The sequence below is a fragment of the Silene latifolia genome, chromosome 11 (genome assembly GCF_048544455.1).
Source record: "Silene latifolia isolate original U9 population chromosome 11, ASM4854445v1, whole genome shotgun sequence".
NCBI classification, from domain to species: domain Eukaryota; kingdom Viridiplantae; phylum Streptophyta; class Magnoliopsida; order Caryophyllales; family Caryophyllaceae; genus Silene; species Silene latifolia.
Window position 1 is genome coordinate 144,873,702 of NC_133536.1, and position 72,089 is coordinate 144,945,790.

Consider the following 72,089-nt stretch of genomic DNA (forward strand, 5'->3'; position numbering starts at 1 on the left):
AATTACTTGGATGTTGCATTGCATGCAGATAACCGACAATATATCGAGTATGAATAACTTCCCTAATCATTAGTAGAGGCCGCTATCGAGGCGGGGGGGGGGATTAGGTATTCGATCAAAAGAGCTTCCTAATACGTACCCTCACCCCTTACTCCAGATCACTGTGAACATCCGTGTTCATTAGCATCCACGCGAGTTATTCTAGACATAGAATGCTAAGGGTAACGAGTTCTTGGTGTTCATGTCACTATTTTGTGTCTTGACATGGCATGAGGTATTCGAACGGTTTCCAATTTTCCACAATAAATTGCTGGCGACTCCACAAATGCAAAGCTTGCTCGTTTTCCCGAGCGACCCCCGTGGGCCCGCGTCCACAGTTTGGCGACTTCGCTGGGGATAATACACTTACGTGTTGCCAAGGGTGAAACTTGAACAAGGTTAGGGAATAGTTTGTACGAGACAGTTATCGGTTTTCATAACTCGGTCTTCCTAGATCGTTTATTCGGCCTTCCTAGGCCCAACCCAACCCATTCGACCAATCGTCCCATCTAGACGGTCCAAATTCTTATTTGGGCCTAAGGATGAATAACGATTGACGTCAACCATACCATGATTCTTACTCATGTTTGTATCAAGGACTTTCACTACTTGAGGAAATGGACTAGGAATCGGCCTTACTCCTGTTTGGTACGAGCCTCTCCACAGACCCCGGGTTTGATTGTTCGGTATGGCAACCCACCCTTTAAACCAAAACCCTCTTAAATGTACTCAGCATCCCGTTATAATGCCTGTATAAATGCTTATATTATATGTGATCACCATTTTCTAAACAAAACCATGACGAATTTTTTTTCAAAATCAAAACCTCTTATAAAAATGTAAAATTTTCGAAAATGGCCAAATTTAGCGCAAAACCAGTCGAAACTCTGTCCGATTGTCGAGTTAAAATTCGGGCCTCAAAGCCCATTTCAAAACCTCACTTCGAGTCCACTCCAATAACTACACTATAGTTGACTAGGACCAACATTTCTAAACTTTGTCGTTTCTTCAAACCTCACTTGACACAAGTGGCACACTTCCACTTCACGAGTCAAACCTTTTCTTTAAGTAAGTGTGCTAGAATGGTCGATCGTGTTTTGATTCGTCGTCGATCTCTTATCCAGTTTCCAAGATGCCTGGAACTAGTCATGCAAGTGTCAATGGACAACCACCGAATGGTAATGATCTAATCCTAGCCGCGCTAACTCGTCTCCAAGCTAGCCAAGACCAAGTGTATGATCGCCTCAACACAATCGAAGGCCGAATCGTTGCTGTAGAAACTAGGTTGCCTCCTGTAGAAAATGAAGTGCCTCATGAATTTGTGAATGATTTCGTGAATGACAACCCTCCACCTTATGTGGGAGCACAAGAAGTCAACCCTCCCGTATGTCTGACCGAAGCTGAAAAACGACTCCAATACTTGGAGGAACAATTGATGTACCTCAAAGGGGATGATATCTATAGGGAAAACAATCACAAGTATGAGGCCGTGAGTTCCAAATTGCTAACCAACTTCAACATGACGGATATCCCGAAATTCAAGGGGAATGAAAACCCTTTGATCCATATCCGTGATTTCAAGGATTACATGTCTATCAAAGGCATCAAACCCGAGATGTTCCTAAGGATCTTTCCTTCATCTCTTAATACCATTCCTAAAAAATGGTTCTATTCCCTAGAACACAAGAAGATTGCTTCATGGGATGACACCGCAATTGAGTTCGCTAAACAATATGCGGATAATGAGAAAGAAGGTTTCACCGACTTCCTAAGTAGGTGGAGGAAAACTAGTACCCAACTTGTCGAGCGTCCAGATGAAGCTACCCTCGTGGAAAAATTCGTGGACAATTTGAAGCCCATTTATGCAAATCATTTGAAGTACCGAAAAATCAAATCCTTCAAGGACTTAACTGTACTAGGAACAAGGATCGAAGATGACATCCGTAAAGGGCTCTTATCCAAAATGGTACGTCGTGGATTTCAAGGCTCAACAAGTCGTTCTTACGGCTCTACTAGCAAGACTGATGAGGTTAACCTTCTCGAACCATCAAAAAAGAATAACCCACAAAGAAAATTCACAAACATTGGGGATACATACGCCAACGCTCTGAAGAGATTGATGAAACAAAGAAAGTTCCAAACCATAGGGCCTACACCTGAACCAGAAAATAAATCCAAGTCCTGGGACGAGAATTCGTACTGCGAATATCATAGAGGTAAGGGACACGATACAGAAAAATGTTACAAGTTAAAGCATGTCCTTCAGGACATGATCGAAGACGGTCGCCTACCAATACCGCCTGGAGGCAAGCCTAACAATACTCAGAACCCTCTTGGAATTCTGATGATTACAAGTGAAGAATCTACCCTAGATTGTTCACACCTCATTTCTTCAGTCGAAGAAGGGATCCATGCAATAGAAGATGAAGGGAACTACTCCACCATTTCCCCTACAATCACCGACTTTATCGCATGGACAAAGAGCGTGAATAGACAAGTCTCAGAACTAGAAAGTGTAGTGGCCACCCTACGTAACCCAAGTACAACCCCTGAAGAACGTGCACCACTAAATCTCTCTCAAAGTGATACAATGCAAGAAGTAGTAGCCGTGGTTGATGAGCTAATCGAACAAATCATCCATTTAGAAGCCGAAAACATAAGGTTGAGAGAACTCGCTACTATCAATGGAGTGTGGGCCGATGATGACGAAGATGAATACCTCACCAAACACTACCTAGTCAAAATAAGTGAGGAAATAGTTCAAAACAGTGAGGACCAAGATATAGACCACCTTACTCGTTCGGGGCATCCATATCAAAATGTTTCTCAAAATGGTCCCATAGCAAATGGTCCAATAACCAATACCAACGTTGTCACACCAAATGATAGCAAGGATACCTCCACTGACCACTTACTAAAGCAACTACAGAAAACAAAGGCTGATCTTTCAGTCTGGCAACTAGTTGCAAGCTCATTCCCACATCGCCAAGCTTTACTACAGGCCTTGGCCAAATTAAATGTGGCATATAACTCCACACCTGATGACGTAGTCAACTTGGTCTTCCAAGATTCAACTAAGCTAAGTAACCCAGTTACTTTCTCGGATGAAGATTTACCACCTTTCGGCGCTAGTCACAACTTGGCTCTATACATTATTGTAATTTGCTTAAAGAAGAATGTGCCAATGACTTTGGTGGATGATGGTTCGGCAGTCAACGCCATACCATTGAAAACAGCATACAAATTAGGCATGAAAGAGTCGGATTGGACCCCTACCAATCAAGGTGTTCGCGCATATGATGGTACACGACGAAAAGTGGTAGGACTAGTTAATCTTACCATAGCCACAGGGCCGATCAGTGAAAGGTTAACTTCCAAATAGTGGACATCGAAGCATCCTTCAACATACTTCTGGGAAGACCTTGGATTCACGCTTCCAAAGCAGTAACATCCACCCTCCACCAGAAAATCAAGATCCCACTAGATGGAAAAGTGGTGACGATCACTTCGTCACCCATCAAAGCGGTAATAGAAAAGAGGTCAAGCAACCAACTAATTGCAGATCCAGTATATGAACTTGGGGGCTTCCATAACATAAACCTTGTAGAGAGTGAGTTTGCACCTTTGTACTTCGATCCCTACTCTAACTTAGTGGTCAACCACATGCTTAAATCTCAGGGATACTTCCCGGAAATGCCATTGAATCCTGTCCAAATAAATACCTTTGCACCTTACAAAGAAGGCAACTCACAAAGGATACCACTAGGATTAGGATACAAACCCACCAAGGAAGAAGCTCTAAAGATGCTCACTCAATTCGAAAACCGCAGGCACGTGGGGATCCAAATGCGACCCTATCTCCCTACCCTATATGGATACTTCGTTACAGAAGGGAGACAAGAACGCTTTCACGGGTTTCCCGAGCCTTGGCATTACATAGGAAAGCAACTAGCTGGAATCGAGATCTTTCACGATTGCTACTTTATTCCTACGGAAACGGTTCCTACCGTCAAGACTCGTCAAGCACTTTGCTTAGACGAACAAGCTGTTAGCTTACTGTTTGGAGAAGATCGATTTGTTAGAGCCTCGCAGGATGAGATCATTACCATGATACTTCAAGACGATCACTTCAACCCTACCGCATTGATCACAGAAACCAGTTTGAATCAGCAAAAATGATGGAGAAAGTCAATCAAGTGGACGAACAACCAAAAAGACCCTTCAAGCTCACCACTAGAGAAGGAGAGATGTTCAAAGGAGAACCAGAAGACGACGAATCCGAGTCAGAGTCAGAGTCGGAATCAGAATCGCAGTCTAGAGAAGTCCCTAAAGAGTCTCCTCATGTCGTCACTCCCACTCCCCTTATTTCTCCTAGCTTAAAATCAAGTAGTAACAGTAGTTCGGGAAATGTCCCAATAGATGTCCCTTTACTCCCACTGACTACCAAACAGATGGCTTCTTTGTTTCAACTCTTTTCAAATTTTAATATAAATAAATCAGGTTCTACTTACTCTTTGTGTTATTCTGAATGCAATTCTGTTTACGATGATAATGAGGATGACCCAGACCCAGACTCAATCGAAATACCTCCCTACATAGCTAAAGAAATACTACAAGAGGGAGAAGGGGGACCAGTCATAGAAAACACCGAACCCATCAATGTGGGAACCGAACTAGAACCCCAAGAACTTAGGATAGGGACGACCTTGAGCCGCGCCGAAAGGGCCAGTTTTATAGACCTCCTACACGAGTTCAAGGACGTTTTTGCTTGGTCCTACAAAGATATGCCAGGGATCGACAGGGATATCGCAGAGCACAGAATCCCAATCAAACCTGGTTTCAAACCCGTAAAACAGAAGCTTCGTCGAATGAGGACAAAATGGGCTCTTAAGATCAAAGAAGAAGTCGATAAACAATTCAAAGCCGTGTTCATCAAAGTTTCCGAGTATTCAGACTGGGTAGCCAACATAGTACCCGTACCTAAAAAGGATGGGAGAATCCGTGTTTGTGTTAATTTCAGAGACTTAAACAAAGCGAGTCCCAAGGACGACTTTCCTCTACCACATATCGACATATTGGTGGATAATACAACAGATCACGCATTGTTGTCCTTCATGGATGGATATGCAGGATATAATCAGATTAAGATGGCCATAGAAGACGTGCTTAAGACCGCCTTCATCACTCAATAGGGTACATGTTGCTACACAGTTATGCTATTTGGGTTAATCAATGCTGGGGCTACATATCAACGCACCGCGACTACGCTACTACATGGCATGATGCATAAAGAAGTCGAGGTGTATGTAGACGATATGATTGTCAAGTCCAAGGATAGAGAGGGGCATATTGATAACCTTTGAAAGTTCTTCTAAAGACTACGAAAATACAATATGAGGCTCAACCCTCATAAATGTGCATTTGGGGTAACATCCGGCAAACTTCTGGGGTATGTTGTCAGTCAACGAGGAATATAAATCGACCCTTCCAAGATCAAAGCTCTAATAGAAATGCCGCAACCTCAAACAGAGAAGGAAGTTAGAGGATTCTTGGGCAAGGTGCAATATATAAGTCGATTCATATCGAAACCCACCATGATCTGTGAACCTATCTTCAAAAAGCTAAAGAAAACAGATCACACCATGTGGGATGACGACTGTCAAAAGGCGTTCGACCGAATCAAGGAGATACTAACCAAACCACCAGTGCTCATGCCACCCCAACGAGATCAACCTCTTGGTTTATATCTCACAGTAACTGAAACAGCCATGGGACCTATGCTAGCACAAACTGTGGGAAAAAAAGAAAGAGCTATCTACTACCTTAGTAAGAAGTTCTTGGAGTATGAGTGCAAGTACACGCCACTCGAAAAGACATGCCTTACTCTTGTGTGGGCAACGAAGAATCTACGCCATTACATGCTTAGCTACTCCGTTAAAATATACTCCAAAATGGATCCTGTCAAATACCTCTTCGAAAAACCCGTTCTCAATGGACGCCTAGCGAGATGGACTTTGATGCTCTCAGAGTTCGATCTCAAATATGTACCTCTGAAAGTTATAAAAGGACGCGCTGTCGCCAAGTTCTTCGCAGAAAATCCCATCAATGATACACAAACAATAGACACCTGGTCGTTTCCGGATGAAGATATACTTCAAACCGATGTAGACTCCTGGGACCTTTATTTTGATGGAGCGTCGAACCTAAGAGGATTTGGAATATGAGTGTTGCTCATTTCTCCTGAAGGTGAGCATGCACCACTCTCTGTCAAACTCGACTTCGAGGCGACAAATAATGCAGCAGAATACGAGGCTTGCCTCATTGGGCTACAAGCAGCAGTAGGTTTAGGCATCAAGAATCTTCGGGTACATGGAGATTCATCATTGATCATCAACCAAATTATGGGATCTTGGAAAATTCGGAGTGAAAGCTTAGCACTCTATCAAGCCAGGATAGACCAAGTTGCCCAATTCTTCGATCAAGTAACTTACCTACACCTACCTCGAGAAGAGAATCAATTTGCAGATGCTCTTGCAAAACTCGCATCCTTGATTAATATGCCGGATAATATGGTAGAAATGCCTTTATGCATCGAACGACGGTCAGAGCCAGCTTATGTGCACCAAATTACAAATGAGGAACAAAATCCAGAGGAACCTTGGTTCCAAGCAATTCTGAACTTCAAACTCAACGGCACATATCCACCAGATATGGATAAGAGGGGACAAGGTGCTATATGCTTATTAGCCTCCCAGTACGTCCTCATGCAAGGAGAATTGTATAAAAGAACACCTCTTGGTGTAGTCTTGCGTTACCTTGATCGTTCACAGGCATAGAAAGTGAAGGAAGAAGTCCATGATGGAGAATGTGGACCTCACATGAGTGGACCAATGATGGCAAAGAAAAACACGCGTTTGGGATATTATTGGACCACAATGGAATCCGATTGCATCAAATATGTCAGACATTACCATAACTGCCAAATCTTCGGGAATGTGCAACATGTCCCTCCTTTGTTACTGTACACCATGACGTCTCCTTGGCCATTTTCTGCTTGGGGAATCGACATCATCGGGAATATCATCCCAGCCGGAACAGGAGGTCACTGTTTCATTGTGGTGGCAATCGATTATTTCATGTAACATTCCGTTTGATGTCTATGAGTGTCTTGGTATTGGATTTGATAGTTGATGATATTATGGAGCTAGCAGCATTAGAGGATGGTAGTTGGTTATGTATGGAGTTGGTGTCGTGAAAGATATATATGTGGTAGATACGATATAGTGAGTCATGTTGTGGAAGTAAACATAGCTGGTAGAATGGGGGTTAAGAGTTCATGTTCTATGTTCGGTCGAGTTCTCGAGTCCTTAGCTAAGTTGTTGTGTCTTGGTCGAGTCAGTATGGTTGTTTTTATGTATGGGTTGAACTTCGGGGACGAAGTTCCTTTTAAGGAGGGAAGACTGTAATACTCCGTATTTATAAGTCTTGGGGTACTCTATCGAGTAGCCCTTACTCTGTCGAGTAAGGGCAAGTTGCGAAATAAAATAGTTTCTGACCTGTTGGGTACTCGATCGAGTAGCTGGGGTACTCGATCGAGTAAGGGGGTACTCGATCGAGTACCTTGGGTACTCGATCGAGTGTCCGGTTTTACGGGGAGTTTTCTCGGGTTTTGTTAATTACGCGATTAAGGTATTTAAACCAATTCGTCTTTGTTCTAAATCACTTTTTACAAAACCTAAAACCTGTTTAAGAGAGAAAGCAACTTGTCTTCTTCCTAATCGCGTTCTTGACAATTTCCGGAGTTCAGACGGTCGGTTTGCATCGTAGTTTGTGTCGTTGGATTCCTTGCGTCGAGGGTAAGCTTTTAATGTAATTTATATAATGTTTTGTTAAGATTAGTGAAACCCTAATGTAGGAATTGGGGTTTTTATGAATAGTAATTGAATAGTAGTATCTATGTGTTGTATGGTAGGAGGAGAGTTCATAGAAGAGGCTTTTTGAGACAAATTTGTAGATACCGTCTGCGTGTTGTGCTATCCAGGTAGGATTTCCTACTCGGTATTAGTCCCATAATAGGATATTGGTGATGTCTTTGTAGTTAGTGATTGATATGATGATTGTAATTGTAATTGTGTTTGTGATTGTGGTTGTGTTTGTTGATGGTTCTCGAGATGCGTTCTCGGTTGAGTGGGGTCACTTGCGGGAGTGATCTCACGCCCTAGTTTCGCCCTTCGTGGAACCCGCCACGAAAGGGGATGTGCACATTAATGGGACAGGGTTATCGCTCGTACGATGAGCGGGGCTTAGGTGGGAACGGCAGCTGCGGTCCCCCACCGGGCGGTAGGGTCCAAAGGGACGATCGATTGAGACGATGGGAGTTGGTGGTGTGTGTGTGTGTGTGTGTGACGGTTATTCGTCTGTTTATCTTATTGTTGATATATGTATTGAATTGTGTGATTAGTACTGACCCCGTTTAAATGTTTTAAAAATCGTGGTGATCCATTCGGGGTGGTGAGCGATTATTGAGCGGTGTGATATGACGCGTATGGGATAGCCGGGATGAGTCATCACGTGGCGGTTAGAAGTCTTCCGCCGTGTGTCGACGAAGTCTAGTAGCTTTGATAGTTTTAGCTGTAGACCGTATGAGAACCTTGTAATTCCTTTTGTTAGCTTTGGTTTTATAATGTAATCACTTAAACTTATTTAATAAAGTATGTTTCTTCATTGTCTTATGATTATCATGCCTCGGGTAACCGAGATGGTGGCATCCTTATACCTGAGTGGTCCCGGTAAGGCACTTGGAGTATGGGGGTGTTACAAATGGTATCGAGCGACGATCTTGGAACTGTAACAAATGAACATAATGAACATAGGGAGTCTAATAAAATGAACCTGGTGTATGTGTAATGGGAGCCCCGACCGATGCTAGGTTTTGGGTGAGTAGGCGCCCTCACTTCAAAATCTTGGCCCCATGATACTTAAGCCGCACATGGTATGGGAACGTGGAGTCCGTGTGTATATGTGCGACGTGTATGTTAATTGTGCTGTATATGGTTTGTTGAAAGCATGTTGCATGATAGTTGGTTGACATGTTGGTTGGAATCGTTGGAAAAGTATATGAGAATGATGAATGATATGGTAGAAAAAGAAAGTAGTTCGTATATGATGATGTGTGATGAAGTGGATTTGTAATGTTGTTGTATTAGCAACATGGAAATAGGATTTGTAGTGTATGGGTGTGGTTTGTGTTATGAAAAGTTATGAAAATTTAAAACATGCGAGTAATACATGATTGAAAGTTGAATGTTATATGAGCATGATAGGTGGTAATGTTTGACTTTTGGTAAGTAGTAACATGAAGAATAGAGGTTCAATGATATGTGTTTTGTATAACGAATTGGATGAAAAGCATGATGGCTGTTTATAACGTGGCACTTAATAACACGAAGTAGATTATTTTGTTGATTGTATGAGGAGTCGCGCAGATTTGAATGCGTAGTTGTAATCATAATGTTGAAATAATAATGAATGCATAGTACGTTAGGGTATGTGAGATAACATGCGGGTAGTATTCACGAGTCTGCATGACTCGATCGAGTGGGTTTGATTCGATCGAGTGGGTACTTGTCGTTATTTTGACCAGAATCGTGTTTTTGGGCACTCGATCGAGTACCTCGGGCACTCGATCGAGTATGGGGTCACTCGATCGAGTAGCCGGGCTATTCGGTCGAGTAAGTCGAGATCGAAAGGTCTATTTGGGTTAAGAGTCGGGGCACTCGATCGAGCATGTTGGGCACTCGATCGAGTAGCCTCAACTCGATCGAGTAGGTTCTGGTACTCGATCGAGTGGGGTCTGTACAGGTCATATGCGTATTTCGGGTCGTATGTTTGTCTTTTGACATTCGTTGCATATTACGTTTAATTCAAAGGTGTTTTATTACTTCTTTATGCATTGTTTTACGTATGTGTTGGTCCTGAAGCGTAAGTTACCCAATCTTATGTTGTAAAGAGTGGCACTATGATGAGTATGAGTTCGGTGGGGAGGACATGAATTATGAGTGATTATGATAGATGGTGGAAAAAGAAAAGGAAGATTGGTATAGTTTATTGAGGCAAGGCGCACGTTTTGCGAGACGGGATGAGTGATATGATTGTGTGTTGAGTAATGTAGAAATAAGTGAATATAGACAAGGGATGATGTGAGTATAATGAACGTGAGAATGAAAAGATTGAAAGTAAGAATGTGGATAGTGGCAGCTTGAGATGTGTAAAGAGTTAAGGAGGGAAATGGTTAGGAGTCGTGTGGGTTATGGATTTAGGTAGTGAAAGTTCGTTTAAAGGGGTTGAGAAGAGTAATATATAGTGAACTTTGTGGAGACATGTCGCGAGGTGTATTTATAGACAAAGGAGTGAGTTTGGGAGGTTTATGAAAAGATGAAACTACTGTGTGAGTTCCTTGGGTAATTGGCGGTATGAAAGGAATTTTGATTTCTAGAGATGTAAGAAGGAGATGCAATTGTTGAACAGTAAATGTTGATTCTATGGATGTATTAGTGGCAAGGGTGATGGATGACATAATAAGAGAATATTTGTGGTAAGAAAGAGGGAGATGATATCGATATAAAATAATGGGATTTGAGTTTTGGAGCGATGAGAAGGTAATTGGTGCACAAAAGGGTTAGATAGAAGTAATAAGGAGTTGAGCTATTAAATTGGTATTATTGAGTGTAAAGAGAAAAGAAGGATAAAAGTAAGTTGAGGAAAATGTTCACCGGAGTTATGTGATGTAAAGGTAAGGAATCATCGAAATGTGTGATAGTATCACGAAGATGTTAGTCAAGGTTATATAGGAGTTTCAGGACAACATGATTGATAATGAGTTTCGAGGAATTAAGGAAAGTAAGAAGTTAGAAGAATATCTGCATGATATGAGATTTTGGTGGAGAAATGGATGATGATTCAATTAAGGAAAATATTGGGAAGAATGTTGAGATAATTTTGTTCATGGATTCGATGTTCGTTGTTTGGGATGTTAACCAAAGATAGAAAAGAAATCATGATATTTAGAGATGAGTGAAGAGGTTTGATGTCCTGGACAAAGTGGTAGTGTTATGGTCTTTGACTAGTGGTTAAGGAAAAGTGTATATTAGAAAAGTGGCAATTCTAAAGAGGCCGATTTTGTAAAGACTGAATTGATAAAAGTATGGTTGTCAGGAAGTATAAGACATAGTCTTAGGAGGTGGTTTCTCATAATGAGTGTTAGCTTGTATGGTTATGTATGGCGGAAGGCGCCGTGATGCGAATGGAAGAATGTGATGAGGGGCATGCGAGTTAAGCTCGGACAACGAGTAACCTTTGTTGAGTGGTAACTTACGTGGTCAGGATTGACTAGTTGGTTGTGATTACGGGTCTATGATATGTGTAAATGTTTGTGTGAGGTTCTGACCTCACAAGAAGTGGTACGGTGTGATAATTATAAAGCTATTTTATGAATGTTCTGTAATATATATATGTTGGACACGGTAGTTTAATTGAATGATATCCAAAAAGGTAATAATTTGATTAATTTGACATGGCTAGTTATAATTTTATGTGTATTAATAACACACGTGTATTCCGTGAAATGGTAGAGATGATGTTCATGAGATGCTTATCTGTTATTTCATATAATATGTTGCGTTGTGATAGAGTAAAGTGGATTGGAGTAAGTTTCCTTGTCCGAAAGGTTATTTCCGAGTCAGTATTTATGGAATCGTATGTAGTGTGATGTCTATCGATGTGGTTGTGGTGCCTCGGGTGGTGATCCGGGCTCGATATTTAGTGTTGTGATGCGGGTATTTTCGCACTATGGTGTGGCTGTTGGTGGCGGTGTTGTGATGCCGTCACCGGTTGTGGTGGAGTAGGCGGGGTGATTATGATTCGAGTTTCGAAAGTACATACCAGTTATACATGGATTGTTGTTTTGTTTGATGTTGCTCTCTACGAGTTTCGATTTGTCTTTGATAGACAAATTGTCTTGCTTATTTATGTTTTCGTTACTAGGTTAAGTTGGGAATGAGGTAGAGTATGATGTGAAATAGAGTTGTATATGTTTCGTTGTTGTCATGGGATAGTGATAATCTGTTGATGGGACGCGGTTGTGAGAGGTTGTTACGGTAATGTTGATCTTGTTTTCAGATGAGACATCGGTAGACATGGTAATGGGAAATGATTCGTGGAACATGTGTTGTAATGAGCTGAAAGCGGCAGGTAGTTCATAATCTTTTGTTGAGACAAAGAGTGTGGGGTGTTGGGGAAATTAGTGTCATGTTAAGTTGTGTATGAATTTTGCGGTAATGAAAGAAAGAACTTGAGGATCTAGTGTGCGTGTACGTAACGAGTGCGGATCGTGAGTTATGCTTCTGGAAGATAAGTGCTTTACATAGCGAGGTATGCTGGTTTGCAGTGATAATGGAGAGTTAGTATGGTGATTTTGCTACGAGCCTTATGGTATAGGTTAGGGGTGTGCGATTGATTTGAAGTATGAGAACTGTTGAAGTAAGAGAGCCTTGAGAAATAGGAGTGATTATGGAAATGAGGTTATAGGCGATTATCTTTGACATAGGGTGGTGATGAGGATAATGAGATAATATAGCTAAGGGTTTAGTATTAGCGAGTTACGAGGACGTAACATTTGTCTTAAGAGGAGTAGGATGCAATAAAAGAGAGTTTCATGGTGGTGCATGCGGTAATATAATTGGAAGTAGAGTGTTAGCGTAGCGTAAAGGAGGGATTTGTTTTGTGGACAATACTTATAAAAGGGCCATGGCCGTGCTCGTAGTAGTGTGATGCTTCAGAGTGGGGGAATATTTTATATAATGTTGACAGTTGGAGGATGATGTTATGAGTGTGAGTAAACTTCGAGGACGAAGTTCCTTTTAAGGGTGGTGGAATGTAACATTCCGTTTGATGTCTATGAGTGTCTTGGTATTGGATTTGATAGTTGATGATATTATGGAGCTAGCAGCATTAGAGGATGGTAGTTGGTTATGTATGGAGTTGGTGTCGTGAAAGATATATATGTGGTAGATACGATATAGTGAGTCATGTTGTGGAAGTAAACATAGCTGGTAGAATGGGGGTTAAGAGTTCATGTTCTATGTTCGGTCGAGTTCTCGAGTCCTTAGCTAAGTTGTTGTGTCTTGGTCGAGTCAGTATGGTTGTTTTTATGTATGGGTTGAACTTCGGGGACGAAGTTCCTTTTAAGGAGGGAAGACTGTAATACTCCGTATTTATAAGTCTTGGGGTACTCTATCGAGTAGCCCTTACTCTGTCGAGTAAGGGCAAGTTGCGAAATAAAATAGTTTCTGACCTGTTGGGTACTCGATCGAGTAGCTGGGGTACTCGATCGAGTAGGGGGGTACTCGATCGAGTACCTTGGGTACTCGATCGAGTGTCCGGTTTTACGGGGGAGTTTTCTCGGGTTTTGTTAATTACGCGATTAAGGTATTTAAACCAATTCGTCTTTGTTCTAAATCACTTTTTACAAAACCTAAAACCTGTTTAAGAGAGAAAGCAACTTGTCTTCTTCCTAATCGCGTTCTTGACAATTCCCGGAGTTCAGACGGTCGGTTTGCATCGTAGTTTGTGTCGTTGGATTCCTTGCGTCGAGGGTAAGCTTTTAATGTAATTTATATAATGTTTTGTTAAGATTAGTGAAACCCTAATGTAGGAATTGGGGGTTTTTATGAATAGTAATTGAATAGTAGTATCTATGTGTTGTATGGTAGGAGGAGAGTTCATAGAAGAGGCTTTTTGAGACAGCTGTAGATACCGTCTGCGTGTTGTGCTATCCAGGTAGGATTTCCTACTCAGTATTAGTCCCATAATAGGATATTGGTGATGTGCTGTAGTTAGTGATTGATATGATGATTGTAATTGTAATTGTGTTTGTGATTGTGGTTGTGTTTGTTGATGGTTCTCGAGATGCGTTCTCGGCTGAGTGGGGTCACTTGCGGGAGTGATCTCACGCCCTAGTTTCGCCCTTCGTGGAACCCGCCACGAAAGGGGATGTGCACATTAATGGGACAGGGTTATCGCTCGTACGATGAGCGGGGCTTAGGTGGGAACGGCTGCGGTCCCCCATCGCGCGGCTCGGTCCAAAGGACGGTCGGTATTGAGACGATGGGAGTTGGTGGTGTGTGTGTGTGTGTGTGTGACATTCAAAATTGTCTGTTTATCTTATTGTTGATATATGTATTGAATTGTGTGATTAGTACTGACCCCGTTTAAATGTTTTAAAAATCGTGGTGATCCATTCGGGGTGGTGAGCGATTATTGAAAGCGGTGTGATATGACGCGTATGGGATAGCCGGGATGAGTCATCACGTGGCGCTTAGAAGTCTTCCGTGTGTCGACGAAGTCTAGTAGCTTTGATAGTTTTAGCTGTAGACCGTATGAGAACCTTGTAATTCCTTTTGTTAGCTTTGGTTTTATAATGTAATCACTTAAACTTATTTAATAAAGTATGTTTCTTCATTGTCTTATGATTATCATGCCTCGGGTAACCGAGATGGTGGCATCCTTATACCTGAGTGGTCCTGGTAAGGCACTTGGAGTATGGGGGTGTTACATTTCACCAAATGGGTAGAAGCGGCTTCTTACACTAGTCTCATAGCCAGGAACGTGGCAAAGTTCATACAAACCAACATCATTTGTCGATACGGTTGCCCACACGAGATCATCAGTGACAATGGGTAACATTTCCAGGCTGAGACTGAGCAATTGCTAGCCAAGTACAAGATCCAACACCACCATTCCTCACCATATAGACCACAAACTAATGGCGCAGTAGAGGCAACAAACAAAAATGTTGTCACAATCCTCAAGAAAATGATTGACAATTATAGAGATTGGCCAAGTAAGATACCATTTGCCTTATGGGGATATCGCACATCTGTTAGTACCGCCCACTGGGGCCACTCCATTCTATTTGACTTACGGCATGGAAGCCGTGTAACCAGTTGCGCTAGAAATACCGTCCTTGCGCATTCTACTCGAAAGTCAAATTCTAGAAGCCGATTGGAAGAAGGATAGATATGAAGAACTCATCCTCCTAGATGAACGAAGGTTGCACGCCTTACACAATGTGCAAACATATCAGGTACGTATCAAACGAGCCTTCAACAAAAGGGTTAAGCCAAGAAACATCAAAGAGGGAGACTTAGTTCTCAAATCAGTTAGAGCTCTTTTACCTGTTGATCCACGAGAAAAGTTCAAACCCAACTGGCCCAGACCATTTCTAGTCAAGTCCATACTCCTGGGGGTGCGGTTAGAATCACAGACCTAGATGGGAATGAATTTGCCAACCCAACTAACCTCGACCAACTAAAGCAATATTATGCCTAGAATAGGAACAAAAACGTGCCTCGTGTAACCTCATGTGGCACGAAATAAAAACGGCCCCTGGCCAGCTGAAATAAAGCTTATGTCACTTTGCTCTTGCATTTTGACAATTCGTCATCCTTGTATCATCAAACAAACTGAATTGTGCTTTAGGAGTAAGTAAAGCTCATGCTTATTTTCTAGTTCATTACAAGCTCTTGCTCAGAACACTTATTCTTTTACATTAACTTGAACTACGCGTAAGGGTTTGATTTCATTTTAAAATGAATACGTAGGCAGTCCTTCACATGATACAACCCATTATTTTTAAATGTAAATAGAAGGACATTTGCATATGCTTTTGGAATTCGACAAGAATAATAAAAGAAAATCACAACGGTTTCATAGCCAATCAATCTTTTATTCATTTCTTTCCATAATAATAATAATATGCCATATAATAAAAAATAATGCTAAGATAAATAGGCTAGGATTCTAAAAACCCAACCATTTTATTACAAGTAATAATAATAAATAATACTAAGACTTAGGCTATTCTTCAATTTTCCTTTTGCCTTTGTCAATCTTGTCATATTTCTAATCTCGACCACGAGTCGGGCGCTCCTGTGCTATCTCAGATCTAATCACCAATGGTCTCTCTCGTGGTCTAGCCTTACCATTCTTATCAGCCACCATTTCAACGACAGAAGAGGTCTTCGATTTTTTCGACGGATGAACAACTCGGAATCCGGCTTCTTCCTCTCCCTCGGTCAAATGCTTCTCTTTCTCTTTCTCTACATCAAGAACCTTGTAATCAACAGGCTCGCGCTTCCTTAGCCTCTCGTGCTCCTCAGGAGTAGTAGCCTTCCTCCATTGCAAGTAGGAATCTGATACCCATAATGCACTAACAGAAGAGTTTAGGAACCACATATTTCTCTGAGCCTATTTGATGGCCCACTCTCTTCGACTCTCAGTAGTAAGCGCCATGGCAGTCTGCGGAACAGTATCAAGCTTCGGAATCATATGTTTCAAGCCAACCTGCCTCATCAGTCTCTCTGGGAAGATGCATATCATAAAATCCAAGCCAGGAATGCGCACTGATCGAGTAGGATCCAAAGACGATACTCTAGTAACAGACTTGAGATGCCACCATGGTACAATCCATCTAATCAAGGGACCATCCTCGTTCTTCAACTTGTTCTCCCAGTAGTTGAAAATCCGAGTAATGTCCACTATGTAAAGCCTGGTCCTCATTGCAATTGAGCGAGCATGATAAGCAGGAACATTAACTAGGAGCTCGATCAACCGCAAACGCTCCATGGGCCAAACCTACCAAAGCAGGCATTAGTATCCAAAAAAAAAACAAAAAAAGAAGAACGAAAAAAAAAAACGAAAAAACGAAAATAAAAAAAAAGTTGTATTCTTTTACCTGCAAAATGATGGGACTTCCTAAATAAGGAAGGTCACGGTTGGCTTTCTTGTTATCCAACCCCAATAGGATCTCTCCTAAACATAGGCAAGCTGGGCTCCTTCGCATCTCCATTTGCTCAACTAAGCTCAAGTAGCGAGGATCACCTCTCATATCCTCATCAACATGCCCTTGGAGGACATAACCATGCAATAGGCAAAACCCAAATGCCCTATGTCTCGCAACATGGGAGATGGAAGGGTCTGCCCTATTTATGAACCGATCGATGAAATCAAGCATTCGGACTCCCTTTGAGGTCACAAGATGGTCAACCTCAGCTCTTGTCAATCCAAGAAAATCCCTAAATTTGTTTTTATACCCTTGAGAAGTAGAGGGTATAGCAGGCATATGTTCTGGGTCCCAACCGCCAAATGCAGCAATTTCTTCGAGAAAAGGACAGATATCGCCTCCAGGGAAGGCAAACACGTGGAAATTCGGGTCCCAATAATCAAGACAAGCATCCAAGAACGGTTTGACCACCTTAACTAGTTTCATGCTCGAAATCGACCCAAAGTTGTAGGCACCCATATCGTGTTTCTCCACATTTGAGAATTCGTTTGTCCATTCTTTGAGACGGGTTTTTAAGGATTCATGTTGTATGATTAATTAGAGAGTTTTATGTAATAGACGGAAGAAAGACGGAAGAATTATGTGAATAAAACCTCCATCGACGTCTATATTTATAATAAAAGTTGTTTCCTAAAATCTGTCAGGACGGACACACTGGGGAAAGGGCGCAACACGAGCTGCGCCTCTTCCAAGGGACGCGGCTCGTGCTGCGCCTCTTCCTCATACTTTTTTTTGTGATTTTCTGCGTTGGATCTTTCCTAATTCCTTAAGCGTAATTTCCTGTTCATATGGGTTATTATTTTTGGTAATTCCGTTGAGCTACCATATTTCGAGTTTCCTAATCTTACGGGCACGCTTTTCGAGGCAAAATCGACATGTTCGTCATACAAGCACACTTACCCATTTCTGTTTATTTTTTCTTTTGGGGGAATCATTTCACTCCCGTTTCATTTTTTTTTTTGCGCTACCTGCATTTCAATAAACAAGGATTCTCAATGATTGGACAAGAATTAAACAAATGTATTCTTATACAAAAGCTAATTAAATTGGGGAACTTACCCTCCGAATCAGATGCTGCCACTCGTCTAGGCCAGCATCTGTCACCGCCTTGCCGAAGTCGCGAAGCTCGGAGACCGTCGTCATCCCCGCCGCGTCGGTGTACTCGAGGGTCTCGGGGTACGCTGGGAGCTCGACGCCCGCCGCCTCAACCTCCTATAAAAATTCAAATGGTTTCCATTAATCGATGATCATTCATCTTGTTTTCAAGCCAATCAAAAGTAAAGCACTCACCACAACCGGACAGTACGCCAACCTCCAGTAGAGGAACGCGAAGTAGTCCTCCTCAGGAAGAAGGAGAGCGTCACCGCCGACGTCTGCCAGGTCAGCCTCCCTCTCAGCATCGGAAGGCTTCCTAAACATCATCCGAGAAAGATCGATGGGGACCGTGAAGACATCTCGAGAGCACTGGCGAGTCAAACGCTCGCCAAAGTACCACACAGGACCCATCGACATCCTAAGCAGCAATCGGCTCGAGCTCCTAGGTAGAAGGACCTCAGCCACAAAAGGAGGAGCGCCAGTGTAGTCCGCCCAAGGCCTGGGCACCCACTAAGATAAGCAAGCAAGAGGTCATTCTTATGATCAGTTCTAAAAGAAAGTGATGAGAAAGCAAATAAAGGAAATTGATACTCACGCCACTCAGTTGCAGAGCGTTCACGTCCCGTTGACAGACGTCATGAGAAGAACGGTGACTCTTCTTGCGACACATCACACAATCCCTCACAACGGGATAGGCTCTCTCCCCCGGCTCCGTCCTCTTGGGTGCGAAGTTTGAAAAGTAGGAGTACACCCACGCCTGTAAAGCAAGATAATCAATGACGATCTTTCGTGATTCGATAAGGAAAGGAAATGATCTTTCATGATACGAAATGAAGGTTCATACCTCCAGATACAGTCAAGGACCAACAGTGGCAGGAGAAGTCCCCTTCTCCACCAACTGAGGGCGAACCATGGCTCTCATGTAGCGAGTGAGGACCGCAAAGCCGGGAGTGACCCAGTCCCAACGACCTAGGCCACTCAAGTCAGAAAGGAATGGAAGAAGCTTCGTCGACAGCCTCTCCCCCTTGTCTCTAAGGTTGAGTAAAGACAAGAACCACCAGAGCCACAAACGAACTCTCTGCTCCGCAGTACAAGGAGATGGAGTCGTCTCCCTCCCATCGATCGTCACCATCGTCGGGTTCTTCCCAGCAAAGTAATCCCGGACGTAGGAACTCGGCACCAACCCGGGAACCGCAACAGCTTTCGCCGCCAGGTTCCAAGCGATCAAGCTCCTAGCCTCAGCCGAGTCCACTCTCATGGCCGTCTCTGGCCACACCAACACCTTGGCCCCACACGGCAAGCCAGAAATCATGTCGTAATCCTCCAACGTGAGCCCAACCTCGCCAAAATGCATGTGAAAGGTCGAGGTCGTGTCCCAGAACCGATCAAGGAAAGCTCGAATCAGGCAAAGGTTAGCCTGGATCTTCCTTCCCTTGATGTCCCTCCACGCTCGTACCAAGGCTCCAAAAGCTCCCAACTCGATGATGGTCTGTTCCTCCGCTGACAACCTCCCGTAAGCCTCCATCATCGTAGTATAGCCCGAAAAGGACCTGATGTTCCCGGCCTCCTATTTTGATTCAAAGTAAGAGCTATCTTTAGCTCGAATGAAAGAGAAAAGGAATAGCAAAAGAAGGATAAAAGAAGGTACATGAAAGAATGGTGAATTCGATTTACCAAGCTCTTCACCGTCCTGTAGGACAGGTGACTCTCCGCCGCCCAGATGAGATGTCGGCTATCCCATCTCTCAGCCCACACCGGTGCCCCCCTCAGTTGACGACCACCTCGTATAACATTTGCCTGCCTCGGGGCCTCGTCCTCAACAGCCTCCTCCTCGACGACCTCGTCCTCAGGAGCCTCCGTCGCAGCAGCAAAAGCCTCGTCTAATGCCTCCTCGAGCGTAAGGGAAGGGTCAAAAACAGTGTCCACGTCCATGGTAGTCTTCCTGGACGTAGAAGCCTCGTCACCTGCGAAATTAAAATGAATTAGGCCGAGTCAAGTGACGACAAGCCTTAATTAGGGGATTTTCAAGCTTTCAAATCTCCGAAATCGCTCTTTTCTCGCCATCCTTGGCCATTTCTCCCGAAACCCGACCGCTCATGTGGTAGTGTGGGTCAGGTCAAGCCTAAGTTCAAGCCTAGTCATGGGTTCGAGTCGGAACTTCAACAGCATTTTGTTATTACGGCAATTATGCCCTAGAAAAGTGTCCTGAAAAAGCCGTCACAAATCAAAATTCCGAGATGGTAGGAAGTTTACCCATCACCCGTGTGAGACCGTCACACTTTCGCTCAAATTCTTAATACTCAATGAAAATTCAAAATGAACACATGGTTATGATGCTTATACAACCAAGTATCCAATTACAAAGTCAATTTTACAAGGCAAAATCATTTGGGGGAAAAGCCCCAAATTTTTCAACATTTTAGGGTTGGAAACCCTAATTTGTCGGTCCAAATTGCGTAAATACGGAAGATTAATGCAAAAATAAGACACATACCTCTATTAGTCATGGCAAATGCAAGCTTTTTTTATCAAATTTTGACGAAAAATTGTTGGAATTTGAGAGAGTTTTGACGGAATTATGTTTTGTTATTATGAAACAAAACACGATTTTTATCGAGTTTTTACTTAGACAGAGACACATCCAGAAAAGGACGCAGCAGGTGCTGCGCCTCTTCCAAGAGTCGCATCTCTTGCTGCGCCTCTTCCTGAGCTTCCCTCCAAATCAATTTTCGAAAATTCGTTATAAGTTCGTTATTTGTGGGCCCATCTTTGGTGCGCCTCTTCCTCAATACCATATATCGTATATTTGGTCCGTTTGATATTTATTCTTCGTCCGGACCCGTATTTTCGAGCCAACTGTGAACTGTCGCAGTACCTTATCAAGACCTCGCTTGCCACAACGAGCGAATATCCTCTAACTAGTGTTTTGACACGCCTCAATTATGATCCCTGTTTTGGTAAAAATTTACCGATTACGAATTTAATTATGTGAGTGATAGTGATTATTCTACGGCCGATTAATGTTTGACTGTGACAAATATAATCAACGAATGAGCAACGAAATGAGAATATGACACAAGGAACTTTTTGGTGACGCGGAAAACCCGATATGGGAACAACCGTGGGGGGAGTCGGAATCCCACCAACTTTGCACTATAATCGAGAGTAAATGCGCAAGTAAGGTAATACAAGACTTTGTTTTTGCTAGTGAATTAATACCAAGTGAGGATGGGAATTTTGATGAGTGTTATGTTTTACTTGCTGAAGTTCGGATGCCCCCTTGAATGTGAGATAATCCCCTCTTTTATAGTTGTTGGAGCTAGGTTAAATTTTGTTAACTCCTCCCCTAATCCTGCTCCTGGAATCTTGGGTTGTTGCCATGAAAATAGGTAGTAGTTGTTGAAATAGTCAAGGCCCAATCTCTCCCTTTTCGCACGTGGGCTACTAACACAATTGTGTTTTCTTCACTTGATCTTATGGCCTTCATTTTGCCACATCATCAATCCGACTTAATTGCTTTCTACCAATGAGTGATATCCACGCCGGCTTTGACAAAATGGCGATTTTTGTCCCTAACAATTGCCCCCAAATTTCTGTCTCAAAATTTTTAGGCGGGAATTTCTGTTTTGTGATGCAGAGAACTGGCGAAGTTGGACAGTTATTTCTGATGATTATAACTCCCCCACTTGAGATAACCTACTGCCACTTTTCCAGTTCCCCAAGACCTCTCTCCTTACTTCAACGCCTCATTACTCCCAACCTCCCTCTTTATTTAATCCCTCGGTAACCTCCCTCTTCTCCTATTCCTTTAATTATTACTCCTACTTCCCTTCCATTAATTAACATAATATTCCTTCCTTTCCGGCCGTCACAGGTACATCGTCTTCTTCCTTGCTTGTTTCCTTTCCTTCTGTTTTTCTTTTTCCACTTTACCATGTCACATCAAACTGCCTCCTCGACCTCTGTCATGGAGATTCCGGCGCCGGCCGATCCTTTCCCTTCTGGTGGTGTCCTTTCTTCGAAGCACTCACGTGATTCCGACTTTACCATGGAGGACCTTGCTTACATCAAGGAGACCTTCGGGTTTTCTGATCAAGTGGTATTTCACATACCCGTTCCTGGTCAGAAAGCTGATTTCGTGCGAGAGGGGTGGATATGTTTGTATGAGTATGCGTTTCGCCTGGGTCTGAGGTTCCCGTTTCCTCCTCTGGTCAAGGAGTTTCTGAATCTGAATAGCTTGGCTATTTGTCAAGTTGCTCCGTATACTTGGCGGACCCTGCTTGCAATTCATGCTATGAATAGCCATTTTGGCTATGATATTGGTCTTTCAGATCTTGCCCATCTATTCTTGGTCAGGTCTCTTAGTCGGGGCAAGGTGACCATTCGAGTGCGGGATGGGGAGAAAAATTGCATCATCTTTCCTGTAAATCCTGATGATAGCAAGTGGTTCTCTCGTTTCATCTTTGTGAAAGTCGATATGCTTCCTCCCCCTACTGATTATATCGTCAGCGCCTGGCGGTCTACTCGCGGTATTTTCATGCCCTTACTTTTTAACCTTTTTCCTTTGACACTTATATTTCCTTACTTGACTTTTTGAGATGGTCTGCGTTATCTGACTCCATCTTCCGACAAGGTTTCATCTCTTACCAAGCTTTTCGGGCCTCCAGACAAACATAAGACTTTTCTAACCTGATCCAGGATTCTGTGTCTGCCTCGAAGGTGGAAGAGGAAGAGCTCATGGAGGAAGAAGAGACACGTGAATCAATGTCGACTGGTGCGTTGTCTTATCCTCTTTGACGGTTTTCTGCTTTTGGAAACTTGATACTTTTCTGGTTCTGACTTGATTTTACTTGCTTCCAGGTTCTGCAAAATCTAAAGTTTCACTGACTGACATTCTGGCTCTGAGAGAGAAGAAGCGTGCCAAGGGTGCTCCCAACCTACTGAGGAGGAAAACCGCTCCTGCTGCTGGTTCTGGAGCTCGTGCGAAAAGAAGGTCTACTGCTGCTGGTCCAGCCAAGGTGCAGACTCCCATCGAAGCCACTGCTCTAGTTGTGAGGCCTCCGATTCCTGGGAACATCCCGCCTGCTTCTGAGGACCTTCCCGCTTCCAAATCCGCTCCTGTTTCTGGTTATACCCCTGTTACTGAGTCTATTCTTGCTTCTGGTGCTACTCCTGCCTCCGGATCCATCCCTGCTTCTGGAGCTGCTTCCGTTTCTGGAGCTGTTGCCTTAACATTTCCGGAGGATTTTAGCAAGGCCAAATCCGCGCGTAATCTGGGGCTAATGGATGAGCTGCTGTTCCCTGCACCTGAGTCCGCATTGGGGAAAAGAGCTTTGTATGATTTGGTGGACCGTGCAGCTGAGCACTCATTTGAGGTGAACACATGCTGACTTCCTCAATATATATATATATATATATATATATATATATATATATATATATTTATTTATTTATTTAATACTCTGTTCTGGGTTGGCAGTCTTTCCAGATGTCCTTATTTCTGAGGAGGAAAGTTCCTCTCTTGGAAGCTGAGAAGGCGGAGCTCCTGAAGCAGACAAAGGCAGCCGAGGAGAGCAAACTCAAAATCCAAGCTGAATTAGACAAGGCCCAGAATCTGCTGCTGGAAGAGGCTGCTCAGAAGCAGAAGTTGCAGAGCAGTCTTTCTGATGTTGAAGGGCGGATCTCTGATGCTGAAAAGAGTTCTGCTGAGGCTAAGGAATGTGCTGCCGAGGCCAAAAAATCTGCTGCTAATGCTGAGAAATGCGCTTCTGATGCTGAGGCACGTGTTTCTCAGATTCTGGAAGAGGAGGCCTCCCTGGCTACCGAGGTGCAGGTGCTGAAGGAGAAGAATGCAGAGCTTGGGGACACCTTAATGAATGCTCTTGCCTATGCTGCTTTGGAGACGAAGATCGGGTGCATAAAGGCGTTCCAGAGTGGAGAACATTTGACTTGGGACTTGGAAGCTGAAGAGGAGAAGCTTGCTGCTGATTTTCTTGAGGGTCTGATTCTAGATATATTGGCTGGCATGGTGGGAGCAGGCAATGTTTCTGCTGATGATCCAGGCGCTGAGGAAGAGGTTACTTCTCCTGCTCCTGACACTCAGGCAGCTGAGGCCGCGGATTGTATTGATCTAGATTAGCTTTTCCTGCGTTATGAAAAAAATTTCGCTTTGCTTAGTTAGTTTTTGGCCCTGCGGGCCGTATCATTTTATTTGAGTTTGAACAATTAGATGTATTTTGGTCTGGTCTAGGAGGGCCAGACATACTTTGCTTTTGAACTTAAGTATTTTCCGCTATATCTTTGTGTCGTACCGTTTCTGGTGTTCTTTGATTTGTGCATGCACGTCGGTTGTTTGGCCATCGCTGTCTGATTGCTGGCTAAGGGGTCTAGTACGCCCACTCGTTCAGAGAAGCCAGGCTTGCGTGGGTGCTAATGCATCGCGGGAGACTGATTATCCCGGTTGTACGTGCTTAGCCACGGACACATGCCTTCTGTAGTGAATACAGACCCTGCCAGATTAGTTTGCATTTTTATTCACTTGGCCATTTACTTGAAAGAAATTTACAAAAAGGAATTTCTTTACTTAAAACATTTAAAGAGGTTTTACAACTTGAAAAATTTTCAGAATTGGGAGATATTATGGTCAGAATACATGTAGGGTTATTTCAGAACCAGAAAATGTTAAAATCTAAATATGTGCGAATAATTTTAGAACCAAAAAATGTCGACCTTGGAATATGTGCAAAACATTTTTAGAATAAAAAAATGTTTAAATTCAGAACATGTGCAAAAAGTTTTCAGAACCATAAAATGTTAAATTCAGAAAAATTTTCAGAACCCCAAAAATATTCAGAGCCAGAGAAATATTTAAAGCAATATCTAAAACCTAGCTGAGCTGTATCTGGTAGGCTGAGTACCCAGTTGCTGACCATGCTGGTGACTTAGGTGAAATATTTTTTCAAGTGGGTGATATTCCAGGATTTGGGAACCATTTGTCCTTCCATAGTCATGAGTCGGTAAGCTTCATTTCCAACTATGCTTTCTACTTGGTATGGCCCCTCCCAGTTGTAGGCGAATTTTCCTGCTTGCTGGTTCTTGGTATTCTGGAAGACTTTTCTCAGGACCAGATCTCCTACCTGTAAGGTTCTTACTTTTACATTCCTGTTATAGCTTCTGGCCACCATCTGTAGGTAGAAAGCCATCCTTATCTGGGCGCTGGTTCTGAGTTCATCTATCGTGTCCAGGTTGCTTGCCATTTCCACCTGATTTCGGTCTTCTGTTATGCATCCGGACCTGTGGGTTGGGACGCTAACTTCAGATGGAATGACTACTTCTACTCCGAACACCAGGCTGAAGGGGGTTTGTCCCGTTCCAACCTTGGGTGTGGTTCTGTCAGCCCAGAGAACCAGAGGTAGCTCTTCTGCCCATTTGCCCCTTATTTCTTCCAGCTTCTTTTTCAAGTTTTCAACGATAATTTTATTGCTGGATTTGGCTTGTCCGTTGGACTAGGGGTTCCTAGGAGTAGATTTCTGCAATGAGATATTCCACCTAGCACAAACCTGCATATGATATTGCGTTTAATGAAAGATATCACCTGGGTTTCTGTAACATGGGAGAATGATTCTGCTTCTATCCATTTGGAGAAGTAATCCGTCATGGCGAGCATATAGATTTTGTTTCCTGGTGCTCTGGGTAATGGTCCCAAGATGTCCATTCCCCACTTCATGAAGGGCCACGGTGAGATAACCTGATGCAGAGGCTCTGCTGGCTGGTGGCTGACATGGGCGTGCCTCTGACAAGCGTCACATCTTTTTGCGAACTCCATGGCATCATTGCGCATTGTGGGCTAGAAGTATCCCTGCCTCAGTGCTTTATTGGACAGGCTCCTGCCCCTGCATGATTTCCACATTTTCCACTGTGGAGAGCATGCAAAACGGCCTGAGATTCTTCCCGATCCAGGCATCTGAGGTAGGGTCTAGCGAGGGATTTCCTGAACAGGACACCATCAATTAGTATGAATCTGGATGCTTTCATTCCGAAGCTCCTTACCTCCTTTTTATCTACTGGCAAGATATCATTCTGCAGCCAGTCCAGGTATGGTTTCCTCCAGTCTGTTGTATTTTCTTCACTGCTGGTGCTGCACAACACTTCTGCTTCCTTCTTAGGTTTTGGTATTGTTGGCTCCAGCACGTGGACAATTGGTACTGTGGAGATGGCTCCTACTTTGAAGGTTGCCCCCAGTGTGGCTAGTGCATCTGCTTTTGCGTTCTGGTCCCTGGGGATTTGTTTGATGTTGAACGTGGCAAATCTGAGGGTCAACTCCTTTGCTACATTTAGATAGGCCATCATCCTGGAGTCCCTGGCTTTATAGCAGTCATTTACATGGTTAACTATAAGTTTAGAATCACTGTAAACCTTGAGGTGTCTGATTTTCAGATCCAGAGCCAGCTTCAGACCCAGGATCAATGCCTCGTACTCTGCTTCGTTGTTTGTGGCTTTGAATTCACATTGTACGGCTTGGACTATGAGATCTCCCTGGGGTGACTTGAGGACCAACCCTACTCCTACACCTTTTGTGTTGGAGGCTCCGTCCACATGCAGCTCCCATACTTGATCTTTTTTATCTTCTTCTAGGTTCAGGACTTCTTGTTCCGCCTGGGTCTGAAGAGCCGGTCAGAAATCAGACACAAAATCTGCCAGAGCCTGAGACTTTATGGCTGTTCGAGGTTCAAATTTCAAATCGTAACTGCTCAGGTGCACGGACCATTTAGCCATCCTCCCTGACAATTCTGGTTTTCTCATGATAGTCTTAAGAGGATAGTTAGTTATCACGAAAATTGTATGAGACTCGAAGTAAGGACGCAATTTGTAAGATGATGTAACTAGTGCAAGGACAAGTTTTTCTAGTGACGTGTACCTGGTCTCTGCTGGAAGCAGAGAGTTACTGACGTAATATACTGGGTGTTGTGATCCTTCCTGCTCTCGCACTAGTATTGCACTAACTGCTGTTTCTGTGACTGACATGTACAAGAATAGTGGCTCTCCTGGCTCTGGTTTCGACAGGAGTGGCGGGGTGCTGAGATAATGTTTCAGCTCCTGAAATGCTTTCTCATGCTCCTTTGTCCATTCGAACCTTTGGCTCTTTCTGAGTACATCGTAAAACAGCCTGCATCTGTCCGAGGATCTGGATATAAATGTGTTTAGTGCTGCCACTCTTCCAATCAGGCGCTGGACGTCTTTTGGCTTCTGTGGTGACTCCAGCTGCAGAATTGCTTTGATTTGTTCGGTGCTGGCCTCTATCCCTCTATGGGTTACCATGTACCCCATAAATTTTCTACTGGATACTCCAAAGGTACACTTTGCCGGATTCAGCTTCATTTGATATTTTCTGAGGGTATTGAAAGTTTTTGCGAGGTGCGGGTTATGTTGCGGAGTCTTCTTCGATTTAACGACCATATCGTCTATGTATACTTCCATAGTTTGGCCTATTTGCTCTTTAAACATCATGTTTACCAGCCTCTGATAGGTAGATCCTGCATTTTTCAGTCCAAAAGGCATGACATTATAGCAGTAGATACCTCGCTCGGATCTGAATGGTGTCTTTTCCAGGTCGCTGGGGGTGCATCTTTATCTTGTTATATCCGCTCCAGGCATCTAGGAATGTCAGCATCTCGTGACCTGCAGTAGCATCCACCATGGCGTCTATGTGTGGTAGTGGAAATGGGTCTTTTGGGCAAGCTGTATTTAAATCCGTGAAATCAACGCAGACCCTCCACTTGCCATTCCTCTTCGGGACCACCACCACGTTAGATAACCATTCTGGATATTTTACATCTCGAATCTTTCCTGCAGCAAGCAGGTTATCTACTTCCTGGTTTATAACCTGGTTCCTTTCAGAAGCAAACTTGCTTGTTTTCTGCTGCACAGGTTTATAGCTTGTATCCACACTTAGCTTGTGAGTTATCACACTTGGGTCTATCCCTATCATATCATTATGTGACCAAGAAAAATAATTCATGTTAGTTCTCAACAACCGAACGAGTTCTTCACGAATGTTACCTGTACATTTTGATCCGATAAGCACAGTTCGTTCTGGATGCAGCGCGTCCAGGATGACTTCGTCTAGTTCTGCCTGTTGGGGCTCAATGTACTCGTCCTGGATGCGTTGGCTCTGTAATTGCTATGCAGGCGAGCTGGTTGTTGACTTCAGAGCTACTTTATAACAATCCTTAGCTTCTTCTTGGTCCCCACGTATCTCTTGCACCCCCCAAGGCGTTGGGAACTTTAGACACTGGTGGTACGTTGAGGGTTTATTGCCTTCATCTTGTGGATCCAGGGCCTGCCAAGGATCACAATGTAAGTAGAGGGTCCGTCAATAACCAGATATCTTACCTGCTTGTTTACACCTCCGGCATGTGTTGCTTTCTTTAATGGACCACAGATCCAATTGACCACGTCAACCACTACAAGCAGAAAATGATGGTGATAACCGCGAACGGGCCCTTAAAAGAAGCTTGTATGAGCAAAGGATTCGGATCAACCTTGTCTGGAGCAGCCCTGCAGTGGTTCGTCGGCCTACCCAATAAGAGCATAGCCAACTTCGCCGACCTGGTTAATACGTTCAACCAGCAGTTCGCCAGCAGCAGAAAGCCTGAGAAACAGACGAGCGACCTCTACCGTATAGTGCAAGGGTTTGAGGAAACTACCCGTGATTACTTGAATAGGTTTAACAAGGAAAAGGTGTCAATACCAAGGTGCGATATAGCAACCCCTATACAAGACTTCCGCCGAGGACTGCACCAGAGCTCAGAGCTATATAAGGACATGACCATTCATCTGTGCACCACCTTTGAGAAGGTACAATCGAAGGCGATTGCTGTCATGAGGCTGGAGGAAGACTCTGCACCCATAAGAGGCACTTACGATTCAGAACCAGTATCCAGAAAAGCCCCGGTAGAAAAGAAGAGCGAAAGGCCCAAACCCTACAGCAGGAACGTAAACAAAGTTTCTGGAAGTTCTGGAGGAAAGAGCGAAGCAGATCTGCCTCCGAAGGTAAGTGAGTATGGTTTTACCACTAATCTCGCAGGATTATTTAAAGCCTTGCAGGAGCTGGGTCACAGAGTCAGATGGCCAAAACCTCCAGCAGAAGGATACTCCAGCAGCAGAAAGGATACGTGCAAAAAGTGTGAGTTCCACGACAGCAACACCCATGACACCGACGAATGCCATTCCCTCAGAAAGGAAGTCAAGTTCCATTATGATCAAGGAAACCTGGATCACCTCCTACCCAGGGGCACAACCAGAGTGAATTCAGCAGATCAGGTTCTGCCATCTCCTCCTCCTTAATGCACTAGAACTGTGAATGTTATTACGGGTGGATCAGAGCTATGCGGACTGACATATTCAGCAGCAAAGAGGCATGCAACAAGAACTAAAGGAGACAAACCAGAAAATTCCTGCAGGATCAATCGTCGAAATCTGCCATCAGTCACCTTTGACGAAACAGATGCTCAGTCTACTCCAGAACAGCACCACGACGCTCTAATCATCACGCTCCCCATAGGAAATTGCAAGGTGAGGAAGATCTTGGTGGATACCGGAAGCTCCGTCAACTTGATCATGCTAGAGATGCTCAAAGGCATGGGATTCACCGAGAAATATCTAGCAAAGAAGACGGTTCCCTTGGTTGGTTTCAGTGGCGAAACAAAGCATTCCCTAGGAGAAATCGTCAATGAGGGCTATGTCGTCCACGAAAGGTGAGTCTGCGTAGCTGTCTCGTGTTGCTTTCTTTAATGGACGCGCTACGCCTGGTATCCTATACATCAGGTCCCTCAGCTCCTGGTACTGCTGCTCCAACGAACTACCTGCTCCTGCAAGAGGGTTAAAAACAGGCGGGAAGGAACCGACAGGTGTACCTCCTAACCAGGGCCCTTCTGAACATTGGCCAGATACTGGATGGCTTGTCATTGGCGTTGAACTGATTATAGATCCTGGCTGCCATCCAGGTGTCTGCTGCGGACATCCGATCCAGGCTCCACTGGTGAAATGGTTGTATGATGGAACTGCTGTGTTGATGACAGGTCCAGAGTGTCATCCTGTTATCTGGTGTGCAGGAGTACCTGAAAAGGGCGGAAGGTTATATCCTGACGGAGTGCTAAACAAGGCATTACCTGGTGTCTGCTGCAGACTGGGTGGATTGTCAAATGACAAGCATCCCAATCCTATGGGCTCGATGGGTTCGCTGGGTGGTGGCCTTCAAAGTCTAGCCTGGTGATTAGTTTAATGGAATTGACCCACTCGATCCTCCACCGCTGGTCAGGTTCAGAGCCTCAGATGCTGGTGCTGGTTTGGGCTGGACTGCTGTCACGATCTAAGCAATCAGGTTCTAGTTGTCTTTCGTCATATCCTCGACGACCTGACGCAGAGTATTCATCCCTTGAATCATCACCTGCATCGGGTCAAGCACTGGGGGTCCTCTGCTTCTGAGAACTTCTACACCTGATCCTTCCTAGGTCGGGGCTCTGGGTGCAGCTTCACCTCTACTGGGGCTGCTCTCCCTGCTGGATCTGGACTGGCTGGGTGCGCCTGTTGCCTTAGGTATCTGCGGTGGCTTCAGAGGCGGAGGCAAAGGCATGGTTCAGGGCGACATGCTGACGGGGGTCATCTGACTAGACGCTGGAGATGAACCGACTGATCCTGCGGATTCAGAAGCAGATCCTACTCCAGGAGACAGGGCTGACATGCTCTGGCTGCTGGAAGGGTTCTGACTGGTTCCGAACATGGTGACGGTTGGCTCGGTTTTGCGAGATTTGGCTATAGAAAATGATCACTATGCCCCACGGTGGGCGTCAAACTGTTTTGGTAAAAATTTACCGATTACGAATTTAATTATGTGAGTGATAGTGATTATTCTACGGCCGATTAATGTTTGACTGTGACGAATATAATCAACGAATGAGCAACGAATTGAGAATATGACACAAGGAACTTTTTGGTGACGCGGAAAGTGTAATACCTCAAATATTTTTATTATTTTAGAGTTTTATTTTTATAATAGGTATTTTTACTAGTTTCAAAATAATTATATATTTGATCTTTAATTTGAAGTTTGGAAAAAAATATGTTTTATTAATTTCCTTAGGGGTAAGCGTATATTTTCCTAAACACCTAAGGAAACTAATTATAAAAACTAGGTATAAGTGTTGGAAACCCTTTATTAATTGCCTTGATTCCCTTTCAATTTGCTCTGCGGCTAACCTTGTGCATTACCTTCAATAATTTACTTTTGCTTATAAACCCATCCTCTCTATTAAATCATACGTGCTCATTATCACATACACAATTGCTATCCTCATGTTGTATAATTGTGGAAGCTTTACCATAGCGTTTTTTCGCCGAATCCTTATTTTTGCACCTTTATATTTTAACTGATTCATGGCATAATTTCAGAACGTCTTTGAGGTAACACGATTCTACCGATCCTAGTACTCTTATTATTGTTCGGGGTTATGTGGTATATTTGGTAATTGTTATTGTCTTAATTGATTTATATGGTGAAATTTGGGTGGAGGTATATCATTGTTGTTGCTATTACTTACTTTATGTTATTAGTTACGAGTATATATTTTGTACCCAGTATACAAGACTTTTTGTGAGATGGGTTATTGAGAAAGTTAAGGATTTCACGGGTTAGAAGGGATTTAAGTTGTGTTGGCAGAATATAATGAAGTAATGGTTGGAGAGGTTGGTTCACTAGATGCACGCGCGTCAATATATGCATGTGTCGAGGAGCAGGTGTTATTTTAGGCGTATCTTCATGATAAACTTTAGAGTGAGTAGTGGTGTACATAGTATTATACGTTGGAATGTGGGTGAAAACCATAAGCTGCAATCTTTATCAATGCATTGAATAATGGAATTCGAGTTACAGATTTGGATAATGGATTTTCATATTGTATTTAAATTGTTGTTTCCTTTGACCTTGACTCACGGGTGAGTAGCTTAGAGGAATACTCTAAGTGTTGAGCAGTTCCTTTAAAGGAATATTTGACGATATTGATATTGAAATTGAGATGGAAATTGGTTACTGGTATTGAGTTATGAGTTATGGGGCCTTTGTGCGCGAGTTATGTTTACGGTCCAGTGTGACCATGGTTACTGAGTTATTGAGTTATTTGAGTTTGAGATCGATATTGAGATGGAAATATTGTTTTGCGGTCTTATCCGCCGGTTCACTCACCCCTTGTCCTTGTCTTAGGATCGACGATGAGAATTCGATACGTGATTACATTGGATTATTATATATGAGACGAAGTAATGGGTGAGACGGAGTAGTGAGATGAAGCGTGGTTAATTGTGGAGGAATGAGATAAGAGTTGTATTAAAGGAATAGTATGGAATAAGTTAGAGGTTGAGATTAGTTTATGGGGAGTGTTTTTATTATTCTCTCTGTTTATTTTTATTTTTTATATGTCTGTGTTTCCACGCCATGACCAAAAATTATTCTGCTTATATTGAGGTATTATCTGTTACTCAGCTTTCCGGCTGACGTGTTTTCTCCCTTCGGGGCTACTCGTCATGGGGGTAGTTCCTTTCTGTCTTCTGATTTTCTTTTCAGGTGACTTCCGTTGCTGTTCAAAAGTATTTTATTTCAAGTCAAGATTTATTAAAAGTTTTGTAAAAGTTTGTTTACATTTTGTATTATTTCATATTTAAAAGGATTTGTAATAAGAGACTTTGTATATTAATTATAATATCCTTGTATATCGGCCATTTTTGTATGTAAAAGTTAGTTTTAATTTAGCCGAAAATCAGGGGTGTTACAGAAAACCCGATGTGGGAACAACTGCGGGGGGAGTCGGAATCCCACCAACTTTGCACTATAATCGAGAGTAAATGCGCAAGTAAGGAAATACAAGACTTTGTTTTTGTTAGTCAATTAATGCCAAATGAGGACGGGAATTTTGATGAGTGTTGTGTTTTACTTGCTGATGTTCGGATGCCCCCTTGAATGTGAGATAATCCCCTCTTTTATAGTTGTTGGAGCTAGGTTAAATTTTGTGAACTCCTCCCCTGCTTATGCTCCTGGAATCTTGGGTTGTTGCCATGAAAATAGGTATTAGTTGTTGAAATAGTCAAGGCCCAATATCTCCCTTTTTGCACGTGGGCTACTAACACAATTGTGTTTTCTTCAGTTGATCTTATGGCCTTCATTTTGCCACATCATCAATCCGAGTTAATTGCTTTCTACCAATGAGTGATATCCACGTCGGGTTTGACAAAAAGGCGATTTTTATCCCTAACAATCCCCCAGCGAGAGTTTAAGACAACCAATTTTCCCTCTCAACACGTGGAGTTCAACATCAATCTCAAGTTTGTTTGAAGACCGACCCAAGCAGATTTCTCCCAGCAGTTCCTACCGACGTCCTGCTGCCCCTTTCAATCCTTCAATCTTATATTTCGTTTCCCCTTGGAGTCCGACAGAGTAAGGAGTCTCAAGGAATTTCAGGTATGGTCTCTTCTTATGGCTGGCGAGCCTCCTTACGTAGTCTAATGGACTTTAAACGACCCTCCCCGGAAGTCGACAGACTCTAAAATGTTCCCGACGACAGGTCCTTGGCTCAGACCCCTTGAGCCGCCTCGCGTCGCCATAGTCGTCAGGTTGTAATCTTCGATTGACCTGATGGCTATACTTTGACTTTCTCCTTGTCCAAGACCCAGTCAAAGTGGGGGCTCTGTAGATACCTCATTTCTGCACCTCCCGCAAGCCACCCGGTGATAATTGGGCCGCATGTTTGGTACACAGAACGATTTATGACAGTTCGTAAGTTTATCGTCAAGTGATAGCTCAAATACTTGTGTCTACCCCTTAGTTCTCATCTACGCGCCATTACGGTCATTTTGACAGTAATTAGAGTACATTTGGAGTCCGGGTCAAAAACCGTCTTCATTTACTAATAACCGTTTAAAATATCGAGTCAGAATATTATGGAATATTCCGGATATTTCTATTCCATATTTTCAATCTTTTAATCTTTTGGTAAATTATATCCCGAAATTATATTTTATATAATAAGGAAATTAAGATCAACCGCAATTCCATAATAGAAATGCGGAAAATATTTCTTCCGCAGGAGGAATCCCTTGGGGAAAGGACACAGCAGGTGCTGCGCCTCTTCCAAGAGACGCAGTGGTTGCTGCGCCTCTTCCCCAGCTCCTTTCTGCGTATTTTAAGACCTTTTCGAGATTTACTTCCAAAGTTTTACCGAAACCCAAATTCCTTCGTGTGATTAGTATAAATAGGGAGCATCGTTCCTTATATTTCTCACGCGAGTGTCCGCCCTTCTCTTCTCTCTTTGCATTCTAAGACCACGCTCTTGCTTTTTGGCGTCTACGTGCTTGAACTTTCGACCACGTAAGCTCGGATCCTTCTGAGTACCAGCCTCGTTTTGCATGACCGACCAATTTGACCAACTCCACATCAATCAACTTAATCAACTTTGTTTAATTTCCTCTTAGAGGGCACTTTCATCGTACATTCGAGTCGAGCATCACTAAACGTTAACTTTGTTAATCTCGTTTCGTCAAACATGTAAGTTTGAGGGTGTAAATCCCATCTTTTATTATTGTACTTTATTTTTGTAATAATTTTTGTAAGATTTACGTCGAAAATATATTCAAAACCGATTTACAAAACATTTATTCAAACCCTTTTTTTACGGATTAACGGGAGACAGATGTCGAGAAGGGACGCAGCAACTGCTGCGCCCCTTCCTGAGGCTGCCGCAGTTCCTGCTTTACTTCTTCTTCCTTCGTCTTTTGTTTAATTCGTCCGTTTGTTTTTTATTCGTCTTTATTTGTTCTTATTTCATTTGTATGATAATTTTAGCATATAATATCATTATTAATTTATCATCTTTTAATTCCCGACTTAAATCCCTCATAACTCATATTTGCGGGTTTTCGTCATTAAATCAAATCCGGGTTTTAGAGATTTGATTCATCAATATCAAGTCTCTGAAATTCATCTTTTGTATATCTTTTAATTATCGTCATTGATGGGGCATATTCTGCACCCGCTGACCAGTCAACATATTGAGCAAGGTCGAAGATATCCACAGCAAGTCAACGGCTTAGACAGCCTAACCGACGCCACCTGTCGGCCTATCTCTTGTGCCTCGGCGGGGACAACTAGCCAGCCGAGGCACACATCCGCGAACTCATATCCAAGACCCCTCGGCGGTGAGTCAACAATGCCTGCCGGCCTGCCATGGGTCCCTCGGCCGAGGGTAGATCAGTCTTTCCACCTGCTAGCCACTTGGCCACTTGGCCACTACGTGACAAAAGGTGAAAGTCTATAAATACTCCTCAACTATCATTGAGGAAAGGATCCACAATTTAACCTAAGAATCACTATTCATCTGGTAATATCTTCCTTATCTCTCTACAATAAATACTTGACCAAGTAACAACAACTTATATCTCTAAGTTTACTGACTTGAGCGTCGGAGTGAGTTCGCTCGGCCCAAAGCCGAGCCCTCAGTTTGCTCATTGTTTCAGGAGACCGCAAGGAGGATTCAACCAAAGACGACATTCTACAAGCACGGGTGGTAACGTATAACTGCTCGGGAATTACACCCGGAACAATTGGTGCCGTCTGTGGGGAGAGATACTAGAAGCTAGTCACATTCATTCCCAAAAAAAAAAAAAAAACAAACAAAACAAAAACCCACCCAAAAAGCTAAGAAGATGTCGAAACAACCAGAGAAGGTGTTGGTGGAAAACGAATTCTACCAAGACGACACATTCCACAACTCAGAAATCGGGCAGTCTCCCACCGGCCGTATCACTGATACGACGAACGGGACGCTTGAAGGAACAAGATATGCCGCCGCCCGCAAAATTGACCAGTCACCATCATGGGACATGTGGTTGATGTGGCAAAACTGAAGCTACTCCTGGACCTCATTGGTAGTACGTCGGCTCACACTGTCACACCGACAAGAGCGGCGGAACCCGTCAAGGAGACCAGGGCCCAGAATGTGACTCCAAGAGACTTGAATGGAGCACTGGAAGAAGCTGGCCCTGTCAAGACGCCGGGGGACCCAGAGCGCTAGTGGTAGACCTTAGTCCTTCCCGCACTCGCGGGAGGACGACGTCGCCGCAGCGCCGACGAGGCACCCCCCAGAGGAGTGAAAGAAGTCCGACTCGCCAGAGTCGGAGAAGAAGCCCGACTCACCAGAGTTGGAGAAGAAGCCCTTCCCGCCACGGGGAGAGGAGCCGGACTAGGGACGTGACGAGCCGATCGCCGCGTGTTATTCGACACGTGGTCAGACAGCCCCTCAGCGCCTACGTCCTAGATACCCCGGTGCCGACTAAGCTGAAGTTGCCACCTATAGCGTACAAAGGAGAAGGCGACCCAACCGACCACGTCGAGGCTTACGAGTCTCACATGTCAGTATGGGAGCAACCCGATGACGTTTGGTGCCGAGTCTTCCCAACGATACTGCATGGGATGGTACAAAGTTGGTACAAGGGGCTACCCGACGGGTCGGTATACTGTTACGCCGACCTAAAGGACACGTTCCTAGCCCGATTCTGCCGCAACAAGAGGAGGGCCGTGAGACCTCGGACCTCCGACTATCGACAGAAGGAGGCGAATCTCTCCGGAGTTATGTGAAGAGGTTCGACGCCAAGGTTCAGCAGATTCGTGAGTGAGCAATGAACCGCGACCTTCGCGGCGATGAAAGGCCTCCCGAGAGGAGACCTAAAGAATGAGCTCATCAAGTGCGGCGGCCGAGACTAGACTCTGCCAGAAAATGGCCGATCAAGCCATTAAGGTGGAGGACTACCACAAAACCGGGTAGGCCCCGCGAGGCCGAGCACTCAAAAAGAAAAAGCCGCCGGGAGGACAACCCGGATGAAAGACGCCGTGACGATAATAGGTCACGGTCCCGACAGTCCACCAGGGAATGAAACTCGGCGGACGCCGGGGAGTTCGGGAACGAACCGCCGGAGCGGTACAATGATCACACCCCCCCCGGCCGTGTCTCGCGCCGAGGTTTTCGCCCGAGCAAGAACGAGGGTCGAGAAGTGGGAGAGGCCTCCCGTGCCGAGGAGTGACGGTGACACGAGCGATCTTTGTGAGTACCACGGCCACACCGGTCACCTTATCGACAACCGCCGGCATCCGAAGAATGCCATTGAAGAACTGATCCGGAAGGGGAGCCTCGGCAAGTATGTTGCCAAAGGCCAAAATACGATGCGGCGGTTCGGATAAGAAATCCGTCTTCGAACGGATAGGAGTAATCCATGTTGTCATCGGGGCAACGAGAACGGTGGGTCCGCTCATGGGCACAAACGGCACCCGAACGAGCCGTATCGGGCCATCAACTTTGTGCCCAACACAAACTCCCGCTTCCAAAGATCCCCGATATGATCGTTGGGAAGAAGGACTACGAGGGAGTCATCGCCCCTCACAACGACCCACTCGTAGTCCACTTGGACATAGCCAACCACCTGGTGAAGAGGTGCCTGATTGACACAGCGCCTACACAAACATTATGTACGAGAATGCTTTCTCAACCTCGGTCTCGAAGGTTGAAAACTTGAGCCTCGCACCAACCCGTTGTACAGCTTTTTCTCGGAGCCGGCCGGTACCCCTTGGGTCAATCAGTCCGCCGTGAGGTTCGGCGAGGGAAGTGCGGCCAAGAACGTTATGTCTGAGTTCGTGGTCATTGACGGCTCGTCCACATACAACGTTCTTATAGGCCGAGTCACCCCGAGCGAGGCCGATGCGAAATGTCCATCCGGCTCGACATTGATGTATGTCTCGGACCGGGGGGAAGCGCATAAGCTCGTCTCAAAGAATGAAAAGGACGAAGTGGTCAATGTCCAAGTGTCCGCCAGAGGGTGCAACATGCAATCCTTCAAAGTGGCGAAGAAGTCAGAGAAGGGGAAGAGCCCATCCTTGCAACAGGAGGGCGAGCGCATGGATACCACCGTCGGCATGATCGAAGGAGCGGAGACCGAAGAGGTGGAGATTGACCCGCCGCACCGTAACTATCGGTGTTAACCGGAGCCAAAGTTCGAGCCGCCCTCCTAGATCCGCCGAGGAAAAACAAAGACGTCTTCGCCTACTCAGCGGCCGAGATGCCAGGCGTGAGCCGGGAGGTAATTGTTCACAGGCTAAACGTACTCCCCACCGCTCGCCCTGTCAAGCAAAGGATGAGAAACTCCTCAGCCGAGAAGGATGAGGCCATCAAAGCCGAGGTAGATAAATTACTGGCGGCGGGCTTCATCATGCCTTGTACCTATCTTGAGTGGTTAGCTAATGTTGTAATGGTAAGGAAATCATCGGGGGCATGGAGGATGTGCGTGGATTTTACCAATCTTAATAAAGCATGCCCCAAAGATTGATATCCCTTGCCTCGAATAGATAGCTTAATCGACGCAATGGTAGGCTACACTATGCTGAGCCTGCTGGACGCCTTCTCAGGTTATCATCAGGTGTTCATGGCCGAGGAAGACATTCCTAAATGCGCATTCATCACTACTAACGGCACATACATGTACAAAATGATGCCGTTTGGTTTAAAGAACGCCGGTGCAACTTACACAAGACTGGTGGACAAAGTGTTCCAAAATAAAAAAGGGCGAAACATTGAGGCCTACGTCGACGATGCTATTGTAAAAAGCAAGTCCGACAGCGAGCACTTAGCCGATTTACACGAGACATTTTGTTCACTAAGGAAGTACAAGATGAAGCTCAACCCAATGAAATGCAACTTCGGTGTCCGGCAGTAAGTTCCCCGGCGTACTTGTCGCGCCGGGGAATTGACGCCAATCCGCACAAAGTCCAGCGATCCTAGACCTGCCGGAGCCGAGGAATCGAAAGGAGGTCATGATGCTGACCGGGAGGATGGCGGCTCTAGCCCGTTTCATCTCTCGGTCAGCCGACAAGAGCACCCCATTCTTCAAGGTGTTGAAGGGGAATAAAGACTTCGGCTGGGCGGAGGAGCAGAGCACGGCCTTCAAACAACTGAAAGCTCATCTTCGACTCTCCCAACCCCGTCCAGTGCCGATCTTTGGGGAAACACTATATCTCAGACATAGCATTACCTCGCCACGGTCGGTGTCGTGATCGTCGAGAAGAGGACAAGCAAAGAAACACCCAATCTACTTTGTCACCATACATTGTTGCTCGCGAGAGAAAATTATCCGCCGATTGAAAAAGCAGCCTTTGCTTTGTCGTCGTCGCTGCAAGGAAATCAAACCCTACTTCGACGCACATCCCGAGACGGTCCTAACCGACCAGCCGTTGGAGAAAGCATTGGAAAAATTTGAGCAATCCGGCAGCTCATCAAATGGGCAAGAGAGCTATCCGGCCGGCATTCGATAAAAAGCCGAGGCCCTCGATAAAGGGACAGGCACGCGCATTTCCCGGCCGAATGCACATACCAAGAAGAGCAAAACCCCAGAGTATGGGAGGTATACACCGACGGGTCCTCCACGACGAACAAATTTCGGAGCCGGCATACTTATCATCAACCCAAACGGGGACGAGTTCGAGTACGCCTTGAAATTTACCTTCTCGGCCTCAAACAACGAATCCGAATACGAGGCGGTGATAACCAGAGTCGAGCTAGCTAGGGCCGCAGGGGCGGAGCACATCATTTTGAAAACAGATTCACTTTTGGTGGCTAATCAAATCAGAGGAGAGTACGAGACTCGAGACGACGGAATGGTAAGATACCTGGAAAGGGTAAAAGCTGACACCTCAAAGTTGAAATCTTTTCAGATACAATGCATTCCCAGGTCTGAGAACAACCGAGCCGACGCTCTCTCAAAACTCGCCAGTTCAACCATCAAGAATGTCACCAAACCGTGCTTTGGTGGACATCAGGAATGCCAAGAGCATTACTGAGGCCGTCGGCATGGTGGGTAACATAGAGACCGAGACAACGTGGATGACTCCGATAATGAAATACAAATTGACAAGTGAACTACCGGAGGACCGCAGTCTCTCGCAGAAAATAAACAGGATCGCAAAAAGGTACTTGGTGTTTGAAGGGGAATTGACAGAGGTCCGTGACGAGGCCACTCTTAAAGTGCGTCGGTCCACCCGACGCGAGCTAATATGACAGAGATCCACGAAGGCATCTGCGGCCATCACATGGGGGCAAGAACACTAGCCCACAAAGCTCTCCGAGCCGGCTACTTCGGCCCACCATGCTTGCGGATTCCGAGCCAAGACCAAAAATGCAACAACTCACAAATGCATGCTCCGGTGATACATGCGCCATCCCGAGACCTCGCAGCGGTACTTAATCCCCTTCCTTTCGCACAGTGGGGGATGGATCTACTAGGGCCATTTCCAACGGCATCCGGTGGAAGAAAGTTCTTGATTGTCGCCGTTGACTACTTCACCAAATGGGTTGAAGCTGTAGCAGTACCTGCAAAGACGACGGCAGCCGTAAGAAAGGTAATCTGGGAAAATGTCATAACTCGTTTTGGGTTACCCCAAGTCATGGTATTCGACCACGGCCGAGAGTTTTGGAGTGACACAATAATGAGCTGGCTGGAAGAACTCGGTATCAAATTTGCATACTCCTCCGTCTCTCACCCACGAGCAACGGACAAAGGAGGCGACCAATAAAACAATCCTCAACGGTTTGAAGAAGACAGTTGAAGACCTAAAGGGAAGATGGGACGATGAACTACCCGGCGTCCTGTGGTCCCTGCGAACCACGGAGAAAGATGCAACGGGGTACAGTTCGTTCCACTTAGTCTACGGGTCCGAAGCAGTCCTGCCAATTGAAGCAACGGTGCCAACATTCAGAACGACCACCTTTAACCCGGTTGAAAATGAGGAAGGCTTAAGAACCTCCCTAGACCTGGTCGAAGAAAGCCGAGATACAGCACGCCTCAACTTGGCGGTATACCAAAACCGAATGAGAAGAGCTTACAACCAAAGAGTCCACAGAAGGGACTTGAAAGTAGGGGATCTAGTCCTAAGAAAGTCGGCCACCACCAACAAGGGAAACATTCATGGTAAACTAACGGCCAACTGGGAGGGTCCCTACAAAGTGGTTGAAGAAATGAGGCCGGGTACATACCGGCTGACCGACATGGAGGGTGTGCCTCTGATGAGCCATTGGAACACCGATGAGTCTCGGAAATACTTTGTGTAGCGGCGGAGGTGTCCAAAACAATTGTTGGCACCCCAACGCATGTTTACATCTAATGAAGAATCACCCAATTTTTCCATCAAAGTGTTCATCCCCTCCGCGGTCATATCGAGGTAGACGCCACGGCCCAAGCCGGGCAGTCACTCCAAGAATGCTGTCGCGCCGTAACCCCTAGTCGCCTCGGCCCGCCGAAGGCCTGGCAGGGGACACAACGGTCGATACGCCAAAGAATGTTGTCGCGCCGTAACCACTAGTCGCCTCGGCCCGCCGAAGGCCTGGCAGGGGACACAACGGTCGATACGCCAAAGAACGCTGTCGCGCCGTAACCCCTAGTCGCCTCGGTCAACCGAAGGCCTGGCAGGGGACACAACGGTCGATACGCTAACATGTTCACAACGGCGGTTGGGAAGCGCAAATCCGACGCCTCGGCTAGACCGAGAGTGAAAGATGAAGCGACCAACACGCTAACATGTTCGAGAAAAAGACGTTAAACGCAGTTGAGATACGCATTCTAGCTGCCTCGGCTAAGTCGAAGGTAAAAATGAAAAAGCGCTCAATTAATAACGCAAGAAGACAAGAAAAGACCTCGGCCAAGCCAAAGGCAAAACAAGCAAACTTTCATTAATGATAACAGATTACAAACGAGAAGAATGCAGACGACGGCCGTCCCTATAGGGATAAGCCAAAACGCAACCTACCAAAGTTTTAAAAAAACAAGGAAAAGAAAAGCAAAAGGTTACAGACATGACATTTGAAGCGCCAAAAGATGGCGGGGAGGAAAGGCTCGATGGTTGGCCCCGAACAGCTAAAGCTATCCGAGACGCCGGTGAATCGGTGACGACCGCCCGTCTCCCTACGCTTGATGCTCGCCCACCATTGGCGGCAGCAGCGTCAACTTCGGTGGCCGGCCGGAGGAAAGCTTGTCATCTCCACATGCCTTCACCTTTCGGCCTCTCTTCGGCCTCCTTCACCTTTGCATCATAGGCTCGCCTTGGCCTCGCTATCCGAGCCGCCTTCGCGCCTCCTCCTTTTCCGCAACCGCTTTTTCCGCGGCATCGGCCATCTCATCCGTAAGTCGTTCAAATTTTTCCCACGGGAAGGAGTCTTGAAAATGAGCCTCTTGATTGCCTCCCTGGTCGCTTCCTCGGCCGATCCGGAATTGAGCGCACGGTCGGGGAGGATCTTAGTTTGAAGCACCTCAATATCTTTCTCCCTCCGGGCAAGAATGACCTAGTGTCCGCGAGTGCCTCCGATCGAGCCTCATACATCTCCCTCCATTCTTCCCTTTTGGCAACAACGGTGTCATAGCCACCCTTATACCTGTCCCGCTCCTCCAAAGAATCGGGCGGTGGTGGCATCAAGCGGCCTCAACTTTGGCCCTCTCGGCCGATGGCGCTTCTCGGATCCTTCGCACGCTTCCGAGCGCTAGGAGGTCAAGCTTAGCCTTCCTTCGGCTTCCCCTTTGCAGCGGAAAGATCAAGCTTAAGCCGTTGGATCGGTGGCCCGGCTGGCTATGGCCATTCTTGCTCCATAATGTAGGAGCCGGCCGTTGAGTCCACTTCGCCGACCTCTTGCATATTCTTGTACCCTCGCCACAAGCTCGGCGGGGAACCTTCCGAGTGCGGAGTCAACGGTGACATTCCTATCACCCGCCTTCTCAGTCGCTTCTCTAATTGCCGCTCGCAAGAACGGCGGCTGCCGACGGCGGATCTACAAAAAATTCACACAGCGCATCCATGTCAACATTCATTGACACATCAGAGAGTCTGTCGTCGGGAATGCATAATGAACCAGCTAAGTCTGAACCATAGGTTAGGTCCGTACCAGTCTGGACCCTCTTAGATGGAGGGGGTGAATCATTCTTTTCCCCGGCAACGGTAGAAGCCGGCAGTGGCTCTTTTCTCTTCTTCGGGGGAGGAGGGCCCTTCGCAACGGTCACCACCTCCTCGGAGACATCCATGACCTCCACATGCTCCTTCTGGGCCGTTGGGGTTGAAGAGGGAGTTGGGATTGACGCCGTCGCCAACCTGGACACTGCCTTCGGTTTTCTCTTCGGCACGCCTCCGAGAACCCGTGCTTGAGCCGCCGCCGGGTCCAGTGCCTTCAGCTGCTTATCCATAAGTTCCTTGGGAGCCAGTCTACGATCACGCGCGTCAGCCTGAGGGTGCCGCTCAACGATGTTCCCGTCCTTATCAAGCCCTAACCTCTTCAAGGTCCTCTCAGACAGATCCTGGCCAAACCGGTCTGCAAGAAACCAGACAAGGGTTACATAAAAGAAGTAAAACAAAGCTCTAAAAACAGGAGCGTAACAGGCAAAGATGGGCCTCACACCGACCCTACTCACCCTGGTTGAGGGCCGGTATGAGGCCGACGCGGCAAAGCAGCTCATCCTGAAGAATAATCTGAGTCGGGGGCACCCATCCCTTCTCAGCATCAAACAACTGCATCGCCCGCTCCTCGTCCGCACTAAGAGGAACCCTACTGGCATCCATCTTGAGCTTACTCTGGGAGACCCATTTTTCACGCTCCCTCTTACTCTCGCACCGTAAGTTGACTTGGTGCTGGAAGGATCGGGGCAGCGGATAGTCATCCGGCACTTCGACATACACCCACCGCCCCTTCCAGTCCTTGCAGGAAGAAAGCTTATCAACAGAGAGGACGCCCGGCTCCATCTGCACGCTGTACCACCCCACCTTACCGGGGGTCGATGCCCGAAGATGATGAAGCCGGCGGAATAAGTTAATCGTAGGTACCTCCCCTTGAAAAGACAGCCACACGAAGCCAACTATCGTCCTAATGGCCAACGGATGCAGTTGAGCCACGGCGACGTTCATAGCTTTGATGATGGCCGTGACGTATTTATTCAAAGGAAACCGGAGCCCATACTCCGGATGCCCGATATATACGCCGATATGACCGGAGGAGGGCAACAGACCGCCGCGACCCTCCCCAGGGGATAACAATTTTGTACCCCTCACCGAAGTAGAAATCACCCTCGAAAAGAGTTCCACCGGAACAATCGGCGAAATTTATTGGTCCAGGCACGGTCGGGACCGATCATGCACGCCTCGCCGTGATCCAGGATATGCGGCCTCTCTTCACCGGAAGGAATCCTTTCCTCACAGTCATCATCAACATCATCATCCTCCCAACCCTCCAAAGCTTTTGGATCGACTTCGGGAGACGGAGACCTAGGGTCCCCAAACCTTATCGGGATGGCGTTTAGTATCTCCTCCTCATCAAGACGCGACGGAACCCCGGCGCAGCTTACTAGGTCCGGCACCAGCAGAAGACATGTTTACAACAAAACTTACGAGTTAAAAAGAGAAAATTTATTTGTTTACCGTGAAGAAAAATGCCACGCCGGAGTAATGATTCTGAAAGCTAGAGAGAAGTTTCGTCAAAGAGGGCTAGAAAGAAGAAAATTTTTGAGGAAATGAAATTGGTGCCCAATTTCAGGGATTAACTGCCCTATTTATAGGGGAAAGCCCATGAAGAAGGACCAATCAGGGCACAGCCCATGAAACGCTAGCCAATCAGCAAACAGACACGTGTCAGACATGCAACCACGGAATGTCAATCGTTGCAACAGTTGAACGTCAATCAATGCAACAGTGACCAAGCGTCTTCAACACGCCCCTTCAAGTCTCTCTGCCTATTCATCTTCCTCAACAAATTCCTAAGTATCCGTTTCTCCGCCGGCCACACGATCAACCAAGCCAGAAAGCACCGGCCAGGGGGCAATCAGAAACAACCGGCACTCTCCACCCTGGTCTCAGCCAGTGTCATTGCCTTTTCCACATCGGATGTCCATTACACAACCATGTGGAGCGGGGATATGGTACGACCATGATACGATCAAGCCGAGGAAGAAGAAGCCGGGGCAGAAATTTTTACTTGCGCAGAATATACGCTCAACATACATCGGAGCCCATACCACGGCATAGACTACGCTGGGGGCAAATTGATGGGGCATATTCTGCACCCGCTGACCAGTCAACATATTGAGCAAGGTCGAAGATATCCACAGCAAGTCAACGGCTTAGACAGCCTAACCGACGCCACCTGTCGGCCTATCTCTTGTGCCTCGGCGGGGACAACTAGCCAGCCGAGGCACACATCCGCGAACTCATATCCAAGACCCCTCGGCGGTGAGTCAACAGGGCCCGCCGGCCTGCCATGGGTCCCTCGGCCGAGGGTAGATCAGTCTTTCCACCTGCTAGCCACTTGTCCACTTGGCCACTACGTGACAAAAGGTGAAAGCCTATAAATACTCCTCAACTATCATTGAGGAAAGGATCCACAATTTAACCTAAGAATCACTATTCATCTGGTAATATCTTCCTTATCTCTCTACAATAAATACTTGACCAAGTAACAACAACTTATATCTCTAAGTTTACTGACTTGAGCGTCGGAGTGAGTTCGCTCGGCCCAAAGCCGAGCCCTCAGTTTGCTCATTGTTTCAGGAGACCGCAAGGAGGATTCAACCAAAGACGACATTCTACAAGCACGGGTGGTAACGTATAACTGCTCTGGAATTACACCCGGAACAGTCATCATCATCAATAGTTTAGCATTAATAACCTAACTAGTTTGTTAATTTGTAATTAACCTTGTAATTAATCTTATAATTAATTTGTCCTAATTAGTTTTATCCCGTCTTTTATTGTTTTTATGACCAATTCACATGTAAATAACATATTAATCCACTTCTATCCGAGTCAAATATCGTAATCAAGCATTAAATTCACTAATGAACATTAACGATATGCAATTCAGGCTTCACAGCCAGAGTTCACCTTAGGAACAGACGCAGTGAGCACTGCGCCTCTTCCAAAGGACGCAGCACTGTTGCGCCTGTTCCGGGTTGAATTCTGCCCCTGAACTTCCGTTGTTGCTTTGACTTAGTTATTAGCTTACGTATTAATTAACTATTAACCGTATTATCACGTTTAATCTATTCGTCTTATAATTCCTATTTTATTTTTCCCTTTCTGTTCTAAAACCATCCGTTTTAAGTGTATTTTCGACTTAGATCAATTAACCCGTTGTAATTATTGCAATTTTCAATGATTGTATTTATTTCTTTATCATATTGCTTGTATGCTCTCACATGCAATCAACCTAAATTTCTACCTCGACATTAATGCATGTTAAATTACGTGTCTACCGACTTAGTTAATTCTCACATGTTAGGATTAATTTGTTGGATGTTGCATTGCATGCATATAACCGACAACATATCGAGTATGAATAACTTCCCTAATCATTAGTAGAGTCCGCTATCGAGGCGGGCGGGATTAGGTGTTCGATCAAAAGAGCTTCCTAATACGTACCCTCACCCCTTACTCCAGATCTCTGTGAACATCCGTGTTCATTGGCCTCCACGAGAGTCATTCTAGACATAGAATGCTAAGGGTGACAAGTTCTTGGTGTTCATGTCACTACTTTGTGTCTTGATATGGCATGAGGTATTCGAACGGTTTCCAATTTTCCACCATAAATTGGTGGCGACTCCACAAATGCAAAGATTGCTCATTTTCCCGAGCGACCCCCATGGGCCCGCGTCCACACACGGCAACCTTTTACAGTTGCCAAAGAGAAGATAGAGAAGAGAAAGATGGAGAGTGTGGAGTAGCGGCGTCGGCGTTGTCAGAGGTTTCCGACTGGAACAAAAAGTCCGGCACAGACGAACGGAGGTTGTAGGTAGGAATGAGAGAGAAAGAGATTGAGAAGATTAGTTGAGTGCTAGAGTCACTGTGTGTGTCAGAGAGGTGCGTGAAGAGTTTTAAATTGATTACAGCCTTACAGGTTATCGCATAAACTTTAGCGCCTGATATGTGAGGTGTTTAAAGTCAGTTCTTAAGTTCGCACCGAACTTTAGGTTCGCACTGGATCCTATTTCCATATATATATATATATATATATATATATATATATATATATATATATATAGGGCCAGGATCCGGTGAGAATCACTAACATAATTAGAACCGTGAGAACCCTTACTAAATCATCATTAAATCTAGTTCCGAAAGTTTTGATGGATTATTTACCCTTTGTTTAGTTTACTCAACCCCATTTTTAGTATATCTAAACAAAAGTTATTGATTTTATTAACAAATTATAAACTTAATGTACAAAAATACAATTAGGTATAATAAAATGGCTATAGATGCACGAAAACGAATACTAGGTGCATGAAAATTGTTACATGCATGAAAATGATTACTATGTGCATGAAAATATCAGGCTTTAGGTGCACGAAAAATAGGTCTAGGTGCATGAAAATTATTAGATACATGAAAAATGAGTAGTAGGTGCATGAAAATTAATAAAATGATTCTCGTCTCAATTTTCATCAATAATTTATACTTTTTGGACCAAGAAATATGTTATCTAGGCATAAAATTCTATGCCGAATCCAAATATGTCATTATTTTTTAGAAAAAAAATCCGTAAGGTGGAGTTCTCACGGTTCTCACTATGTAGGTGGTTCTCACCAGATCCCAAATCTATATATATATATATATATATATATATATATATATATATATATATATATATATATATATATATATATATATATATATATATATATATATATAAACAGCATCCGGTGAGTCTAGGTATCTTAGGTGAGTCCGTCCCGCGATTATCCACCATTAGATTTGTGATTAAATTGGCGGATGAGATTAAATTTAGAACCAAGTATATAACTTACGTTATTAAGCAATGACAGTCATAATCCCGCGTTAACTTTCTCTCTCTTCATTCACTCTCTTCCTCTCTCTACTAATTTCCCCGTTTCCTTTCTTCGTTCTTATGTAAACAAAAATCCTACAAATTCACGAATCAATTCCTATTCAACAATTCAATCAACTTTGTGTCATATCGTTCAATTCAATCAACCTAATTTTGATTTTCAATTTCTTTTCGAATTCAGTCCGCTCATACAATTCCTTTTTGCTTGTTTTTGGCTTTTTTGTTGCTGTTATGGATTCCGATTCTACAGAGAACAATATGCGCGCAGGTAATTTCATGAATCATTTCTTTTTAGGTTTTTCGTTCTTCGATTTCATGTTTCATTGATGTTAAATTGATTTCGCAATGCGGTTTCTGTCGATACTTTTTATAGCTACTATTACGTTCACTTATCATTAACAATCGTGCGACATAGTGTTGAATTCTGTTATTTAAACTTGAGATTACGCTTTTTCGCTTATTCGCACCAGATCTAGCTTTTTTGCTTGTTCGTATGTACTGTTTGGATTGAATTGATGTAGGTATACAAATTAATTGCAATTATGATTTTCAATTTCTCATGCGAGCTTCTCTGACTTGTAATTTGTCTTCTATTTCACATTAATTTTTAGACTTCAGCTAAATCTTAGGTCAATCAATTTAGAAGGATTTAGATTTTATGTGTTCTGCTTGTTTTTCAAAAAAAAAACAGAGTTCTGACATAGTCACATTCAAACCTTTATTTGCTTTCATGAAAACTGTAGTAATTCTGTGGATTAAATTAGCGTACGTTACATATTCATCACCTGTTACTGTAATTGCATTATATAACATCAACACTTGCTATTAGCACTCAACTTGAATCATTGTGGAACAGTGTTACTATATAATTCTGTCACTACCTTATTTTGATACAACTAACTTAACTTCTGTCCTCATTAGGGTAGTCTACCGTTCATACCATGGCTTCCCTAATCCTAACATAAGATAATTTAGCTACTCATGCTATTAATGACATAAACAATAACAACATTGAATATACTAAAGAAAGACATGATAGATGAATAATAAAGATGAAGCATAAATTAATAATAAGAATAATAATACAAAGATGAGAGAACAAAGATTAAGAGCAAACAAAGAATTAAATTAAGGTTAAGGAGTAAAGAAGGATTACAAAGTTTAGATCTGGAATTGAGAGGCAAAACAACGCAAGAAAGAAAGTTCCACCAGTGATTAAGACAAAAAGAGCAATTAAGCGTAGTGTAATGTTGTATTTTAACCTAATGACGTCTTCCTTATATAGGGAAGAGATTATTAACTAAAAAAATAACTAATCACGGAATAAAATCCCGTCTAAATAAGCATAGCCAATTGATCGAGGCACTTGAAACCTCTCGATCGAGTAACTCTTCAGCAAATCCTCTCGATCGAACAGATATAGGCTTCGATCGAGATCTTCCAATTCAGCCCACTTCGATCGAGTTCAGCAGGGTTTCGATCGAACACTTTGAACCGTCAAAACCACTCGATCGACCAAGAAAGTATTTGATCGAGCAGTTAGCCACTGAAAACAGCCTGGACTTCGTTTGGTTAGCTTCTAAGGATCTCCTTCGCGCTTCCCGATGTACGACATTCCGCTCTAAGTCTCCTATCTCCTTAAATGCATGCTAGGAGGGACGAATAAGGCATGATTTCACCACTTTGAGGTCCATTCCTGCAAATGAGACAAAACAAACCAAAGTAGCCTATTCGGGGCATTGTGCAATACAAAACTGTAGAATGACGTAGAAATGCGTGCAATAAGAGGCTAAAAAGACTATATAAATTGCACGCATCAAATCTCCCCAAACCGAACCTTTACTCGTCCTCGAGTAAAATAAATGCAAACTAATGGAACGGATAATAAAACTCAGAGCCAGCTATAACTTGTCCACTTAAACCGTTTAATGCAAACAAAAACTGACACTTATAGCTACAACAGTCAAGCGCAAACGAGTTGTCTGATGTCTATAAATAACCTGAACTGTCAACCTTGCAAGACCTTTAAAATTCGACTCTCACGGGTCACTCTTCTCTCATGAATCAAAGGGTAAGTGTATAAGTGTAAGAGAAGAAGAGAAAACAGACACTCACCTAAACTACGACCCACATAAACATGTTTGCAACAAAAATGATAGACAATTCTAATCGCAATACAAACATTCCAACCAAATAGTGTCTGTCACGGCCGAGGGCTTACAAAAGTTATGGGAAAGTGAGGCAACGGGTAAGAAAAGGCAAAAAAATTATGGATAAAGTGGAGGTAATGCGCCAAGCTAGCACCTAAACAATACCATGCTAAGCAAATCCGATTCTCCGCCGATTATGAAATTAAACACAAGTGCCCTTCTTTGGCACCTAACTCACTAACCAACAATACTACTCCTCGAAAAGATATAAATAATGCATAGGAATAAGACCGTCACAAACTTCCCTTTTTTTACACGGTCTATTCTTTTTCTTTTTCTTTTTTTTTCTAATGCTTTTTTCATTTTTCTGCCCTTATTTTTCTTCTTTTTTTTTCATTTTTCACAACCTTTCTCCTTTCAATCCAAACATATCCTCCTTTCTTTTTCTTTTCTACCAACTCCATACGAAATAGAACGAACCAACTTGCATCAATGGAAAATATACCACAAAAATACACTAAACTAGCTCGACAGGGAGGCTTAATTTGGGTGTAGTTAATGGGTCAAAAGGCTAAGTTTGGCTAATGTGGAGCTAAATGGGTGAAAATAGAAGAAAGGGAAAAAATTGCAAGCACCTCCCTGCATGTGACACCGACCACAAACTCGAATATATGCAAGCAAAAAGCAATCGAATTTCATAAAGGTTCAAATTGATGAACATGTTATGCAAGGAGTATACTACTCTCAATACCTACATGAACTGGTCATAAATGACATCTGTTATACGACTCTAATAACGTAGAAATTTTAAAGTAGTTTGCCAATTTTTAAGGTCAAGTCTATATGTTCAGCTGTATTTTTTACATTAACTCGTAGACCATGCACACAACAAAGCTAATAAAATGTCAATCTTATGCAAGGCTTAAGTGAAATGACAAGTTACAGTGTAATATCATCACAGAAATCTACCATTCCGACTCGACCTATATGCAAAAATAAACGTGATATTTTTTGAAATTTTGAAATTTTCTATTATTTTTGTGATTTTCATTCTTTGAAATTAAAAACAATGCAAGCACAAAAAGAAACGTGAATGCAAAAACAAATGAAAATGCAGACTCAAAGGATGCAATACCCTCCTCAAACCAAAACGGATAACGCCCTCGTTGTCCTCCAGCAGACACCAGCAGTATATAGACGGGGGAACGGGAAAATTACAGCAAATAAATGAATGAATAAATAAATAAATAAATAAAGGAGATGAAAAATAAATAAAGCAGAAATACTCATGAAACAAGCGAACTTCCCCAAACCAGCCAAAAAACTGGGGAAGTGAGTAGACCAGTAGCTACTCGCCAGCCTCCTCGTCCTCATCAACCACCGTGAAGTCGGGATCACGCTCGTGCTCCCGTCTCCTCCTCTCGCCAGCTCTAGCTCTCTCCTCCTGCTCACCTATGTCCGCCTCGCTCTCTGGGTGTGGGTACCCCTCCGCCGGGCACCGGTAGGAGGAAGGGTGTTGCCAGCCATCTGGAACGGGACGTCTTCTCCGCATGTGGTACTCGTATAGAGGAAATAAGGCAAGTGTCTGGTCCTGCTCCATACGAGCCACTCTCCTGCACATATCAATAAACAAACCATCACGATGCCCTTGGTCCATGACCTCAGGCGCCTAAAAGGGAAGAGGAGGAACAAAGGTAGCCGGCAGAACCGGCTGTGGAATAGACGGAGTAGGGATAGGGGTCTGTGTAGGCGTGGGCGTGGACGTGGATGTCTGCCCAGCTTGAGTTGGTGTGGACCCCTCTCCAGTCTCAGGTCGCTTCCGCTTCTTAGAAACGGAAGAAGTGGAAGGAGCAAGTGAAAGGTGGTAGGAAGGTAAAGGTTGAGGTAACCTACCCAACACAGTGGTCAAATGTAAAAGACGGGGTAGGTCGGGAAAAGATAGCGTCACGGACTCGGAACCACAGATCTTCCAAGTCCGCTGATCCTTAGCTAACCAAAACATCGCTTGCATGACGTTAATATCTAAGTACGTATCCCTATTTACATGTGTTAGGCCACGGGGGAAGTCAGTAAAGAGGGAACGGGCAATAAAGGAGGCTATCCCTCCATAGGAAATCGTGCCCATCCTCTTCTGCCCGACAACGTTAAAATGTTGAGCTGGCAAGTATGCAATGTTAAGAACTAAGGGGTATGCGCTATCAATGTTCAAATAGACCCCTAAAATAGACAACTCAACGTTGTTAGGCTCCTTTCGGCCAAAGATCGTCCCTCCGAGAAGACGAAAAAGTAACGGGCTGGGGGGAGATGGATGTGAGCCACCTTCCTCTGGTCGTAGGGAGTCTGTGCGATGGTAGGCCAAAGTAAAGATAGGATCTTCCGAGGAGGATCCTGATGGCCGTGAGAAGACAAACCCAACCTCCTCCCAAACTCAGCTAAAGTCCAAGTGGTGGTCTGGTTAAACAGTCGAAAAGAAAAACAGGGACTCTCCGAGTCAGTGTCATAGGCACCAGATGAGAAAGTAAAAGAGAAAAACAGGGACTCTCCGAGTCAGTGTCAATGCACTCATCGTGGTCAAACCAGCCATCCTAGTCCCGTTCAATAACTCAACCACGGGTTCGAAAATCGCCAACTTTTCCAATGAAGAACGACACAAAAACATAGTAGATGTAATGTCACAGGCCATCAAAAAATGAACACGCTTACGATGAAGCGGGTTTACGAAACGTACCTGAGGAACTCGGGAAGCGAGTCCAAAGAATCGTCTGCCACGAACCTGGCAGCAGTGCGCTCAGCAGCTATGGGAACTCCTCCTCGCCCTCGTCCCCATCCTCGTGCAACAACACCTAAAGCAGAAGCAGCCAGTCCAGGAGCGCGGCCTGAGACTGGTCTAGGTACGAGTGCAGACGAAATGGCTATGACAGAGGGTGTCAACGCAGCAGGGGTCGACACCAAAGATGGTACAGAAGCAGTAGCGACAGTGGCAGCAGCGGTAACAGTGACAGTAGGAGTAAGAGTAGGGCTAGTGACGATGGTGGTAACAGGGATCACCGTCTCAGTAACAGACGGACTAGCAGTGGAACTAGAGGAAGGCAAAGAACTACTGTCCATCCTATTAAACAAGTAAGTCTTATAATCAGAAAATCAACCAACAACAACACGATTTTTTCCCCAATTGCGAAAATTGTCGAAACCCTAAATGCATAATAAGGTCAAAAACGCAATTAAACAAAACGAAAAAGGGAAGAGGACTTACTTGTAACGATTACCCAAGAAAGGAGCAATAAAAACGACAAAATAAGCACAAAATTAATCGAAAATCATTCGATTTTTTCACCCTAGAACCTTTAGAAAACCCGCAATAAACACGAATTTGCAAGGGAAATTAAGGGGCTTTTTTCGAAAATAATGCAAGGAACAAATTAGGGTAATTCATTTGGTAAAAGGGAAAGGAAAATGAAGGATTTAGGGGATTTTGAAGGTTTTTTTTTTCGAAAAACAAAGAAGGAAGAGAAAGTGAGAATGAAAAATGGAATAGGGAGAAGGAATACTCCCGTGTGTTTAATCACACTGTCACTCGATCGAGGGATTTGAAAACACTCGATCGAGACCTTTTGTCTCCATTCTGTTCGATCAAGGCATTTGATCTTATTCGATCGAAAGCTTCTCTTCCCTCCTTGAATTCTACTCGATCGAAGACAGCAGCAAGTTCGATCGAGGACTTTTAATTTGCTCCTGATTTCCTCTCGATCGAGCACATGACAACTCGATCGAGGAACCTTCAATATGGGCTTTTCGATCGAGTACTCTAGTTTACTTGATCGAAGACTTTGGCTGGGCATTCCACGATCGGGTGCAAAAAGTACTCGATCGAGACTTTTTCCATTGGCACGCATCCCAGTGCATCAAATCTTCCTTCCCGAAAATACCAAAATCAAAATTCGAAGTCTATATTCGGTCTTACGCTAAAAACTAACCACGCTATTGTCTAAAAGTCTAAACGCAAATTAAAATGTCTATCAAAAATTCAAATTACAAAGCTTATACAACGGGACATTTCCCGTTTATCTTCTGAAGCACTTTAATAGCCTATAGGAGGGCTTCTGGCTGGAGGAGGTCCCTTCAGCGTCACGGTCCGTCCTCTTGGATCGCCATGAGCTTTAACTTGGACTTGTTAAAGAAGAATAGTTCGCGTCCACATACGCCTTCACTTTCTTCTTCCCTTTGTCATTCTTATTGGCATCGTCTTTCGCGTCATTCCCATCATTGAGCTTGGTTTTCACTGTACTTCTATCAACGGGATCTCCAATATCCACTCTGTCTATACCTGCAACAATGGAAACAACAGAATGGTCCTCAGTATTGCTCTCAGTCTGAGGCGGAGGTATTAAAATCGCAGCACATGATTCGATATTATCAGTTGGAGAGTCTGTGTCAGGGTCTATAGAGGGTAGGGCATGTTGGAATATGTGTCCTCCGACAATAATGCGATCACAACTGTTGATCATGATGATCACATGTTTAAATTTCATTTTAAGAATACAATGTGGGATGTAATATTTTACAGTCAACTGGTCCACACATATCGGTAATGATTGGCTGGCTAGAGTTTGACATTACTGTCGTGCGACGGTGGTGATCAGTTGATCCCCTTAGGTCATACCTATAGGGAAATACCCTTAATTGATTATTTAATTAATCGTATGCCGATACGAGTTAATTAAATTGCTTAAAATTGACAGATGATTTGTGAGTGGGATTAACGTGTCTTATTATAATTCGATTAAATTATATACGGTCTAAGTAATCGAATTGTTTTATTACTTAGATAAAATTATTGTTTACGAAACAATTGAATTTGAAATTGAATGAATAATTTATTATAAATACAAGACGTTGTAATTTATAATTTGATAAACCGTTTTGGTACAAGTAATTACGAATTACTAGTTGATATTGTATATGACATATTTTATGAGTATGTTTATTTTTAATATGTTAAAAATACATTACAATTTCGCATGTCAAGTAACATGTCACATATGTCATAATTGACAAATGACAAAATAAAATGGACCATCCATTTTATGTTAAAAGTGCCGAAATAGTGGAGGGAGTATAAGGTTTAAATTGTGATTTCATTTGAAGTGGAAAACACAATGATTAAAACTAGCTATTAGCCATGAAAACCTAGTTTTTCTTGAGAAGAAAAACAAGCTCATGCATTGGCTCCACTCTCCCTTGTCAACCGGTTTTTAGAGGAGAAAATGCCAATGGTTTTTCCCTTAATTATTCTACTACTTCATAATATATTTCTAGTGTTAGAAATTATTATTCTCTCTACACATTGTAAAACTTAGAGAAATAAAAATCTCCCAAATTCTTCCTCTCTTGACCGAAAAATACAAGAGAATAAAATTAATATTCTGTGTCATTTTTATGTAGAACTTATATTATTTCTAGTACAAAATAATATTAGTTATTAGGGGATTTCCTTGGGTATTCATTTTTGGGAGAGGTTATATTTTGGACCTTTTGTTCATCCATTATTAGGAAAGCTCAAGAACTAACAAGAAGGAGATCTTGTTGGTGCCCTAATATCCGAAACCTCAATGTAAGATTGACGATTTCTTCTCTTGTCTTGTTCAAGTTTGCATGCATAAGATCTAATATTTATTTTATGACTAAATAAATTATTACATATATGAATATGTTAAATCAATGGAATTAGTAAATCCTTACAAGTAGTATCAGAGCCTTAGGTTGTTTGCATGCAAATCGGTTTATAGTTTTTCCGAGTTATATGATTAACATACAAAACTAATTAATTTGGTTTTATGAAGATATACCTAAAAATAACCTTGCATGTTAAAAGTTTCTGGTCCTAAGTGATTTTTAGGACATTTTGGTTTATTTATGGATTTTATTGTTCATTTTATATAATATTGGCATTAAAATGTGATTTTTATGATAAAAATGTCATTTTTGGACGAAAAATAGCTAAACTTCGATTTTTTCAGTGGTTTTTTATTATGTTTTCACATATATTATCTACTTATGGCCTGTAAATTTTCATGATAAAATGAGTTATTTTGCTCGAAATATGGATTTTTTTAAGTTAAAATCGTATTTAAATGGGTAAATAGGTTAATATGAGTTATATTTCGAATCTGGTCATGGAAATTTAGTATGTTGTCACATGCAATTTTACAAGATGTGTGTAAAATATTTGGCTGTAATGAAATCTTTATGCATGATTTATGAATTTTTGATGAAAAATCACATAAATAGTGACTATCATTAGTAATAATGCTAAAACATACTTCAAGACTAAGGAAAAACGTCACATGTTGCATTTTATCATATATTTCAGATCTAAAAGTGAAAAGTTGATGAATATAATTTTTCTCATATTTTTATGGTCATAATTGTTAATATCGATAAACCGCAACATTGTTTTTCTCGATAAATTTTCGAAATTTTTAACCTAAGTTTTCAACATTATGAGTGTCATGGTATTTTTCCAGAATGGTCATGAGTTTAAATTTCAAATTTTGAAATTATTTGAAATTTTTATGATTTAATTTGAGGTTTATAGCATAAATTTTGTATTTTTGGGTCCATTAATGAACAATATTAAGAAATCAAGTTTAATTATTGTCAAATGTTAGTGGAGACTAATTTTGAGTCCTAAGATGATTAGGGTAATTAACTTGTACATTATGAATTTATGTAATTATTGTGATTTTAATAAGTTAAATCACGAAAATCCGTAAAAACCGATTAATATACGATTTTGGCTCTTAAAGGCGATTTAGCATAAAATTTGGCATTCTCATACATATTATAATGCTGCATTTTATTTATGATTGTCATATTTTAATTTTATGTAATTTTTGAATTATGTAATTTTACTTAGTATGGCCTTAGTTTCAACTGATATTACCCGAAATGTATGGGAATATCGATTCGGTTGTAATTATTGTGATCTCGTATCACCGTTTTGTAATTTAATAGATTTATTTTTATTTTAATTACAAATGTATAATAGGAAATTATGTAATTCATTTTGTAATTTATTTATTCCGGAGTACCTTGAAGACGGTCTCACTCGAGAAGGCGATCTATCAAAGTAAGTGTTGCCTTGAAATGCGTGCCAAGACCGAAGTTCAAGGGACCAAAGGAGTTGGTTTCCGAATTTGTATTAGTTTATTAGATTTACTATTTTAGGAAGGCCATACTAGGATTTTATTTTTATGCTTTGCATTTTATTTATATGTTGCATGCATCGCTAAATCGCCATAACTAAACATGCATTTTAAATCAAGTTAATCGACCGTGTCAATTACAATTATCGTAGTTCACCGCTTTAGTTCACTTAAAACGTGATAGATAATAAATTGACATGACCTCTCGCTAAAATACACAATTGAGACTTAGCCTTACCAAAAATTAGAAACCATGAAAACCTATTTCGTGAGGGAGTGCACTCGGCCTTACCGGGGTACAAACCTTGCTACGTAGGGGAAGTGGGTGATAAATGTCTACCCACCGAATTTATAAAGATAAGGGTTGTATTCGGCTTTACCGATGCCCAAGTTGATGTAAATTTGGATCATGGACACATTTATTCGAAATTTGGGTTGAACTCAACGAAAGTATTCTCGACGGTTGCCGGATGTGTTTCGGGCTAAAGATAAATATTAATGTAAATTTATCGACCAAGAGTTCTAAGAATAGAATCGATTAAAGAGTTACTCCACCGAGTTATATTGATAAGGGTTGTATTCGGCTTTACCGATGCCTAAGTTAATATGAATTTGGGTCTTGGAATCATTTATCCAGTTAGGTAGAGGTCACTAGATAAATGCAGTAAAACTTGTTTAAATTAAAATTTTACGAGTGTTATTATATTTTAAAACGACAAGTGTTTTATTCCTTTTTTTTTGTTTTGTAGACCACTTTTATTTCTCATAACAAATGGCCGCACCAAACACCAACGCCGCACCTCTCACTAATGTTTCATGGCTCCGATCCTTCATGGATCGTTGTAAACTTGAAAAGAATGGGTCAAATTTCTCCGATTGGGATGCCCAACTCAAATTAGCCGCCCAAGGTGACGACAAGCTTCATTACCTCACCGAGGCCTCTCCACCCGAACCTAATGCTAGGTCGAGTGCCGCCACTAGGGAAGCATATGAGGCTTACCACAAAGAGTCCGCCGCTATGAAAAATGTGTTGATTTTTGCTATAGAGGCGGATCTCCAAAGGAGAGCCTTTAAAATGGGCACCGCTAATGAAATCTATTCCAAACTTGTGACAATGTTTTCACAAACACCGAGGATCGTCCAATATGAGGCGGCCTCAGCATTCTTTGATCTCGATTTTAAGGAGGGCCAAAAGTTTAGCCCTCAATTGCTCAAATTGTTGGAACTAGTCGAGGCTTTGAAGATTCAAAAGGTTGAAATCCCCAAAGAGTTCATTGTAGATAGGATTCTACACTCCTTATCCAAAGTCAAAACATATGTTCAATTCCGGGTGAATTTTAACATGCAAGACAAGGACGTGTCTCTAGAGGAGTTGCACAAGCTACTTGTGCAAACCGAAAGAGACATGGGGCTAAACGTTAGCCCACCTAAGGATGTGCTCAACATAAACTCTAAGAGCAAGGGGAAGCTCAAAAACAATGGGAAAAAGGGTAAGAGGAAAGCTCCCATGAACACCAAGGCTAGGACTTTTGAAGCTAGCACTTCCAAGACCAAGAAGGGTCCTCTTGACAAATGCCATTATTGTAATTGTGTTGGACATTGGAAGAGGAATTTTTCCAAGTATCTTGATGACATCAAAGCTGGAAAGTGAAGGAAAAGTAGATCTATATATACTAACATATTCCACTACAACAAATCATCACTTGCGCCACGAATTATGCCACGGGAACTCATAATTCGTGGCTAAATTTTGCTTAGCCACGGGAAAAACTTATTCATTATTTCGGAAAAAAATTTATGTCACGGGATAACTTTTTCCGTGGCAAAAAGTCACTTCCGCCACGAATTAGGCTACACCCATGGCAAATAATCATTTTAGCCACGGCGTATGTCACACCCGTGGCGAACTTTTATTTAGTCACAAATTGTTCCGTGGCAAATATTTTTTTAGCCACGAACAAACAAACACCCGTGGCGAGTATCTTTTCCGACTTAAATCTGAATGAAATTTAATCAAATATAATAATATGAAAATAAATTTGAATATAAAAATTTAGAAACACTTTGATTAATTTAATTAATATTTTTTTATTGTTTTATTTACTTTAATAAGAAATTTTAAAATGTTATAAACTTATATGCAAGCAAAGAAAAGTTTATCGTCTAATTTTTTGATTTTTTACAGATCACATTTATGTTTTGTAGGTTTTTCAAAATATTACTAATTTAAAAAAATTGTTTTAATATATACTCTGTTTATTAAAGTCATGAATTTCTTTTACTTTTTTAAATTAAACTTTATAATCTTGAATAACAATCTTAAATGATCGTATCACATTTAAAGATATAGCATATCAAATTGAATAAAAAAGTTATTTACCATCTATCTTTGAAAATCCAAAATTAATATATTGTTAAACTATTTCATTCAAAATTTTATTTCCAACTTTATTTGTAGGATATTTATAGAAAAATTTGAATTTGATATAAAATTTACGGAAATTTCCCATGGTACCCTCGAACTTTGCCAGATTACGCATGGTACCCCTTATTTTAAGTTTCTACATATGTTGCCCTTGTGTTTACATTTTTCATTCCCAGAATACTCTTTGGGGAAATTTTGTCATAACGTCGTTAATCCTATAAGTAATTTGATGAGTAATTGTGTATGTTATGTTGTTATTGTTATATTATTTAGGTACTAAATGTTATTTTATTAGACAAAATAAGGATTTAGGTATTATTAGATGATGAATTGATAGTGTATTAGATAGGGGTGAGCAAGTTTAGGTCCGGACCAGAAAAATGGACCGGACCATTTGGTCTGGACCAAACCCGGACCGAATTTTTTAGGTCCGGTCCTCGGTCCTCATTTTTTGAGTTTTAGGTCTTCGGTCCGGTCCGGACCAAACCCGGATATTTTAGGTCCGGACCAAATGGACCGAATATTATGTTTCTAAAGACAATCATTAGAATATTATAATTAAACTAAATTACCATTTTATCTTCACAAGACATTATAAATTAATATTGAGTATTTTTTTCTCAAAAATAATCGTCTAATTATTCATCGACATTTAATTTAGTGAAACTTAATTTTAATTATCATACACGAAATAGTGAAAGAATTAGTTCTAGGTCCATTTCGGTCTAAGATCGGACCAGACCGAATATTTCGGGTTTGGTCCGGTCCAAGACCGAAAGTTTTAGGTCCGGTCTTCGGTCCACAAAAATTTTATTTTCGGTCTTCGGTCCGGTCTGGTTTGGTCCGGTCCGGTCTTGGACCGATGCTTAGCCCTATATTAGATAACAAAAAAAGGCGTCACAAGGCATATGAGTAGCGGCGTTATGAGGAAGTTTGTCAAAAGGTATTCTGAGACTGAAAAACGTAAATACAGGGGTACCATATGTAAAAACTTTAAAAAAAGGGTACCACATGTAATCAATCAAAATTCGAGGGTACCGTGAAAAATTTACGTAAAATTTAACTTGGCTGAGAAAAAAAATTGGGAAATTTTTTTTCATTGAAAATGAGCGCATCACACGGAAAAATATATAAATTATAATAATTTAAAGTCACATGTGCAAATAATGTGAAAATTTTAGAAAAGAAACAATAAATCATAACAAAGAGAAATCACTTTAGGAAAATAAGCGATTCTTTTGTACAATAATCTTTTTCATGGTTTTTGGGTAAAAAAGTGACTATTTTTTGGTTAATAGTGATCACTTTGGGGAAAAAAGACCTTTAATTATAAAAATCAGTCATTATTTTACCAAAAAATGGTCTCATTTTTCATATCGCAGGTACAACGGTTATACAATAGAATTTGCGAAGAAAAATATACGAAAAAATGAGTACATGGGAAATGAAAATAAGTATGTCGATAAACAAAAGAAATAAAAAAATGTTAGGAAAACACAATTAATTTTACTTTTTGGAGAAAATGGTTTACTGACTTGGGCAAAAAAAATGATGTCAAAATCATTAATCAGGAGGTTAATGTCGAAAATTTAATTGTTTCGGCCAAAATAATGTTTTTCCATAAAAATTGTAAAACATGTAACATTTATGTAATTAAATAATACTAAAGGTAAGATTTGAAAGAAAAAAAATAAACTTAAAAGGATTCAAAGTGCTAATTATATCAACAAAGGTAACATTCAATTTCGGTGGCACATCAAAATAACTCTATGGTTAAGCGTGCTCAGGTGAGAGTAGTGTTGGGATGGGTGACCTCCTGGGAAGCCTCTCCGATGCTCACAAATGCATGACTCGTGAAACGAAATAACGTTCAAATGAATCAAGTTAACTAGCGAAACAATTACCTAGGTTGTCACGGTTCCGTATATGATAAAATACCCATTGTGAAAAATAAATAAATTATTTTACGTTTTATTTATTTAATTTTCATATATATTATTTGCCACGGGAATTATTTTTTCGCCACGGGAAATTTCTTTGGCCACGGGAGTCATTAGCCACGAGAGAATCCGTGGCCAAAAATTCAATAATAGCCATGTTCTTGTTTTTCTCGTGGCTATCCCTTTGCCACGGCCACTTGCGCCACGGAAGGTATTCCCGTGGCAAAATGATTTAGCCACGGAAATTTAGTACTTGCGCCACGAATTTAGCTGTGGCCCAAGTGCTCATTTGTAGTAGTGTTCTTATATGTTCTAATTTATTTGGTCATAAAATAAATTCTAGATCTTATGCATGCAAACTAAAAAGGTAAGAGAAGAAACCATTTTCTCACCATAATAATTTCGGTCATATAGGGCACCAACAAGATCTCCTTCTTGTTAGTTCTTGAGCTTTCCATTAATGGATGAACATACAAAAATCCCAAAGTAGAGATTCTCCAATTAGTAGCACCCAAGACAATCCCTTAATCCCACAAACTAACATGTACTAGATGTTTATATTGTGGTTTACCTTAAATTTGATTACTAATACTCATATATTACTTTGATAATTTTAGTAATCTTACATGAACAATTTGGATTAAAATCTCATCTTTTTGATGAAGATTAAAGAAAGAGAAGAGAGAATATTCATGAACATTTTGCATGTATTGAATGAATGAATATCTAAGAGAAAATGATTAAAGAACAAAAGCTTCCCTCTTATTGTAACTCACGGTTGGAGCACTACAATAACACCAAAGAAGGCATCTTACTTTATTCTTTTGTTCTTATCAAAACCTTAGGCATGTAAGGCTAGGTGTAGACTAGGCATCATTAGCTTATTTTATCCCATAAAATAATTCACCCACTAACACCCATCACTCTCATTATTTCGGTCCATGTACCATAAAATGGACTACCATTTTATTTTGTCAATTTGTCATTTGTCACACAATATGTCACATGTAGTATGATACATGTTACTAATTAATTAAATGCATATTTATCACATAAATATCATTTTATAAATTAATTAAATTACATTCAACAAATTGACTAGTGATACTTGATCACATAAATAAAATGGGTCATATAATTATAATTCACAATATCTTGTAATTATAATCAACCATTCATTCTTATCTTTATTGTTTCTCAAACAATAAACAATTTTAGTAATAAAGCATTTTATTTACTAAAATAAATCTTATTTAATCCCATTACAATAAGATATCAATATTCTCTCTCACAATTGAATTGTTCAATTTTAAGGAATTAATTAATCAGACGGTATACAATTAATTAACTTTTTCAATTAAGGGAATCGTCCTTTAGGTGTGACCTCAAGGGATCAACTGATCACCACCGTCGCACGACAGTAATGTCAAACTCTAGCCAGTCAATCATTACCGATATGTGTGGACCAGTTGACTATATATATGTAATGTATCATCCCTTCCGTATTCTTGTAATGAGATTTAATAATGATATTTAAATCATGTGATCGCACTATTGTTGAGGACACATTTCCCAACAATCTCCCACTTGTCCTCGACAAGTGTGCGTCACCAATTCTCTTGTCCTATTACTATCTCCCACTCAATGCAAGGTGTCTTTCGGGTCGTACTTGCAAGTGATCATATCGAGAGTGGTTTCCTCGATCTGGAGAATAACTGATTGACCGGATTTATCTATCATAGATACCTTCCGAGCGTGGCCACGCATTTCCAGTTCATTACTCCTCGAGTGGCCCTGAGATATTGTTTTAACCCTGACAAGGGGGAGGACAATTCCTATCGCACTTATTCCCTTCGACTAGCCACAGCCATCATAACCCAAAATATGCCCATTTGACCCCATTTACGAAGGTCGTAGTAACACAAATCAAAGTTAATCTGAAACTGTGCCATCTTAGGTGAACAGTCTTTAGTCAAAAGAATCGACTCATTAGAATACTATAGTAGCTCTCGCCACGACCAGGCTATATAAATTTGCCAGAACTCTATAAGCGGTCACTGCCCGACAAAGTGTTCCTAACAGTCTGCCTATGTGATCGACTAGTCATCTCACATGACTCTATGGCACTTGAACTTGCCATCAATCGCATCACACTCTAGTCACTTCGAGACGTCACCTCATACAAGTGACTATGGGCAAATACCATGCTAATCCGTGTTCACTTTAACGGGGTTCAATTGTTTCTACAACCCGTTTGGATGTAACAAAGTATAATAAAAGAGTTTTAAAGTAAAACTCGAACGACAAATGCGATTATCACATATGAATAGTCAATGCCTGATTACTATTTCATGTTCTATAATCTGATTTGATCTTGAATGTAGTTGTTCATCTCAATTTAATTGAAATGATATGACTTATCATGTTAAGCCTATGAGAAGGCTTTGGTTAGTAGGTTTTATCAACTTCTTGTACCTTACTCAACCTTACTACATACTCGTTTTCCTTTGTAATGTATACATTTGCATTACAAAACTTTCTGAGTACGTGTCGAGATCCAAACAAGACATAGGCCTTCTAGCCTAAGAATAGCTCCCACTGTTTTCACAGTGTGCGGGACTCATTCTCTTGCACATCTCATGATTGCAAGTGTACTCAATTTCCGTTATAAATATCTCTCATTGTTCTTTATTGCCTAGAACGATTCTAGAAAATCTATTTCTTAAATAACATAGCCACAATGGTATCTTAACCATCCTAATGTGTTTTGATTATGGTTTTGTCGGAAACCATGCGCAATCTCAATTGTCAATTGTCACTTGTGTAATACCCTTACACAAAATTGCATCATAAACACTTTGCTTTACTTCCTTAATGCTTCAGCAAGCACTTAAGGGTAATCTTTATGGCTTACTTGGTAAAGATTACTTAAATTCGATTTTGAAAAACAATTCATCATACTCGAAGTATATGAAGTGTTATACATCATTACTCATTTAATTGATCCGGCAGCGGAAGCAAATGGAATCAATCAAATATGTTCAATTTAATTGAACTTAGTCATGAATCTTATCAACACAAGACTTCTTATATGACGCTAATATCACGTGGATTTATCTACATAAATCTAGATATTAAAGATGTATTATATTACTCCAAAAAGTCTTAAATCATTCTCGATGATCAATATGTCATTCACATATAAGACTAATTAAAATTTTCCATAACTCCCACTAAACTTCATGTATAAACACAACTTCTCGACTTATCGAGAAATGTTTTATCACATGATCAAAAATGTTGATTCCAACTCATTGATGTCCTACTTAAGACCCTCTCTTAAGTTTCACATTATCTTAGGATTGCAAGAATCTTCAAAACTCAAGACATGTATTGAATACATTCCTTCTAATTGAAGAAGTGGGTTTTAGATTCACTCGCTATGAATTTCGTTAATAATGAAACCCAATCCCTAAGAAGATCCAAATAGACTTAAGCATTTCAACTGGTGCAAAACCCTTTGCAACCAATCAAACCTTGAAATATCTCTTTATTAGTGCAAAACCCTTTGCAACTAATCAAGCCTTTTATATTGAATTTTTCATGGCTCTTGGCCTTGTATTGAGTTGTGACTTAAACACTCTCATGTAAGTCATATGTTCATTACTTTCCAGAAGTAATCATCTTGAATCAAACAATTTCTTTGTAAGTTCTTTACTTTCTTAAAAGTAAAATGAATTCATCATTTTTAACAAGTGACGAATTTAACCTCCTAGGTTTTAAAGAAACAACATCTTACACAAAACGTCTTATGTAGTCAAGAAAGACCAGTTTCTTGCGACATAACATTCTCTTGTGGCTCTTGAATAATTTCTCCCACTCTGTCTTCTAGAAATAAACTTGTATTTTAGAAAGACAGCTTCACGAGCCGCAAACCCGTCGTTCTCGTGATAATAGAAAGGGAAAAATGAGCATTTGTTTCTTGTGAAAACTTACAAATATGGTACATTACCATTTCATATCTCATATGATATAGTGGAAAATAATTTAGATAAAATGATAGAATCCCCAAAATGATCAAGTAACTTAAAGTAACTTGATTGAAGTCCAAACCATATCGAATAGCGTTTGATTTCTTATCCAACCACACATTATTCCATAATGCGTGCTAAGAGAGATTATCTTGTGATACTATACCACATTTCCTTTGGCTTATATCAAAGTCTTCACTTTGATAATCCCATCACGACTAAATCGTGCTTCTTCGAATTTTTGAACTTCTTCAAAAATTTCTCTATTTACCTTATTAAGTGAACACATTAGTGTCGACCTAAATCGTTGGTAAAAGAAAATGATCAACCTATTTTGGATCAATGATTTACAACCTCGATCTCCTTTTCAACCAAAAGGCACGAGACATCTTGCTTTGAATACAAGATACGCATATACCATTAACAATCTAATGGTTTCAAGAGTACTCGATAACTCTTTGCGTTCATCATTCCAAAATTTAAGTTTAATCTTGGGTTACCAATTTGAGTCTTGCATCATCTTCATGATATATCGTTCTAGTTTGGTTTAGAATATTATCACCTTGATAATGGGCTAGCCATATATCAAATCGTGGTGTAAAGGGTCACAAAAGTGAAACCTCTTTTGTATCTTAACAAGTATGTATTCTTATTTAGAGTTTATGCACTTAATAGTCACAATTAAGTACAACTTTAAATCCAAAAACTAGATTGAGTACACAATTACTCTATCTCTCGACATTATTGTTGCTAGTCGTCATATTCTAATCATCCTATGTATCAAGTACAATGATGAAAACCTCCATTGGTTTCTAATATTGACGAAGTAGTACTAGCAAAATTTATGTTAATTATATAAACATTTAAAGAAGAAGATCCTATTAGATGTCCCACAACTAATTTGTTGATTCTTCAATAATTTGGGGTAGTTTCCTTTCTAGTGTCCAACATTTAAGACAATGGAAACTTTATCGGTCGGGATTGATAGGTTTAGTATCGCTATTCTCAACAACTTTACTTTTAACATTACCTTATATCAATTCCATTATTATCTTTACTTCTTGAACCTCGTCCTCATCTTAACGGTTTAAGAGAATGCTCCCACTCATTTCAATGAGTCTTTGCTTTGAGAAGCAAAATTGAATTTATGAAGATTACTCTTCATTTGTTCGTTTTAGTCTTAAAACTTTCATTGAAGTGGTTGCGATATTTTGGTCAATTACGAATTTCAACAAATCTAATTACCAAAACAATTTATCATTTCAAGGTACTTAATTCAATTAAGTATATGAAAAACAATCCATTGTAAGTAGATGTGTTAGTCAAGAATCAAAAACCTGTTTGATAATGAATAACTTTAATCTATACTCTTTACAAGAGATCCTTAGCAATGGTTCATTTGAGGTTTTAGAAGCAAATTCATATTTGTCTTTAGTTACGATATTTTAATGGAGATTTGAATCAAAAATCGAAATGATATCGTATATGAATTGTGGTAAAGAAATAGAACAATATTATAACGGAATAGTGGAAAACTTAACATTTATCGTTTTATTAATACTTGTAAACAAGTATAGCATTTACATAGTGACCTCTACCCAACTATGATAAATGATTCCAAGATCCAAATTCATATTAACTTGGGCACGGTGGGGCCGATACATCCCTTATCAATATAACTCGGTGGATTAACTCTTTAATCGATTCTACTTTTAGAACTCTTGGTCGATAAAATTACATTAACATTTATCTTTAGCCCTAAACACATCCGACAAGGGCACGGTGGGGCCGATACATCCCTTATCAAAAAACTTTTGTTGAGTTCAACCCAAATTTCGAATAAATGTGTCCATGATCCAAATCCACATCAACTTGGGCACGGTGTGGCCGATACATCCCTTATCAACATGAATTCGGTGGATAGACATTTATCACCCACTTCCCCTACGTAACAAGGTTTGTACCCCGGTGTGGCCGAGCGCACTCCCTCACGAAATAGGTTTTCATGGTTTCTACTCTTTGGTAAGGCTAAGTCTCAATTGTTTATTTTAGCGAGAGGTCATGTCAATTTATTATCTATCACGTTTTAAGTGAACTAAAGCGGTGAACTACGATAATTGTAATTGACACGGTCGATAAATTCGATAAAATGACAATGCATGTTTTAGTTATGGCGATTTAGCGATGCATGCGACATATAAATAAAATGCAAAGCATTAATTTAAATCCTAGTATGGCCTTCCTAAAAATAGAAAATCTAATTAACTATTACATATTCGGAAACTAACTCCATTGGTCCCTTGAACTTCGGTTGTGGCACGCATCTCGAGGTAACACCGTCTTTATGTATCACCATCTTGAAGAAATCCGTCTTTGGGAACTCCGAGATAAATAAAATTACATAGCAAATTACATAATTTCCTATTATACATTTGTAACTAAAATAAAATAAATCTATTTAAATTACAAAACGGTGATACGAGATCACAATAAAAATTACAACCGAATTGATATTCCCATACATTTCGGGTAATATCAATTAAAAACTAAGGCCATACTAAGTAAAAATTACATAATTCAAAAATTACATAAAATAAAATTATGACAATCATAAATAAAATGCAGCATTATAATATGTATGAACATGCCCAATTTTTATGCTAAATCGCCTTAATTAGCCAATATCGTATATTACTTGGTTTTTACGGATTTGCGTGACTTCAACATTTTACAATCACATAAATTACATAAATTCATATTTATGCATAAGTTAATTACCCTAACCTCTTAGGACTCAAAATTTAGTCTTCACTAATTATTTGACCATAATTAACTCATATTTCTAAAATTTGTTCATTAATGGACTAAAAATTTCAAAAATAAGCTATAAACTTCAAATAAATCACAAAATTTCAAATAAATTCAAAATTTGAAATTTAAACTCATGAACATTCTGGAAAAATACCATGACACTCATAATGTTCAAAAACTTAGGTTAAAAATTTCGAAATTTTTCCGGAAAAACAATGTTGCGGTTTATCGGTTTTTAACAAAATAATCATAAAAACATGAGAAAAATTATATTCGTCAACTTTTCAATTTTAGATCTGATAATGATAATAAAATGCAACATTTTATGTTTTTCTTTAGTCATAGAGTATGTTTTATCAATATTTCACTAATAAAGTCACTATTCATGCCATTTTTCTTCAAAAATCCATAAATCATGCAAAAAGACTTTATTATAGCCTATTATTTTACACACATATTGTAAAATTGATGTGACAACATACTAAATTTCTATGACCAGATTCGAAATTTATCTCATATTAACCTATTTATCACTTAAATCCGAATTTAATAATGAAAAATCCATTTTTCGAGCATAAAAACTCATAAAATTATGAAAATTTCCAGATCATCTAAAAATAATATATGTGAAAACATATCCAAAAACCACTGAAAAATTCGAAGTTTAGCTAATTTTCGTCCAAAAATGACATTTTTATCATAAAAATCACATTTTAATGCCAATATTATATAAAATGAACAATAAAATCCATAAATTAACCAAAATATCCTAAATACATTTTAGGATCAGAAACTTTAACATGCAAAAATTATTTTCGTGATATATCATAATAACACAAATTTACAAGTTTTTATATGTTAATCGTATAACTCGGAAAAACTTTTTACCGATTTGCATGCAAACAACCAAGGCTCTTGATACCGATTGAAGGAAAAGTAGATCTATATATACTAACATATTCTTATATGTTCTAATTTATTTGGTCATAAAATAAATTCTAGATCTTATGCATGCAAACTAAAAAGGTAAGAGAAGAAACCATTTTCTCACCATAATAATTTCGGTCATATAGGGCACCAACAAGATCTCCTTCTTGTTAGTTCTTGAGCTTTCCATTAATGGATGAACATACAAAAATCCCAAAGTAGAGATTCTCCAATTAGTAGCACCCAAGACAATCCCTTAATCCCACAAACTAACATGTACTAGATGTTTATATTGTGGTTTACCTTAAATTTTATTACTAATACTCATATATTACTTTGATAATTTTAGTAATCTTACATAAACAATTTGGATTAAAATCTCATCTTTTTGATGAAGATTAAAGAAAGAGAAGAGAGAATATTCATGAACATTTTGCATGTATTGAATGAATGAATATCTAAGAGAAAATGATTAAAGAACAAAAGCTTCCCTCTTATTGTAACTCACGGTTGGAGCACTACAATAACACCAAAGAAGGCATCTTACTTTATTCTTTTGTTCTTATCAAAACCTTAGGCATGTAAGGCTAGGTGTAGACTAGGCATCATTAGCTTATTTTATCCCATAAAATAATTCACCCACTAACACCCATCACTCTCATTATTTCGGTCCATGTACCATAAAATGGACTACCATTTTATTTTGTCAATTTGTCATTTGTCACACAATATGTCACATGTAGTATGATACATGTTACTAATTAATTAAATGCATATTTATCACATAAATATCATTTTATAAATTAATTAAATTACATTCAACAAATTGACTAGTGATACTTGATCACATAAATAAAATGGGTCATATAATTGTAATTCACAATATCTTGTAATTATAATCAACCATTCATTCTTATCTTTATTGTTTCTCAAACAATAAACAATTTTAGTAATAAAGCATTTTATTTACTAAAATAAATCTTATTTAATCCCATTACAATAAGATATCAATATTCTCTCTCACAATTGAATTGTTCAATTTTAAGGAATTAATTAATCTGTATCGGTATACAATTAATTAACCTTTTCAATTAAGGTAATCGTCCTTTAGGTGTGACCTCGAGGATCAATCGATCACCACCGTCAAGCACGACAAGAATGTCAAACTCTAGCCAACCAATCATTACCGATATGTGTGGACCAGTTGACTATATATATGTAATGTATCATCCCTTCCGTATTCTTGTAATGAGATTTAATAATGATATTTAAATCATGTGATCGCACTATTGTTGAGGACACATTTCCCAACAAAAGATCACTCCAGGTAGGTAAATGACTATCCTTTCTTTTATGTTTCTAATTCAACTATGGTATTTTGATACAAAGTTGTGATAATGTATCCCCTTTTTATTGTAAATAGGGCCTCCTCCAAGCAAAGACAAGGGAAAAGACAAGCAAGCTTGGGAAATCATGAAGGAGCTAGGAGTAGCTACCGATGAAGCTTGGCTTTTATTATTGTCTTTATTTTAATATGAATTTTAGAACTATTTTGATTTGTGTGTTCGACATGGAAATAGTTAATCCTTTCTAAACAATGGTTGTATTTTGGATTTTGGTGGCTTGGCTTGCAACCCAAGTCACCCCTTTTATCGTATTTGTTTGTTAAATTCGTCTTTATATACTTGTACATAGAAACATATGATCATCTACTTAAAGTGATCCAATAGACAACTATAATGATGGGATTCATTATATGTCCACAAGCTTAAGGCTAGTGTATGATCAATTATAAAGTGATGTTGAGTTGATGAACTCTTCTAAAGGAATATCAATTACCAAGAACACTCATCAAATCTAAAATCTATTAGTCAATCTATGAGATAGTCCTCCTTCTACTTCAAAATCATTATTTGTGTCTCATAAGCTATCTTTGAATACTAGTGTATTTATTCTACAGATAGAGTGGGAGAAAAATGAAGACACAAAGAATACAAAGAATAATTTGTATGCTTGAGTAAATGAGATATACGAAAGAAAGAATGATTAGTATACCTAAATAGATAGTATACACGAATAGATGAGATATATGGTCTCGAATAGATGAGATCTACATGACAAAAGAGACCAAGTGAAGTAATCAAAAGAAAATGTTCTTAAGATAACTACACGAGAAGACCAAAAGAAAGTTTTGAGAGAAAATGACTAAAAAAGATAGAAAATGAGTAAAGTAAAGTCTCAACAAGACATTTGGCTAGTCTATGACCTACATATAAATAAGAGTTTCAATATTGATATTTACTTAAGAGCCTAAATGAAACAAAGTTGTATCCTTGAAAATAAATGAAATTTATGACTAAAAGTTGCAAAGAAAGATATGCCGATGTCTACAAGAGCTAAGTTAATTGTTAACCACGCTAGTGTCATTACTTAACCTCATTATGAAAATGAAATGGTTAAAGCTTCTTCCGAAAAGGGTATTTTGAGAAGGACGTGTATTAAATGGGTTTTCACCTTTAAATAATGACATTGCTACGCATCATTATAAAAATGAATGAGTTAGAGATTAAAATCTCTTTCCATAAGTTTAAGATTGAAACCTTTTCAAA

General features: G+C 41.3%; 2 protein-coding genes across 2 annotated transcripts; both read right to left on the minus strand.

The window, feature by feature from the left end:
- Positions 1-24,975: 24,975 nt before the first annotated feature.
- LOC141614113 (uncharacterized) lies at positions 24,976-25,874 on the minus strand. Its single transcript, XM_074432867.1, has 2 exons — positions 25,629-25,874; positions 24,976-25,482 (listed from the first exon to the last, which is right to left on the minus strand). Exons 1-2 carry the CDS (start codon positions 25,872-25,874, stop codon positions 24,976-24,978), a joined length of 753 nt encoding a protein of 250 aa, XP_074288968.1.
- A 23-nt stretch (positions 25,875-25,897) lies between these two features.
- LOC141614114 (uncharacterized) lies at positions 25,898-27,361 on the minus strand. The gene is made up of 2 exons (XM_074432868.1): positions 26,738-27,361; positions 25,898-26,695 (listed from the first exon to the last, which is right to left on the minus strand). The coding sequence occupies exons 1-2, from the start codon at positions 27,359-27,361 to the stop codon at positions 25,898-25,900; spliced, it is 1,422 nt and encodes a 473-aa protein (XP_074288969.1).
- Positions 27,362-72,089: the final 44,728 nt, after the last annotated feature.

Bases quoted from the DNA above. Each gene is read 5' to 3' on its own strand.
- LOC141614113 (XM_074432867.1), bottom strand. From the start codon at position 25,874: ATGCGCAATGATGCCATGGAGTTCGCAAAAAGATGTGACGCTTGTCAG. The intron at 25,483-25,628 runs GTGATATCTTTC...TTGAAAAAGAAG, and splicing joins CCCATGTTACAGAAACCCAG to CTGGAAGAAATAAGGGGCAA.
- LOC141614114 (XM_074432868.1), bottom strand. From the start codon at position 27,361: ATGGGGTACATGGTAACCCATAGAGGGATAGAGGCCAGCACCGAACAA. The intron at 26,696-26,737 runs GCTCTGGCAGAT...CCGGCTCTTCAG, and splicing joins GAACAGCCATAAAGTCTCAG to ACCCAGGCGGAACAAGAAGT.